Below are 72,089 nucleotides of genomic sequence, written 5' to 3'. Positions count from 1 at the left end.
CTCTGCTGGTACTTCATCTTTGACATCTTATGGGACAGAGGCCAGCTGTTGTCCCTACTCATAAAATGGACCCTCGGATGCTTGAGAAATGGATATTGTGGTGCTGGGATTTGCACTTGTCCTGCATAGCTTCCTGTTCTCTCTGCGTGTTCTAGGAGCCCAAGGCAGGGGGCACTATTTACCTTAAGGGTTTCCTTAGCCTTGCCTCCGTCAGCACATTAATTTGGACCCATCCATCTACACTCAGAGGCTCACTGGTAAAATACTCATGTCCCTGGAATGACGCTAACTCTCCCTGTCCTCATATGGTTGAAGATATTACAACTGAAAAGTTGTCCTTCTGTTTCAGAAGCATATGAGAGTAATAATATGATCACCTTCTGAAAACTTTGGCATGTTTCTGTTTTAAAGGACAAAGACATTTCTCTGGCTTCTAGTATTCTGATCTATGCCTATCTCTTTTGTTTGATATTAATATCAAATGGTTAGTAAGCAGTGTCATTTTGGTTTTAATTTTCACAGAGCTTGTAATCTGGTCTGGTAGGTTTCATAGGCAGCAAATAAGGACCGGCTCTACAATTTCCTTAAAAGGATATGATAGTCTCTTTACAGGTTCCTGCTACTGTGACTTAGCACCCTTGAATTAGCCGTAAATCTTACATGCCCTTTAGATGACAACCTAAAACAACATTGCTGCTGGTAGGAACAATAGCCCATAAAGGGTAAGCGATACTGAAACGCTGCTGGCCTTGACATACTGACAGTGCAGGAGACCCTGAGGAAGCCCAGATGGAGCCAATCTCTACTGGTCCTCAGGCAGGAAAAGAATACAGGAATGACAAAGTCTGAAAGAGTCATTTCATACACGACAGGAAATGTTAGGGAGGAATAAATAAAGTCATTCTCAGTACAAGCTGTAAAGTGATAGTTAAGATCACTATAGCGAGGGTTGAATTTGCTCTTTATTCTTTGATGCTTTTCAAGAGAAGGTAAGTTACCATTTATGTAAATAAAAAAAGCAATTTGACTATCACGTCTTGTAAAATGTGAAGGCTAAACAGAGATTAACAAACAATATTTTGAAAAAAAGTTAATTGAAAGTCTGCAATTTGGACAAATTAACTTTGAACTTTAACTTTAAAATTAACTTTAAAAGTATTTAAAAGGGAGAACAGGGGGCTGGCCCTGTGGCCGACTAGTTAAGTTTGCGAGCTTTGCTTAGCTGGCCCAGGGTTTCGCTGGTTCAGATCCTGGGTGCGGACACGGCACTGCTCATCAAGCCATGCTGAGGCGGCATCCCACGTGCCACAACTAGAGGGACCTACAACTAGAATATACAACTGTGTACTGGGGGACTTTGGAGAGAAAAAAAGGGAAAACATATGACAAATTAGGGGTAGATAAAGAGGTCTGTTATTTATCTTATTATTGAACTAACTTTTCCCCAAATTAAGAACTTTAGGAGAAGAATTGATTTTTTAGCACCATTGTTACGCATTATTTAAAATCCATTCACTAATGTGTTAAACTGAGATCCAATAGTAAAGGGAATAAATTTGTCTGCCTATAGGTTAAACTTACATCAGTGAAGGATTTTGGCACTGGAGTGGGTCATGTCTGTTGTGTTAGTTTCTTGTGGCTACTGTAACAAATTGCCACAAACATGGCAAGAATTTATTCTCTCACAGTTCTGGAGGCCTGAGGTCTGAAATCAAGGTATTGGCAGGGCCATACTCTCTCCGAAGGTTCTAGGGAAGAGCATTCCTTGCCTCTTGCAGTTCTTGGTGGCTACCCATGTTCCCTGGCCTGTGGAAGCATAATTCTAATCTCGGACTCTCTCTGCATATGACTTTCTTCCCTCTGCCTGTCTGTGTCCTTTTCTGACTCCTGTGAAGACACTTTCATTGGATTTAGGGCCTACACTAATCCAGTATGGTTTCCTCTTGATCTTTAACTAATTACACATGCAAAGGTCTCATTTCCAAACAAGGTTGCAGTTTGAGGTTCTGGATAGACAAGAATTTGGGGGAGGACACTATTCAACGCTCTATAATAATTTTAAATTAAGTCTTTCAAAAGATAAATTAGAATCTTTTGGAGTGCTCTAGACTTTCAGGACACTACGTCACTGCTTAATAAAGGTTTCCCCCTCAAACTTGAGGGATTCTAGGGATCAGGAAAAAAATTTAATTTTGAAGTGTAAATATTAAAAACATTAGAAACAAACATTCTCTAAAGTAATAGATGCCCCAAATTTCTAAAATTGGATCAGAATTTATCCCTAAAGAAATCATGTATGAATATTTTCCTTTCTGTTGACTTTTTGCTGAGTCTTCACGTGAACTTTTAATTTTAATTTTCAGGAAAATTTACAGCAGATGTTTGTTGCCTTTTCTTGTATTAAAGTAGATATAAAATAAAGAATGACCCAATGCAAAGTTTAGCTTCTTTTACCTATGTTTGACTATTTACTTATGTTTGACATTCAGATGAATGTCTTTCAAAGCAATTTCCCAAGTAGATGTGACTATTTATACAGTTCTTATATACTATATTTTATTCATTAACACAGTTTGGATAGCACACCAATATTTTATGTTGCTACTTGAAAGATATTTTATAATTCTTGGTTATAAATGTAATACACAGTGTACAAATCCATGAGTATATTTTTCAGAGAGATGTTGGTAGTTTCAGTCCTGCAGTTTATCAGTACTGTCTATATATGTCATCTAGGCCTTTATTAGGTCAAATGGCTGATCTGAAAGTCTAGGTTCTCATTCATTTTTATCTCTTCACTTAACTTGTCGCTCTTACTTGGTTCCATTGAACTAGTACTGACTTACAGGATGGTCTTTAGGAAATGGATAGTTGGGCAGTTAACAAAACAGAACACTTTTAAAAAGTTCTATTTTGGTGAATTCTGATATACTCTTTTTTGGTGAGAATGTGTGCAAGGATCGAGCATTATTTGTACTGTATTTCTCAGATTGTCAGTGTGTTTCTCAGCCATCAGAATTGAATATATTAATTATTCCTAAATGTTGAATTCCTCAGATCTCTACCTAAAATAAATCTTTGTATTCCTATAAAAACTCTCTGCTATTCTTATAACTATGAATAGGAGGAGATGGTAAGTTCTGTGTGCTTGTTATATTCTGGTATCCCACACAGTGCTTAACATAAGCAGAGTTTTATGACAAATATGTATCATTTTAACACTTGATGAGTGAGTAATTTCAGGGCTACTGATTAGAAACATCATTTTAGGCAGACAGGGCAAGCACGCAGACATCGATGGATAGTGATGACTTTGAAACGTCCGAGCAAAGAAGCCTCTCATTCAGTTTCGTAAATTTAAGCAGTGAGGAAAAAGCCAATGGTCTGGTAAGAGCTCTGTTTTAGAAATGAGGTTAATAGAACCTAGATCTAGCCTCAGGACAACATTTCAGACTCCCAGAAACACTATCAGTGCTCTGCGGTGGGTGATTTCTGGCCACGGATGACCTTTCTCTTGACATTCTCTTCGGGGAGAATGACGACTCGAGAGACATGAAGGCTGCTCCTGCTACTGAGTCTTGTCAGAGCAGCCTTCTTGGGCTCACTAAGAACTTGAACATGACACACGCATTCCCTGGTGTCTCTACAGTGTGGCAGGTCGTGCCCTCCCTGGGTGCAGACAAAACTTTTACGCCTAGTGCAGAAAGCTATGACGAGTCTTAGATGCCAGCCATGTTCCTGATAAATGGCACAATGTTTGCTTTTTATGGGTTGGGGCTTTGATTCTCAGGGCATGTCTGGAGGTTAGGGGTGTCAGTGTGGATGTGGCATGGTGGGGGCCAGGAGCCAGGCAGCTTATCTCACAGTGGTTACTGGAGAGGCTCAGGGAAAACATGATATTCACAAGGGGAGGGGTGTTACTGAAAGCCCTGGACAAGGAGTTAGAAGACCTATGGCAGCCACTGGGCTTCAGCTTTCTGTCCTGAAAATCAAATTTGGGGGAATTAGATTTCTTCTAGTGCTAAAGAAATGGATTCTGCATTTCTGAGGTTCTCCATTTAGAATATTAAAGCCCCTATGTTGCCTCACAAGAGATGGCTTGCCCACCTGGCAAGGAATAGCTAACTATTTCTTAATGATAGGTTCTCTTGTGTAACAGAAATAGAAACAGGCCTCGTTCAAATTGCGTTCTCTCTGCAATAGATTTGCTTGCCTAATCTCTGATGCCGGAATCCAGATTCTAATCATCAGGGACAATTCAGCCCTGGAAGAGGATCTGTATCAGCTGCCTCTTTGCGCACTTGGCATCCTCTGACCTCTTCTGTCTCTGGAGCCTTTGGCTGCTAGTTTGGTCTAGCTGCCACTGTGGCAGCTAGCTCTGCACAGACTTGTTGGACTCACAGAACTCGGTTAATATGTCCTCTTGCTGCCTGCGAAGGTTTGGCTGTTTCAAACCCATGGCTCTCTGGGTTCGTTTGCATTCAAGCACACTATTCTTTTCTGTTTTATTATCAGTATATTAGAGGATCTTAAGTGGTAATGACCGTAGAACAAAACTAAATTCTCTAGACATCGTGATGTTAAGCTATGAAGAAACAAACAGATTCTAACCTCACCATTCCTAATAGCATGGTAGCTTGGCTTTATTGAGTAACGTGTTCTCTCAATTGCAACATCTATTTTTATAGATTTAGAATAATGCCAGGGTAACAAACTTGATTTCATTTTAAGTTTGTGTATTGGATGTTAATACTATTACATTGTTAAATATGATATTTATAAATTATATTAAATATGTTATTAAATATAATAATTTTACTTAACACAGTAGTGTTTGTAAATGGTTCCTTGGGGCTTTGCACAAATTCTGGAGAAGGTGGAATTGCTGAAGACAAGGCCTAGCAGTGACCCTGGGAGCAGGCTGGTGACACAGCCATCCCTGCCAGGATAGACAGCATCAGTGTGTGGACAAAGGGCAGATGGAAATCTAGAGGGAGGTAAAACTAGTGATAGGAAGGGAAGAGATATTTATTTGGAGATAATTAGAAATAAGAAGAATATATTATATTGAAATAAACCTGTGTGCAACTTCAAGAAAATTAAAAATGATGTGACAATTTTTCCTGTGATCTACGCACTGTCACAGGACACAAACTATTACTAAAATAATATAACAGAGTAAAGCAAGCATACCTAAAGCCTTGGAAAAGACGAGACTAGGCTCTCTGAGAGCAGATCCCTGCCCACTCATGATTCAGCATAACTCAAGAAATGCTTGTTGAGTCCCACCACGTACACCATGGGAAGCTACGTAAAAAGGTTGATGCAGCTTAAAGAAATAATTTCAGACCTTAAAGAATTTACGCTATAAAGATAAGACAAGCACAAAAATATTTCAAATACTAAGTAGAGTTGATAAGTGCAAAAGAGGCATGAATAAAATCCTATATAACTTCCAAGTAAGATTAAAGCACTTTTGGTTGGGGACCAAAAAGGACTTCATGATAGACAGCACACACACACACAAATAATAATGACCAATAAACATATGGAAAAATATTTAACCTCACTAATAATTGAAGGGATATGAATTAAAACAAATGTAGCAGGAAGAAGTAATCATAAACTAATTTCTCCTTATGTCCAGCTTGCATCTCTTTATAACTCCCTCCTGGCTCTTCTCCCTTAAGGGAGAAAAAGTGGCTAAACTTATTGGTCAAATCCAAAGACACTGGGCTCTATTGACTAGGGGCAAGGACAACTATAAATTAAAATGTCATGCATCCTGCCAAGTCATGTAACTTTCTGCTCAGGAAGGCCTATTTTGGTCACCCACGTAAGACAGAAGCCCACATCACTCTCTATTCCCTTACTTTGCCTCAGTTTCTCCATAATCATCGCAGCATGGGAAATTGTGTTTATTTACATGTATATAATATTTTTGCATGACATATTAATTTATATTTCAAAATACAAGTACAATTTTATCTGTTTATTCCACAGATGAAATAAACAGCCAATGATAAATAACCAATAAATAATGTTTATCTCATCTGTGAAATGCTAGCTTGGTGAGGGGGGGACTTCCATCTCCTGCATCCCCTCCATCTCCTCCATTCGCTGCTGTAGCCTAAGCTCCAAGAGCAAACCTGGCAGAAGGCAGATGCTTGATAAGTTTCTGAAATGAATGAACAAACGAATAACTGAATGCAAGTCTTCAAGTGTTTTCCTCCACATGGAGGGCCAAAAGATCAGAAGATCTCAAGATTAGAAGTCCAATGAGAGGAGACTAAGCAGGAATCCCTTCTCCTCTCATTGGATTTCTAATCTTGAGATCTTCCTGATAAGATCTCTGGCCTGAACTACACTTCTAAGCCTTAATTACCAAAACAAAGCACTCAGGGTTCTTGGGCACTGGCCTAAGACGTAATGCTTTGCTTCTCACTTAGTATTATTCCATAAGCACACTTGCCTCAGAAACCTTAAGGGGGCAAGGCGCTGCCAGCAGAAAAGGATTCAAGCATTCCTCCCTGCTGTCCAAGACACCATCTTAACTTCTAAAGCCTCCAACTGGCATGCCTAACAAGAACTGGATACAATGTTTCACTGTCAAATTTGCTACAGTTATTTTAAGCCAGAGCTTGAGCAAGCAGACGCTATGGTATTGGGTAGTGGAGCATAACTGGGTATAGAGTTTTAAAAGTGTATTATATAATATAACGTTGATCAAATGTCACTACTTTTCATTTTGGAAATTCCTTTTTCGGGAACATATGCTCATCAATAATCTGAGAAGGTGTGCAGTGAAATGGTTATAAGCACAGACTTTTAGTCAGAGGAACTGAGTCCAAACCCTGCCTTCTCCACTTGCGGGTTGATATTAAGCAAGTTACTTAACCTGGCTAAGCTCTCTTTTCCTCATACACAGAATGGGACTAATGATAGCCAGGGTTAAATGAGGTAATGCACCTACTTAGCATAGCACCTGGCATACAGTAAGCAGTAAATAAATGCTGGCAATTATGACTGTTAGATACACACAAAAATATTTTCAGTGTTATTTATAGTTGTGAAAAACTGGAAACAAACTACATGTCCAGCAGTAGGAAATAGGGTAAATATTTCTTGTCATTCCTGTAATGGAATATTATACAGCAATTAAAAGTAGTATTTTGAAGAATATTTAATGACATAAAAATATTCAATGGGAAAAAAGCTAACATATAGTTCCATGCTTACTATATGATAACTTGTGCTAGTTTTAATAATTTTTTTAATCCACATAATAAGTCTACAATACAGATGTAGTTTTTTCTATTTTACAATTGAAGAATCTGAGCCTACTGAGGTTAACTAATTTGCCCAAGACCATATTTCAGCTAAATGGTAGAATTTGTTGTTGCACTATACTTATATAGAAAACAGATTGGAATTATACATAGATATTTATATACATACACAATATCCAGAACTATTGGCATACACACACACACACACACACACACACACACACATAAAGTTCTGGATGCTAAGATTTCAGGCAAGTTTAATTATTTTTAAATGCTTTTATATTTTTCTAATTTTATGCAATAATTATGTATTAGTTTTGATAAAAGAAAAATATTAATAGCTCAAAATAATAGAAAGTCCCTTATAAAGGAGGTGATGTGTACATCAGTGTTCAGAGACTGACGATAGTGAACATGGAAAATGCAGAAAAGAAGGGCAATTCCAGGTGTGTCTGTTTTATCAGAGGACTCCTATGTTGCTTAATCAGGGTATGGGTAGAAGAAAAGTGGCTTTAAGTTTCTTTAACAAGTTTATGCACAAACATTTCAGTTAGAAAATATTTTCAAGGAGGAGAATAATTTTCTCTGAGGTTAATCTGACAAATTAAAGAGAGATCATTTTAATTTTGTCTATATTGGGTTTGAGGTTTCAGGATGACATATAAAGAGTTTATAAGGAAATTAGAAATATGGGATAAGTAGCTTTTGATAAAGAGGAAGACAAGTTATTGTTAAAACATAGTGAATGAGAGAGAAATGCAGTGTTTGGGAAAACATCAGCATTTAGGGGAAATGAAAAGGAAAATGAGTCAGAGACGAAACCCAAAAGCATCTTTCATGGGAGTGAGAAAGATACTGTATTCCAGAAAATGAGGAAAACTTAACATGTTGCCGAGAGGTCAAGGAGGACGAACAGTGAGAAAACATCATTGGACTTGTGGTTAGGGTTTATCCACGATTTCAGTAAGTCGGTCTAAACATTAACACTGTGTGGATGTGAATCAAGGTTAAGAGGAGACCACTACTTCTAGAAGTTTGAGGATCAAGAAGGGTCATTTCTAAGATGAAGGGACAAGAGTTTCAGGTTTAGGGAAATTAGTAGCAAAGAAGATATTGAAGTTGTATGAAAGAGAAAGGGTAAAAGAGCTGAAAAAAATCCTAAGGGATATTGTAGAGAATGAAATTAAAAATGAGTAAAGTGGATGAACTTTGGCAAAAAGAAGAGACATCCTTGCCCCTCAGATCTCAAAAAGAACAAGAAGGTGGTTGCAAATATCAGTGAGAGTTTATAGATACAGTGAATGATGGGAAAGTTGAGAGAGCTTGTTTCAAATGGTCTCAGTTTTCTTGGTCAAACAGGAAATGAAGTCTGCCTAGAATAAAAAATATTGGGTGGGATTGGGAGTTTAAGGATAGTGGAAAAGATTCGTAAAAACCATTGTGGGAAAATGACGTACAGCATTACACAAAGATGGATGAAATGATTCCCAAGCAGCCGTGCTGTCCCTATGATCTTGGAGAACGTCGTTTTCCAATCAGGTTTGTGAGTTTCTCCTGCAGCACTCAGAAGCCTAGGACCACGATCAAGACATAATATGAATAGATAGCATTTACATAGTAATCTACAGTTTATAAAGTGCATTTACACTTGTTCTCTCACTTGGAATACCCTGGTAGTTGGAATTAATCAAGGCTGGCAATAGCATGGTGGGAATTATCCTGTACTGTTAGGATAGGCTGCTGTGAAATTGTTGCCCCTAAATGCACAGAGATGACAATGAACCCTGCCAGTGTCATAATGAGGTTAAAGGGAACATTCTGTAACAAGAGTACGAAGTGTGGGAAGTTAGGATTTTGTGATCAGAGAGCAGAATTACACTTTGGTTTATAACATATGTTATAGAAAAAAATCCCTCAAAACTTCTATCTGGTTATCTCAGAATGAAAAAAAGAAGAACATTTTCCATGGATTTCTGCAGATATTTTTTCATATATTAAATCACTGTGTTTAGATTTATTTTTAGGCTTTGAAATATTGTTAAAATATTTTTTAATTTTTCTTTTATATAATAATCTTTATTTCTGGCTTCTCTTTGATCAAATAAATTGGATCTATAGCACTATCTTTATCTGAATATATCTTTGTCTATAGTTATGCCTATGTCTATATCAATAACTATTTATATATCTATTTTTGATTGGTTGGTCTTGCATTAAACCTATACAGTAACTTAAGATAATTGGTACTATATACAGCACTCATATCCAGAAGGATAGCATGTGTTCTTTATTTCTCCAAATAAAATTTAAAAATCTCTTAAGATTTTAGGTCATATTAATCATATTTGACGTGTGTATGTTTATTTTTATTTGGACACTTTACTAAACTCTAAAAATAATTCTAGTAATTTGTTTTAGTTGATTTTTGGGATTTTATAGATAAAAATCATCATAGAAAATGATTGTTTTTTTCTCCATATTTCCAAGACTTTTGTTTGTTTTCTTTATTTTATAATGAGAACTTTCATTTTTGCACTTATTGTAGAACCAGAATTTTAAAAATAATATTAACAAATTTAAGTTTTTATTTTTATTTCAAGGAACTGCTTTTAAAAATGCTGTTTTAGGATTTAAAATAGGTATTCTTTATCATGTTAATGAAGATTAGGAACGATGTATTGGAATTTGTTAGTTACCTCTTCAGGCATAGTTCAGTCATTTTAGAAAACCACTCTGGGCCAAGTAGAGCCCACAAGACCACATGAAAGGAACACCCTAAGCCACCTAGGCCTGTGTTTGTAGAGCTAATTGCTAACTATCAGTCTGCCCACTCTTCCTTTGTTTCCACTGTGTCCATTTCATAAATAGCAATCCCTATTTTCTGCTGCTTCTTGGTACCAAGTCCCTTTAGCACAGTCTGCTGTTGGCCATCCTCCCAGCTCTAATCAGCTGCCTTTATTTGCAGACTCTGTGAGTGTTTCTTCTTGGTTCCTTGCATTCAGAAATAAACACATGTCAACAAACTCTTATTACTGGTCCTAGGGATCCTCCTATCGGTTTCCCGATACCCTGAGCTTCTTGGTAGGATATGGTCAAGTCTCATAATCTGTTCCTAAATTTTTTCAGCATCTACTAAATTTATTACAGTTTTTTCTTATTTGACTAAAACGCTATTTAAAATGACTTTTTAATACTGGAAAATTACTGCATTTCTGAGATAGACATGCTTAGTTTTAGTGGTTTATTTTGTATAGTATAATTAAATTTTTTATGCTAGCACATCATTTTGAAAATAGGTTTTTCACACCTGTGTTCATAAATGAGATAGAGTGTTTTGGCATTAAACAGATGAGTGGTAAAGACCACAGTTGTTTTATAAAATAAATAATTTCAGAATTTTTTTCTAGGCTTTTAAATATGAGTTATCAGGAAATCATCAATTTGAAAGCTTGAAAGATTTCTCTAAAGAGCTTGTCAGGTTATCTGACCTCCTCCCCCAACTGTGGTGGAGAGTAGTTTTTGGATAGCTTTTTCAATTTGTTACTGAAACAGTTTTCTGTAAGGTTTTCCAGTTTAATTCTGTAGATTTCATAGAAAAATTTACTAGAAACTTATTCTCATTTCGATTTTCAAATTTATTAAATTTATGTGCATATTCTTTAAATTTTAAGCCATAAATTTTTTCATAACTCATATTAATTTTAATTGTCTATTAAATAATGAAAGAATGTAAATTTAAGAATTTTATTTTCTAGTAAAAAATTTTTAGCTGCATTTATTGTGTTTATATTCATTATTTTCATCTTTTTAAAAATATCCAGGACTTTTTTCAATTCAGTTACTTTATTAGGAAATATTTATAAAGATTTACAAGTGTTTTACCTTTAACTTATAAATTAATTCATTGTAGTCAATGCATTAAAAGTACAAATTAATATATCCATATATTATATTTAGTTAGTTTTTTTGTGGCTTAGTAAGTAGACATATGAATATTGATGTACACTTGAAAATAAGATGCATTTATTGTTTTGAGTTGATGTTTAATATGCCAACTTATTTTATTAATTTCATTAATTATAATTCTTATTCTTTTTTTGGTTTTAAGTGTCAATTGTGGACAAACCTTTTGCCAAAATTGTATCTGTATGTATTTCTCCTGGTATTTTAACAGATTTTAATGAATAAACTTTCTATTCTGTTTACCGTATATTACTTTCATGTGTTTTTCTTCATTATTTACCATACCTTCTACAATTATATAGTGATTCTATCTTTTATAACATTTTTGGTAGTTGTATTGCCATGTCTGCTTTCCTCTCACTGAAGACTAATTTAGCCTTACATCAACTCTGGTTAGTAGTTTTTATTTGTCTCATCATTAGAATACTGTTGGATTTTTTTTTTCTTTCTGATATCCTTGGCCTTTTAGTGGTAGAATTTAGAAATTTATAATTATAATCATCGTGTTTGGTCTAATGTGTGACATTCTGCAAATAACGGAGCTCCCAGTATGTGAAAGAGATAGTGTTTGTAATCCATGAAGCCAGAAGCTAGTCTGTGGAAGAGACTCCCAAACATGAGATGTGGGAATTGTCAGTGGAAGAACAGATTCTCATTGATGTCTAGTAAAAATGAAAGTTTTCTTCCGACAGCATTATATAATGTAACAGAAATGTAAAGTATAATAAGGTGTAATAAAGGGTGTCCATATATAATATAAAGATAAAATATAATGAAGTATTTTTATAAGTATATAGAGAATACAATTAATAAAGTATAAAATAATAAAGCAGTATTCATAAAAACACCACACATTTTCTTCTTCTTTGATGGGAATTATTTAAAAATTGTGTAAAATATATCAGACTTCCTGTGTTGTGGGGCAAAAGCCTGTAGCTGTACTACAAATGGTGAATGTGTCAATGAGTGAAGGCTCATGTTTTAGGCATCCCAACCATCACTAATAAAATAGCAAATACCCATCAACCATGCGGGAGGAAAGCCTGAATTATCTTTCTCTTCTCTCTATGGAAAATGATAGTAAAAAACATTGCTGTACCTGAAGAGTTCTATATCTGTCAAAGAAATTGAATTCATAAAAACCTCCAACAAAGAAAGGTTCAGGCCTGGGTGGCTTAAACGGCAAATTTTACCAAATGTTTAAAGAAGAAATAGTGTCAATCATACACAGTCTCTTCTAGAAAATATAAGAAAATCAACTCATTTTATGTGCTCAGCAACATCCTGATTTTAAAACCAGCCATAAGGAATGACAAAATCTGGCCATTTGTGAGAACATGGATGGACCTTGAGGGTATTATGCTGAGTGAAATAAGTCAGAGGGAGAAAGTCAAATACCATATGATCTCACTCATAAGTAGAAGATAAAAACGACAAAAAAAACCCCACACATAGCATTGGAGATTGGACTGGTGGTTACCATTGGGGAAGTGGGGAGGGGTGATTAGGGTCACATGTGAGGGGATGCACTATAATTAGTGTTTGGGTGGTAAACATGATGTAATGTATACAGAATTCGAAATATGATGCACATCCGAAAAAATTAAAAATTAAAAACAAAACCAGACATTACAAGAAAAGAAAAACTAAAGACCAATATGTTTCATAATCATAGATACAAACATCTTTAGCAAAATATTAGCAAATCAAATTCAACAATATAAAATATGATAACACAGCATGACCAATGAGTTTATCTCAAGAATGCAGGATTAATTAAACATTAAAAAATCAACCAATATAATTTACATCAACAGACTAAAAAAGAAAAATCACATAATCATTTTAAAAAATGCAGAAAAGCATTTAACAAAATTGGACATCCATTCATGAAAAAAAAGTCTCTCTGCAAACAAAGAATAGTAAAGAATCTCCCAATCTGATAAAGGACCTTATTATAGGAAGAGGAAATTTAGACACAGAGACACGAGGGATGTGTGTACACACGAAAAGGCCATGAGAGGACACAGTAAGAAGGTGGCCATCATCAAGCCAAGGAAGGAGACCTCAGAAGAAATCAAACCTGCCAACACCCTGATCTTGCATGTCTACCCTTCAGAGCTGTGAGAAATAAATTTTTGTTGTTTAAGCCATCTAGTCTGTAATACTTTGCTATGGTGGCCCCAGCAACCTGATGGAGGTATTCACAAAGCAGATAACACCACACTTACAGGTGAAAGATTGAATTTTTTCCTACTAAGATTGGGAACAAGGTAAGGATGCTCCCTTTCACCACTATTATGCAAAATCGTAGTGAGAGTCCTAAGCAGTGCAATAATATAAGAAAAATATATAAGTAGTATGTGGATTAGGAAGGGAGAAATGACACTATGTCTATTTACACACTACATAATAATGTGCATAATCCTGAGGAACCTATATACAAGCTCCTACAACTAACAAGTAAGTTTAGGAAGGTCACAGGATACATGGTCAATATACAAAATAAATTATATTATTTATATATTAGCAATGAACAGTTGAAATTTGAAATAATAAATGGTACCATTTACAATAACACCAAAACAACAAGATACTTAGGTATAAATCTATCAAAATATGTAGAGAGTCTATATGATGAAAACTGTAATAAACTGATGAAAAAAATCAAAGAAGACCTAACTAAATAGAAAGATACACTATGTTCCTGGATCGAAGACTCAATATTGTTAACCTGTCAATTTTCATCAAGTGATCTATGGATTTAACACACTTCAAATCAAAACCTAAAACAATTTTTTTTTTGTTGTAGATAGTGACAAAGTGATTCTGAAATTTATGTGGAAAAGGAAAAGAACTAGAATAGTCATAACAGCTTTGAATGTGAAGAAAAATGCTGAGAGTACTCACCTAATATCAAGACTTACTATAAAGTTACAGAAATCAAGACAGTGTGGTACTGGTGAAAGGATAGATAAGTAGATCAATAGAACACAATAGAGGGTCCAGATACAGACTGACACTGATTTGGTCAATTTTGTGTGTGTGTGTGTGTGAGGAAGATTGGCCCTGAGCTAACCTCTCTTGCCAATCTTCCTCTTTTTGCTTCAGGAAGATTGTAACTGAGCTAACGTTTGTGCCAGTCTTCCTCTATTTTATGTGGGATGTTGCCACAATGTGGCTTGGCAAGCAGTGCTAGGTCCACTCCTGGGATCATGAACCTGTGAACCCTGGGCCACTGAAGCAGAGTGTGTGAACTTCACCACTATGCCACTGGTCCAGCCCCTCAAATGTTATTTAACAAAGTTACAAATGCAATTCGATGGGAAAAGATAGTCTTTTCAACAAATGGTACTGAAATAATTGAATAGGCAAACAAAAGTACCCTGACTTATACCTTGCACTTTATACAAATAATAGTCCAAAATGGATCATAGACTTAAGTGTGAAACCTAAAATTATGAAATTCCTAGGAAAAATATCTTTGTCATCTTATGTAAAGAGTTCTTAAAATTAACACTCTTCGGTGTTTTTATGATAACAAAAGCACAATAAAAAATTAATAAATTGGACTTCATCAAAATTAAAAATTTCTTTGCAAAAGTCATTTTTAAGAAAATAGAAAGACAAACAATACACAGGGAAAAATATTTCAAATCACACATCTGATAAAGATGTATTAAAACTCTCAAAAGTGCTAACAAGAAAGCAAACATTCAATTAAAAATGGGCAAAAGATTAGGTAAGATGTTTCACAAAAGAAGATATAAATGACAAGTGACTACATAAAAGTAATAGTCATTAGAAAAATGCAGATTAAAATTACAAACTATAATAAGATACATATTATGATAGCAAACAAGAAACAGATGAACAAAAAAACTCTGACAATAACAAGTGCTGGAGAGAATATACAATGAGTGAAACTCCCTTTATTTTGCTAGTGGGAATGCAAAATGAGAGACAGACGCTTTAGAAAATAGTCTAGAAGTTCCTCATAAAAGTCAATATGCACCTACTATACTACCTAGAAATTTCACTCTGCAGTATTATACTGCAAAGAAAGGATAACTTATGTTCCCACAAAAAACTTTATAGATGTCTTATTGATAATTTTCCCAAATGGATATAACCCATGTTCTTCAACAGGGGAATTCATAAACATTTATGTGCCTTCTACACAATGGGATGCCACTGAGAAATAAGAAGGAAGAAATTACTGCTAACATGGATGAACTTCAAATGCCTTATACTGAATGAAAGTTCCCAGAGTCACAAGATAGACTGTGTGATTCCAATTTTTGGAAAACATAAAATTACAGGAAGAGGAAATGGGTCAGTGGTTTCGAGGAGCTGGTCTTGGAGAGCACTTTTAGAGGTGGTGGAACTATTCCCTATCTTGATTGTCATAGCATCTAATTCATAGTACTGTACATCAAAAAGGGTGCATTTTACTGAATGTAAATTAAAAAGTGAATAAAGCAAAACAAAAAATCATTGTTCTATGAAAAGGTGATGAAAAATAGGAAAAAGTATTGTAGAGATGTGTTATGTAATAGACTTTTATCTTATATTTTTGCATTTTTGATATTTTTAATGTTAATTAAAAAAATTGCTTGTTATAATTTCCCTTTTTTCCACAAAAGGAAACCTGGACCAGTCTCTTGGCATTCAATAAATGCATGTTTAAAGAAATAAAGATAGTTCCAAGATGGTGGCATAGGAAGACCCTGAACTCATCTCCTCCCACAGACACACCAAATCTATACCTTCAAATAGTGCAGTTCCTTCTGAAGAAGAACTGAGGACTGGTTTAACAGCTTCTGCACAGTAAACAATAAAGGGACCACATAGAGATGGGTAGGAGAGATGGAGATGTGGTATCGACAGGAACACCATCCCTGATGCAGCAATCTGCATCACGGAGGGATATCACTGAGAGGCCCATGCATGGGCTTGCCTGCCCTTGGGCACAGTGAAAAAACAGTGGTTTAAGAGCACTCAGACTACATGGCAAGGAAATCCATTTACTAACCCCAGAGCAACTGCCAAATGGGCACGGAACTGCTGGAACTCTCTCCAGGGTTGAAGGCATTGGGAAGTGCCATATTTTGCATTCCCTCTCCACCTTGATAGCACCAGTGGGAGCACGATCCAGATGCCCTAAATGGCCTGTACAGCTTGCCTCCACCCCTGGCCCACAGCAGCTCCAGCTGTCCCTCCAAGTTGGCCTTGGCATGCTACATTCCAGGAGTCCCCACATCCTGTGCCACCCCTGGCCATCTTGCTACGACAGCCTCTGGATGGTTCACCTCAGGACCCTTCCCCTTAGCACATGCCTGCTGCAGCTCTAGCCCAAGGCAGCCTAATGCAGAGCACCTGGGGGCTACTCTGTCCTGTACTTGCTGCAGCTCCAGTTGGCCTGCCAAAGCCACTTGCCACATATAGTCTACACAGGGGGTGCTCCTATACAAGTACATTCCTTCAAGACTGGGAGAGGTAGCTGTTTTGCCTAACTCATAGAAAAAACACAGAAAGTGAAACAAAGTGAAGAGAGAGAGGAATATGTTCCAAACAAAAGAACAAGCTAATCCCTAGGAAAAATCCCCAATGAAATGGAGATAAGCAATTTGTCTGATAAAGAGTTCAAAGTAATGATCATAAAGATGCTCATCAAACTCAGGAGAAGTGTGGAGGAATACAGTGAGAACTTCAACAAAGATTTATAAAATATAAGAAAGAACCAATCAAAGCTGAAGAATACAATAAGTAAAATGAAAAAATACACCAGAGAGAATCAATAACAGATTAGATGAAACAGAAGAATGGATCAGTGATCTGGAAGACAAAAGAGTGAAAATCACCCAATCAAAACAGCAAAAAGAAAAAAGAATTTTAAAAAATGAAGATAGTTTAAGGAATTTCTGGCACATTTGTATCATAGGTGTCCCAGAAGGAAAAGAGAGATAAAGGGGCAAAAAAATTATTTGAAGAAATGGTGGCTGAAAACTTCCCTAATTTAAGGAAGGAAACAGACATCCAGGTCCAGGAAGCACAGAGAGTTCCAAACAAGATGAGCCCAAAGAGATCCACATCAAGACATATTATAATTAAAATGGCAAAAGTTGAAGATGAAGAGACAATCTTAAAGGCAGTAAGAGGAAAACAACAAGTTACATACAAGGGGACCGTCATAAGACTATCAGCTGATTTTTCAGCAGAAACTTTGCAGGCCAGAAGGGAGTGGCATGACATATTTAAAGTGCTGAAAGCAAAAAACTTACAACTAAGCATACTCTACCTGGCAAGGTTATCATTCAGAATTGAAAGAGAGATAAAACATTTCCCAGACAAGGAAAAACTAAAGGAGGTTATTACCAACTAAACCAGCCTTAAAAGAAATGTTAAAGTATCTTTTTTTAAGTGGAAGGCAAAAGGCTGTACCTAGAAATAAGAAAATATATGAAAGAAAAATTCTCACGGGTAAAGGCAAATACTTAGCAAAGGTGATGGATTAGTCACTTAAAAAGCTAGTATGAAGGTTAAAACACAAAAGTAGTAAAATAAACTGTAACTACAATAAGTAGTTAAGAGATATACAAAATAAAAATATGTAAGATATGACATCAAAAACATAAAATGTGAGAGCAGGAGTGAAAATGTAGTGCTTTCAGAATGTGTCCAAACTTAAGCAAGTATCACCTTACAATAGACTGCTTTATATATAGGTCAATATATATGAACCTCATGGTGACCAAAAACCAAAAACCTATAATAGAGACACAAAAATAAAGAAAAAGAACCTAAAAATAACACTAAAGAAAACCATCAAACTGCAAAAGAAGTGACCAAGAGAAGAAGAAAGGAACAGAGAAGAACTACCAAACCAACCAGGAAACAACTAATAAAATGGCTAAGTACATACATATTAATAATTACTTTGAATGTAAATGGGCTAACTACTCCAAATGAAAGACATGGGGTGGCTGAATGCATAAAAAAGCAAGACCCATCTATGTGCTGCCTACAAGAGACTTCATATCTAAAGACACACAGACTGAAAGTGAAGGGATAAAAAATGATGTGCCATGAAAATGGAAACAAAAAGAAAGCTGGGGTAGCAATACTCATATCAGACAAAATAGACTCTAAAACAAAGACTGCAACAAAAGACAAAGAAGGGCATTACATAATGATAAAATGATCAATCCAAGAAGATTATATAACATTTGTAAGTATTTATTCACCCAACACAGAAGCACCTAAATATATAGAGCAAATATCAACAGACAATTGAGAGAGATTGATAGTAATACAATAATAGTAGGGGACTTTAATAAACCCCTATGTCAATGCATAGATCATTCAGACAGAAAATCAATAAGGAAACTTTGGCCTTAAATGACATATTAGACCAAAGGGACTTAATAGATACACACAAAACACTCAATCTAAAAACTGCAGGAGACAAATTTTTTTCAAGTGCACATGGAATATTCACCAGGATGGATCACATGTTAGGCCATAACACAAGTCTCAATAAATTTAAGAAGTTGGAAATCATATCAAGTATCTTTTCTGACCACAATGGTATGAAACTAGAAATCAATTACAGGAAGAAAACCGAAAGGAATACAAACGTGTGGAGACTAAACAACATGCTACTGAACAACAAGTGTGTTAATGAAGAAATCAAAGAGAAAATAAAAAAATACCTTGAGACCAATGAAAATGGAAACACAGTTTTCCAGAATCCATAGGATGCAGCAAAAACAATTCTAAGAAGGAAGTTCCTAGTGATATAGGCCTACATGAAACAAGAAAAATCTCAAATACACAAGTTAACTTTACACCTGAAAGAACTAGAAAAAGAAGAACAAATAAGGCCCAAAGTTAGTAGAAGGAAGGAAATAATGAAGGTCAGAGCAGAAATCAATGAAATAGAGACTAATAAACAATAGAAAAGATCAAAGAAACTAAAAGCTGGTTCTTCGAAAAGATAAATAAACTTGATAAACCTTTGGCCAGACTCATCAGGAAAAAGAGGAGCAAAAATGAATAAAATCAGAAATGAAAGAGGAGCAGTTACAACTGACACCACAGAAATACAAAGGATCACAAGAGACTACTACAAACAATTATATGCCAAAAAATCGGAAAACCTAGAAGAAATGGAAAAATTCCTAGAAACACACAACATTCCAAGACCGAATCATGAAGAAATAGAAAATCTGAATAGACCAATTACAAGTAATGAAAATTGAACCAGTAATTTAAAAACTCTCAAAAAACAAAGTCTAGGACTGAATGGCTCTGCAGATTAATTCTACCAAACATTTAAAAAAAGAGGTAATACCTTTTCTTCTCAGTTTATTGCAAAAAATTGGAGAGGAAGCAAAGCTTCCAAGCTCATTTTATGAGGCCAGCATTACCTTGATAACAAAACCAGACAAAGACACCAAAAAAAGAAAATTACAGGCCAATATTCATGATAAGCATAGATGCAAAAATCCTCAACAAAATATTAGCACAGTGAATTCAACAATACATTGAAAGAATCATACACCCTGATCAAGTGGGATTTATTCCAGGTATGATACAAGGATGGTTCAACACCTGCAAAACAATCAATGTGATATGCCACATTAACAAAACAAAGGATAAAAATCATATGACTATCTCAATAGATGCAGAAAAACCATTTGACAAAATTTAACATCCATTTATGTTAAAAACTCTCAACAAAGTGGGTATAAAAGGAACACACGTCAACATAATAAAGGCCATATACGACAAACCTATAGCTAACATCATACTCAATTGTGAAAAGCTGAAACGTTTTCCTCTAAGATTATGAACAAGACAAGGATTCCCACTCTTGCCACTTTTATTCAATACAGTATTAGAAGTCCTAGCCACAGCAATTAGGCAAGAAAAATAAATAAAAGGCATCCAATTTTGAAAGGAAGAAGTAAAACTGTCCTTATTTGCAGATGACATGATACTGTATATACAAAACCCTAAGGACTCCACCAAAAAACTATTAGAACTAATAAATGAATTCAGTAAAGTTTCAGGATACAAAATTAATATACAGAAATTGGTTGAGTTTTTATACACTAATAATGAGCTATCAGAAAGAGAAATTAAGAAAACAATCCCATTTATAATTTCATTTAAGAGAATAAAATACCAAGGAATAAATTTAACCAGGGAGGTGAAAGACCTGTACTCTGCAAACCATAAGACACTGATGAAAGAAGTTGAAGATGATGTAAATAAATGGAAAGATATATTATGCTCATGGATTGGAAGAATTAATATTGTTAAAATGTCTGTACCACCCAAAGAAATCTACAGATTCAATGAAATCTCCATCAAAATACCAATGGCATTTTTCACAGAACTGAAACAATGAATCCTAAAATTTTGTGGAACCACAAATGACCCTGAACAGCCAAAGCAGTCTTGAGAAAGAAGAACAAAGCTGGAGGTGTCATGCTCTCTGATTCCAAACTATACTACAAAGCTATAGTAATCAAAATAGTATAGTACTTACACAAAAGCAGACACATAAATCAATGGAATAGAAGAAAGGACCCAGAAATACACCCATATATAGTCAATCAATCTATGGAGGCAAGAATATACAATGGGGAAAATAGTCTCCTTGGTAAATGGTATTGGAAAAACTGCACAGCTACATGCAAAGGAATGAAACTGGAGCACTTTCTTACACCATATACAAAAGTAAATTGAAAATGGATTGAAGACTTGAATTTAAGACCTGAAGTCATGAAACTCCTAGAAGAAAACATAGGCAGTTAGCTCTTTGACATAAGTCTTAGCAATATCACACTTTTTACAAAAACCCTTTTGCACAGTGAAGGAAACCATAAACAAAACAAAAAGGCAACCTACTGAATCGGGGAATATATTTTGTAAATCATAAATCTGATAAGGGGTTAATATCCAAAATATATAAAGAACTTACACAACTTAATATCTAAAAAAACCCAGCGTGATTAAAAAATGGGTAGACAGCTTGAATAGACATTTTTCTAAAGAAGACATAGACGCCTAACAGGCATAAGAAAAGATGCTCAACATTACTAATCATCAGGGAAATGCAAATCAAAACCACAGTGAGATACCACCTCACATCTGTCAGAATGGCTATTATTGAAAAGACAAAAAATAACAAGTGTTGACAAGGATGTGGGGAAAAGGGAACACTTATACACTGTTGGTGGGAACATAAATTGGTGCAGCCACTTGGAAAATAGTAATTCCACATCTGGGTATTTATCCAAAGATATCAAAAACACTAATTTGAAGGTATATATATATATACCCCATGTTCATTGCAGCATTATTTACAATAGCCAAGATATGGAAGCAACCTAAGTGTCCATCAATAGATGAATAGATAGAGAAATTGTGGCATATATACAGTGGAATATTACTCAGTGATAAAAGAAAAAAATCTTGTCATGTGTGACAACATGGATGGACCTAGAGGGTATCATGCTAAGTGAAATAAGTCAGACAGAGAAAGACAAATACTATATAATTTCCACTTATATGCAGAAACTAAAGAGCAAAACAAATGAACAAACAAAACATAACATAAACAGACTCACAGATACAGAGAACAACTGGTGGTTACGAGAGGGGAGGGGTTGGAGGGTGGGCAAAATAGATGAAGAGGATTAAGAGGTGCAAACTTCCAATTATAAAATAAATGTCACAGGGATGTAGTGTACAGCATAGGGAATACAGTCAACAATTTTTAAATAAGTTTGGATGATGATGGATAATAACTAGACTTATCATGTTGATCATTCCATAATGTATATAAATGTCAAATCATTATGATGCACATCTGAAACTAAAAGGATTTCCTGTGTCAATTGTACTTCAATTAGAAAAAAAGATAATCTACAAATCTAACACAGTATTAACTTGTGATACTTTTAAAAAGCATTCTTCGTTTTGAATTCTATGCATATCTCCATTTAATTTTTAAATTGATGAAAATCTTGCCACTAGCAGGGGTTCTGTAAATTGGAATAAAGAAAACAAAAAATCATGTGCTTTATTTTTCTTTTCCTTTTTTTGTTGTTTGTCCTTGACTCTTCTCACATACAGTCACACACCACATGATGTTTCAGTCAACAACAGACCGCATATATATATATGATGGTGGTCTCATGAGATTAGTACCACATAGTCTAGGTGTGTAGTGGGCTATACTATTTAGGTTTGTGTAAGTGCATTCTATAAGGTTCACATAACAATGAAATCGCCTAACAACATATTTTTCAGAAGGTATCCCCATCATGAAGTGATGTGTTGTCTGCATATGAACCTAATTTAACATTGTGTAACTGTGTTCCTTTATGACTTAATTTTAACACAAAAAATCTGATAATTATATTTATTAATGATGATATTTCTCCAACTGATGTCTCTGCAGGTGTTCAACATCAATTCAATTATCATTACACACCTCTACAATAATAGTCTCTTCACACATGTGTTCTTCCTTAAGTTTAATCATTAGTATTCTTGAATGCAAGTTCAAGATTTTTGTAGAAAAGTTACTTGACTAGTAAATTTTTCAATGTTGAACCTAAAAATATCTTTCTGTTGTGCAAATATGTGAATGGTAATTTGTCTATCTTCAGTCAATATGGATAATATGTTTCCCCAGAGGTTTCTGAAACTCTCTCTCACTGTTTTCTGTTATTATTTATTTCTGAAAATTCCTTGGTTTAGTTTCTACTGTACAAATGTAATATGATTTTGCTTCTTGGAACTTATATAATTTTACTTTTTAAGTTCCACGTTTCTTATAATATGCTTGATTTCAGTGCTCTTATTACTCAATGATTTCATTATTCCTTCAGGTGTCGTCTTTACCTCATTTTTTTTTATTTCTTTGGGAATTTATATTATTGGAAATGTGAATATGGTGTAGCTGGGTCTTTTTTTCCCCATGCAGCCACTCTGTGTCTTTTGGTTGGAGAATTCAATCCTTTTGCATTTAGAGTAATTATTGATCAGCAACGACTTTGTAACGGAGTCTTATTAACTCCTCATCTGACTGTTTTGTAGTTTTGTTCCTTTCTTCCTCTCTTGTTTCCTCCCTTTGTGAATTGATGATTTTCTGTAGTGGTATGCTTTGATTCCCTTCTCTTTATCTTTTGGAAATCTACTGTAGGTTTTTGCTTTGTGGTTACCATGAAGCTTATATAAAACAGCTTATAGATATAATAGTCCTTTTTACACTGACAATTTAACTTTGATCACATACAAAAACTCTACCCTTTTCCTACCCCTTTTGTATGATTTTGATGTCACAATTTATATTTTTTATAGTGTGTATCTGTTAACAAATTATTGTAGCTATAGCTATTCTTAATACTTTTGTCCTTTAAACTTTATGCTAAAATTAAGTGGTTAACACACCACTTTATTACAGTATTGGAGAATTCTGAATCTGACTCTATGCTTATCTTTAGCAGTGTGTTGCACATTTTCATGTTACGAGTTAGTGTCCCTTCATTTCAGCTTGAAGAACTCCTTTCAGTGTTTCTTGTAAGGGAGGTCTGATGGTGATGAACTCTCTCAGCTTTTGTTAGGGAAAGTAGTTATCACACCTTCATTTCTGAAGGACAACTTTGCTGGATAAAGTATTCTTGGTTGGCAGTTTCTTCCAGCACTTAGAACATAGCATCCCATTGTCTCCTGGCCTGAAAGGCTCTTCTTAGAAATCTGCTGGAAGCCTTATGGGGGTTCTCATACATGAGAGAAGGATTTTTTTCTCTTGCTGCTTTTAAAATTCTCTCTTTGCATTTGATTTTAGACAGTTCTATTGTAATGTGTCTTAGAGAAGATGATTTTGGATTGAAATTTTGGGGTCACCTATTAGCTTCATGAGCTTTGATGTCCAAATCTCTCCCCAGGTTTGGTAAGTTCTCAGCTATTATTTCTTTAAATAAGCTTTCTACCCCTTTCTCCCTCTCTTCTCCTTCTGGGACTCCAATAGCATATAAATTGTTTCTCCGAATGGTGTCCTATAAGACATCTAGTCTTTCTTTATTCCTTTTTATTCTTATTTTCTGTTTGCTCCTCTGATTGGATAATTTTAATTGATCTGTCTTTGAGTTCACTGATTCTTTCTTCTACTTGATCAAGTCTGATGTTGAAGCTCTCTATTAAATTTTTCAGTTCAGTTCTTAGTATTCTTTGGCTCCAAAATTTCCGTTTGGTTCTTTTTTATGTTTTTATCTCTTTGTTCAAGTGCTCATCTTGTTCTCCTATTTTTTCTCTGGTATCATTTAATTTTTTATCCGTGTTCTGTTGAAGCTCTCTGAGTATGTTTAGAAAAAACATTTTTAATTCTTTTTCAGGCAATTCCTGGATTTCCATTTTTCGGGGACCTGTAGCTGGAGATTTACTGTATCCCTTTGGTGGAGTCATGTTTCCCTGATGTGACCCTGTAGCCTTGCACAGGTGCCTGCCTATACATTTGAAGAAGCAGTCACTTCTTCCAGACTTCATGGAATGATACTGGTAAGGGCAGACTTTCAGCTGCAAGTGGAGGCATGCTAGAGTGTGCTGTGACTCTAGGACTGGTGATACAAGATGCCAAGTGCAAGACCATGTGGTGGCACCAGGTCCAAGGGGTTTTGATGTCTCTTTTGCTCAAGATGCTATGGTCCACAGCATCAACAACTCTTGGTACTTGGTACTTAGTGAGCACTGTGGGGGGTCTGCAGTGGCTGCATGGCGCTATTAGGGTCCTCAACAGTGCCTTAAATTCCAGTGGGTAGGAACCAAGGCAGGCAGCAGTGGTGGCCATAACCAGTAGTATGCACACACTCAGCTGTGGGGGCCAGCTGCAGGTACCTGTGTAGTGGTAGAATCCTATTGCAGACATAAATAATTGTGGAGGCCAGGGCAGGCAGCAAGGGCCAATGTCAACTGTGGTTACACTGGCAGCTGCAGGAGCCCTGATTGTTAGTGCATATTACCCTGGTTTCTGGGTCTTGCCATGAGTGCATGGCAGTGGAGGATGGTAATGGGGATCAGCCTGAGGGTAGCAGGTACACAAGCAGCTGTTGTCATCTCTCTCATGGCTGCACAGTCTCCCTCCAGGTGTGTGCACTACAGTGGAGGGTGATGACAGGGATCAGGTTGGTGGCATGCAAATGCACCTTTGGAGGGGATAGCCCTGAGTACGTGCATGGTGGTGAGGGTCAACCACAGTGATTTAGGGTGGTTTCTCACACTCATACAGCTGCAGAGGTCTTGCTGGCTGCCAGTACATTTTCTGGGCTCCAGCAGGACTTGGTGGGGGGGGTTCTTTGAGTGGGGAGGTACTAGAATGGCTGACATCAGTGAATGCTAATACCTGTGAGACTAAAGCTAGTGAAGTTTGCAGACAGTTCACTGTGGCTGCACTGGCCATTGGTTTTTTCAGTAGCAAAAGCTGCTAAGTTTGTCTACAAAGCAGGTCACTGTGACCTGTGATCACTCCTGCTGAGTGGCTGCTGCTGGTAACCCTTGCATTTCTTCCTTGTTTCTAGCTGTCTCTATATGTTTTGGCTTTGCCAGTCTGGGTTGGGTGAAACCAAAGTGGGACCTTCCTGCCCATGCCTCAAATAGCTGGAGAAGCTGGTTGCTCACCCCATTCTTCTTTTCGCAGTGACGGGCACTCTTTCTAGCTGGGAAGTTCCCTCTTGGCACTGAGCAATGCTGGCTTGGGGGATGGGATGATGCAGGAAAATGAAGCTGTCTTCCTTCTCTTCTTGTTTGGTTATTCTCAGGTTTTTGTGTTCTACTGTGTTGGTGAAGTTTCTTAAGTGAACTCCAGAGCTTTTCCAGTGCTGTTTTTGTTCCTGGCTAGCTCTCTAATTGCTGATCTTTGTAGGGAGATGCAGGCTGGGGTCTCCTACAGCTATCTCCCCCTTCATCCTATACTTCATATATCAAGTCTTTTTTCATCTAGAAATTCTTATTTTCTTATTGATTTTAATTGATAAAAAATATTTTCATAGGTCCATGATTAATTTTGTTCAATGATATATATTTGAATATAATTTGTTAATCTTTTTGAATGATGAATATTTTATTTAAATTATTTTACATGAATTTAGTGGAAGAAAACTTTTGCCACTTCTAGTCATTCAACCATCATTGCTAAAGCTTCAAACTCACATGTATTAAAAATTATTAATTTTTATTGCTAGTTTAAAGTTATAATTATGAATATTAATTACAATTTTCAGCCAATAGTGAAAATTTCAAGACTTGTTGGCACTTATGAAATGGCCATAAGCTAGAATGTTTTGTGAAGTGGCACTTCTGCTTGTTATTTGTCTGTTTTTTCTCCTAAGGGAGAGTCTTTTTCTCAATATGCATGTTATTAAAACTATCCTCTGCTTCCTTCCCCAAACAATGTATCCCTTCTGATGCTGTGAGTTTTATCCATTAAGAAACAGGAACAAGTTGATTAAATTTATTATAATAATGCCTAAGATGAGATTATATGTGTTCTGAGTAAGAACTTGAAGGCCTATTCTAAAACTATGTAAGTAATTTTTACGAAACAGACATTGCGTATTATTGCATTTGTTCAGAGACATTATTTTCTCATTTAGCTATTCTTTGCTGTATCTTAGATGACTGGAATTTACAGATAAATATAATGTTACTGTACTATTTTTTAAGTGCGTCCCCTCTGGCCCATAAGTGACTCCTCTTGATTTCACTCCACTAAACGACAAATCTCTTTTGACAGAGAAGCGGAAACTTCCTTCTCACCCCTAGAAAGTTGAAGGATCATGAATGTTGCATTTAATGCTAATTCATCCTGACAGTCTTACTCAGATCTTGGAGATGAGTGTGTCCAGGGAGCAAGGTTCTGCGCCCCAGGAAATATGCGGAGACTTCTGGCCGTTCACATGATGTATAAAAGTGACTCAGCTAAGTGTTTATAAGGACTGTTTGCTGTCTCCTGGATAAAGATCACAAGTCCTACACTTAAAGTTGAAGAAATTTTGTGTAAGACCCAAGAGAAAATGATAGTGAATCACCAACTGGTTTTACATGGAAAAAAAGAGTAAAGAAACTCAAGGTCATTCAGAAAATCTGACTCTAGTGCCAACACAAAGAATACCGCAGACGGTTTCTCTTAAATGAGTGCCTTCCTATGGAGGCCTTTTTCCCCTTGGGCTGTGTTTACCACAGGCAAAAACAGCCAGTTGAATAAGAAGATACCGGTTGTTCTAGTAACTACTGGTTATTGAGGTCGTTAAGGGTTAGTGATATGGTTTGTCTAAGACAAAATAAAAAGGAAAATATTAATACATATGTTAATAAAGGAAAAATGGCAGTTGTTTATGAATATTACACATGCTATTGGTTTACATGATTTTACCTAGTGTCATTAATATAAAAAAATTGAAGGCATGAAAGGTAGATAAAGAACAAAAGAGTGACAAGATCACTAGCCAGAGGCTGGGGATGGTGGGAAAACACTAAGACACAAATGAAGGTGAGAACATGGACTATCTAAGCCAGTTAAGAGATACCCTTAAAGGAACCAAGGAGGGTGAAAACATTTGAACTGTTTGTATCAAATGCATTATAAGCAAGTCAACTTAGCCTGATGTTAAGTATCTGAGTTTTGAAGTCAGACAAGACTGTATTTGGATCACAGTTCTACAACTTATGAGTTTTGTTATGTTAGGAGGAGCTTTGGGGGGATTAAATGGAGTCATTTTTTGGGTATCAATGAGGATTTTTTAAAAAAAATCTGTATACCACAGAAAATTCTACCATAAGAGCCTGAAGCATTAAGGAAAATGTTATATAACGAGAATATTGGATATAAGGTCATTCCAGGATTGATTAATTCAGTGACTTAACAGAGTCATCAAATTCTCTGGTTCTTTCCATCTTTCCGCTCTGCCATTCTCATCCTTTTGGCTTATATTTATAAACTGAATGTCACCAAAATCTCAAGAGGCTACTGCAGATCTAAGAGTTGTATGAAAGTAAAAAATGTCCAGAAAAGAGAGTGGTTCTCACTAAGCTTTTATCAGTGAGGACAATCTTCCCCATAATCCCCACAGCAGATCCCCCATGATCTCATTGGCCAGGACTGTGTCAAATTCCAATTCCTGGCAAGGTGAATGAGATTGCCTCAATGAGCTATGAGCAGTCATGACATTGCCCCAGTGTCTGGAGCAAACCCTAGCACCATATACACGTGGTGATAGTAGGCCAATATTCAAATGGGTTCTGTTTCTGTGGAAGAAAGTGGCTGTCAGATAGGCAATGAAGAGTTTCTGTCACGGTGTGTGATACCCTATTAAAGTGCCTGACATTATCAGCATGAAATAATTACTAGACATTACTACAACTTTAGAAAACATATGTTTACTGAATGTTTGGTGTATTATTTAAGACTATTCAAATCTGCCATAGAGAATAAGAGAAACCAACAATTAAGGAAGATAAATGAAACTCAATAATGATAATAAGTAAGGAAGTAGTTTCTGAGGCATGCCAGACATAGATTAAACCAAAGGAATTAGGAAAGAGAACACACATGTACTGGACATAGATACCAAAAAAGGGAAAGACCCAATAAAGTCATGAAATATTTATGACTTACAGGTTCTATCACCTTGGGCACCCATTGGCAGCACCTGTTCTGGTCCCGTGTATCCTTTTCTGAAACAAACAGATCAAAGCTATGGTTGTTCAGCTAGTTATTAGTGAGTTAGAGCTGTGACAAGTCTTCCTGTTCGTGTGTATTTCTGATAGAAAAAGAGTGTGTTTATTCCAGACATTTCAAATGCTAAGCTCTCTTGTTCAGTCTCAACTCTGGTATTTATAATCCCACTAGCTGCCAGGGGGTGGGTGTGTGGAGAGGGGAAAGGGAGAGTGAGAGAAGAGTGTATGTACATATTGCCTAACAAAAGACTCAGGTAGTGTGGTCCTTCTATCCCACTTGCACTCTGTTCGAAGTGTGTATGTGTCTGTGTGTTTTATTGAGGTATAATTGATATATAACATTACATTAGTTTCAAGTGTACAACATATTTGATTCAGTATTTGTATATATTACAAAATGATCACCACAATAAGTCTAGTTAACATCTGGTCCAAGTGTTTTAACCTACCCCATCTCTTTCTTCTTCTCACTATATGTTTTAAAGTGATTCAATAAACTGTGATTTGAACATCTTAATTTGATCAGTGAGTCTTTCTGATATAGTTTGCCTAGGAATAATAGGCTCAAAGTTTACAATAACATCATGGTAATTTCCTGTTGAGACAATAAGTTTATACAGAGAACAAGAGAGTGGAAGAGACAGTAGAGATTACTTACTTCAACTCCAGAATTTAATGCCTGGAGAATGTGCAGCAGTGGAGGGATTTTAAAATTTGTGCCCACCCGTCTCAAATCGTAAGTCACATGATAGTAATTCTAACTAATACTTTATTTTTTTCACCAATATTAGTTCATTGGTAGTACAGAAAAGAAGACAATTTTAATAAAGCAAAAGTGGTAGTGTTTTGGGGTTTAAAAACTTTTTAGCTACAATTCATAAAATGATTCTGTTCCTTTTCTAGTACAGAATATTACCTTCTGATGAGAGGATGCTATCTAATGATTTGTTATTTTTTTCTGATTCTCTTACGTAGTGCTTTTACTCTATAAAATCAAAACTATTTTGTCTGCTTCGTGTTTAAATTATGGGAACTTCAGAGAAAGAAATCTGATTGGTTGTTAGAGATGTATTCTGGTCAAGATGTCAGTGATTTCATGCTTTATTCCAAATATATAGTAATAATAATATTGTAAGAGCATTAACCAAAAACTAGATAAACTTTACTATTGATCAATGATGGAAGAGGCTGACCTATTGGGCTTCAGATCCAAAAGCATGAAGTAGTAGGTTTGAGTTCTGTTCCTGAATTGTAAAGGGGATTTAAGTGTTCACAGGGACAGAGATCAGGGCTCTACATAGTGTTGGGATGCTGCAAATAGTCGGCCTCTAAGGGATCCACAAAGACTCTTGTGATCATGAATGCACCAAAGTACCCACATGCTCTGTGTCTGGATCTGAGCTATCACTGCAGGACAAGCAACCAAAATTATCATTAACAAGACCTGGTGCTAGAAAGACAGCCCTTGGGCTGAGTGGAAGAAGCATAGAGGAAACAAAAGTGAGAACAAAGTAATAACAATTCTCTGACTCACAATAAGCCTATTAACAGAATTCTAAAAATGTATTGAGAAACCTACTACTAAGTAAGATGGTAAACAAAAAATACAGTCAATAACATGGATATTTCTAGATAAAATTAATCTTAAGGAATAATTTTACAATAGGTATGGTTAGATGCTCTCCATAATAGGCTAGTTGATCCCAGACTAGGATCTCACTATAAATGACAATAAAACAGGACAAATTATATGAAATTATTCTTTTCAGATTCTGGATAAAAGGTGCAAGAGTGTAATTCCTCAGTTGTGGGTAACATACAAGAAGGGCTCTATGATGGCCCTGACTTTTTCTAACCGGCTGTGTAAGTAGGGGGAACTCAAATAGAGCACAGTGGTCTTGCTGAGCTGATGTAGCCAAGATCAGAATTTGGGATAATGAAGCAGCTGGATTGTCTGAGGAAAGTTACCAGAGAGGAGGACACTGCCAAGAGAAGAAGTTCACAATGTCTAAGTTGCACACACTCAGAGAAAGACTCCAAAAGAATAAGCAAAAAACAATTATTGTGAAAGAAAACTGCTGGAAAGCTGAGATGGCAACAATGTCTGTAGCTTGCAAAAGGCTGGGAGATATTCAGTTTCTGACTAATGAGGGCAGAGAGATCTCAGTGAACACTCAGGATTTCAGTAGAGTTCTCAGGCCAACCACTCCTTATGAATAGAGATAATCTATCTCTAGAGTAAAGGCTACTCTAGACAACCACAACAAAGTTTGGAAACAAGCTTTGAAAGGATTGAGCAGAGTTATAAATAAACTAACTGCTTGGCAGAACAAACCCTAAGACTCAAGAAAGGCAACAAAATTCAGACATGCAACAATGTACACTCATAATGTCCAGCATACAATAAAAAATTACTAGATATGTGAAGAAGCGAAAAAAAAAAAAAAAAGTGACCATTGCTAGGGAAAAAAAATAGCAAAAAATCCAAAATAAATGTAGGATTACAGAAATAATGTAGTTATCAGACAAGAACTTTAAAATAGCCATTATAAACATATTCAAGGAATTAAAGCCAAGAATGAATATAATCAGGGAACAAGAAGGAATCTCAACAGAAAAATGGAAACCATAGAAAAGAACCAAATGGAAATTTTTGAACTGAAAACGTGGTGTATAAAATGAAAAATGTCATCATTTCTACAGCTGTAAACTTCAGTGTCCTTTTGATTCTAAATAAACAATTATGCAATCCTTCCTCAGAGAATCTAAAAATGAAAAGGAAATATAAGGATCCAGAAATTAATCATACCATGAAGGCCTTGGAATCAAGAACTAGAAAACCACCAGAAACCAAGGCAGCTATTCTCTCAACCTCCTAACCATGACCAAATGGCCTTATGTCTCTGTTTCCTTCTGTGTATGTCTTCAAAATTCACTTTCTCTGTGCAGCATGGTTTTCTGTGCAAACATGGCTGTCCTATACCACCTAACTTTAAATATTCACTTCCAGCTGCAAGCTAAGGAAACTATTTTCTCATAGTCTCAATTCCAAATTCCCATGAAAGAGAATCTAAGTCAGATGTCTATCCCTGGCTTAATCTTCTACGGCTGTGAGGGCCAATTAGTGTTGCCTGAACAAACACGATCACCAAGGCCACTCCCAAAGGCTTTTTCTGAGAGGAGGGACACTCACTGAATGAGCCTACCTCAAAAGCCAGCATTCCATGAATATCAAATATATTTTGGTAATTAGTCATAAGAAGTTAAATATGCATTTCAAACCTTTTAAAAATGACATTCAATAAATACCATATTACTAGTAAACTTTGAAATCAACCTTTTATAAAGTCTTTTTTTCTAAGTCCTTTTAAAAAAGTTTAAAAATAATTTATGCAATTGATAAAATCAATAACCAATCTTTGTGCTGACTAAGAAGATAGAGAATGCCTTATTCTCTTGAGGATAATGACTATGTAAATTACTTAATACATCTTCATGTCAAATGATCCTACTTTCTAGGTTCTAGTCATCAAATGTGCTAACTACTAACAACAACAGAAAACTAAGGGTCATAAAATTAAATCAAATTAGTCCGAGGCTATGCAACTTTTTTGAGCATGCATTTTGTCTACACTTTGTCTATAGGACAGTGAACTAACTAGCAATCCTGTGTTGTATGAGTTTTGAACCAATAGTAAGAGCCATTAAGTACCTCGTGTTACAAGAGAAAGAGTCATTGTGAAACACAGTGGAAAAAAGGAGACATATTGCTGGCTTCCTGATTTTCCTCTTTGTTCTTATTTCATTGATTTGGAAAAAAAATAGAGGATTTCAGAAGAAGCTGAAAGAATTCATGGTTGTGAAGCTATATAAGAGCAACCTGTAAGAGGAAATCATAGAAATTAGGGTTTTAAGATGTTATGTAGATATTTAAGCAACTAATAATAGTAAGATGGGCATGATGAACAAAGGATGTCAACTAGATTAAGTCCAATGAAACTCAAGTAGTTTAGGTGAGAAAAGAGCACATTCTTCGGACTTTGGCTGGTGGGAAAGATGTGCTATGGTGGAATTAGAAGAGAATTAACATGATTCAGTTGTTTTTGTGGGTTAAAAAGCCCAGATGAGTGAAGACTCGGAGCTACAATTTCAAAGGATTGATAAGTTTAGTCATTTTGTCATGCTTACCAAGTGAGATCACTTCCGCTTTTAAAATTGTTTTGCTTTGTTTTATTTTGCTTTGTTTGCATGTTCAGCACTGCTGTGCGTTATTGCTTCATCTGCCACCAACAGCGACTGTCAACTGTAAACTGAATATGACACTGCCCTTTTGTGAGTCAGTTTGCACTGCCTTTATTTTGCAAATAGAAAGAGAGTATTGACTTCTAATAAAACTTAGGAAATCCTTAGTAAGGGCTTTATTGTTTCATTAGAACTCCAGTAATTAGGGAAATCGGTCAGCCATCATCTCACTTTTGTGTGTGCTCTCCCACTATGCCAATTTGCCCATTCACTCATGCATTTGACATATTCACGGGAATTTCTGCCTAAAGCAGTAAGAAAGCTGAAGCATAAATTCTTATTAGACTGATAAAATTAGACAGGACAAACCGCTTAGAAAAATTCATTAAGAAGCAACACTGAGTAAGAAAAGAAATGGGTATTCTATAGTGATTCTGCTATCTACAGAAGACTTTTAAGAATATTTAACTGACTTGTTTAGGTGTTGAAACATTTATTTTCAAATTATTCTCTCCACCAAGTTAATTTAATCATATTATTGTAAAATAAGGCCGTCTTTTCAGAGTAAAGGATAATACTCACGTTGCATTGTAACTGGGACTGTTACCAATGGTAATCATGATAATTTGCATGTATACCCTTGCAAGTGATCTACAGTTTTCAGAGCATTCTCAAATAACCCAAATGGCTAACAATAAAGAGAAAAATTTAAAATTACAGTGTAAAGTTAAAAATTGTTTCTAAAGAATGTTTCTTGACAGAACAAACTCTTCTTAGAGAATTTTAATTAAAAATGAGTACACAACTCTAAATATAGCATGATATTAATTACATATATGAATATATATCTATTACTATCTTATCCTAGTTTCTATGTATATATTTATTGCTTTCCATAAACACATCTATATAGTCTAGAAGGATATACACCAAAATGTTAAAGATTAACTCTTAGTACAGTTTTTATACTTTTCTAAATTATTCATTTATTACAATCAACTAGTATTTATTTTATAAAAGAGGGTTATTTATAACTAACTTAACTAACTTTTGTACTTAGTTAATTTAATGGTTGAAAAGACTAAGGGAGACTTGAGACATTTCCCAGGAGAGTAGGTGCCTGAGAGGGACTGCGTTTGAATTAGGCAATGAGTATGTGATGCCATTTATACCCTTCATCCCGGAAGCATCAGAGGAAAGGACAGTGTAAAAACCCACTGCAGAAATAAAGAAACCGGGTGATGTCATTAAGATGGCTACGTAGCTTGTTTCTGATTTCAGTCCCCTCACAAGAAGATCAGGTAGCAGCTATCTGTAAACAAGATACCATTGTGGAAATCCCAGAACCCAAGGGTAAGGCTGAAGCATCCTCCTGGAGCAGAGACTGACAAGGGGCTCATTAGAAAGAGGCAAGAGGAGAAATTCCACTTTGACTGTTTTGTCCCTCCCCACAAGCCAGCACAGGATTGACCGAGAGGGCTGCCCTTGGTCTACAGTTTCTCCAGTGGGAAAAGAGAGCCCAAGGTGGACATCCAGCTTTCTCAGCACTGGGGAAATGCTTTCCAGGAGGTCTACTTGAGTCTCACCTTACCAGGATCACTGGGGGAATCTGCAGGCTTGACAACTGAGGATCAGATAGAGATGGAGAAGACGGGCAGGGCTTATAGCAACCAGCACTCAGATCTTGGCAGACTAAATTCCTGCTCACAGTAGTACCTGAACAAAGATTCCAGCCAGTAGCTCAGACTATCTGCAGAGCCCAGCTGGTGGCCCCATCTGGCCAGAGAGCTCAGCTGGCAGTACTGCCTGATCGGTTCCCAGCAAATGAGCCATACCAGCCTTGGAGCCCTTTCTATGGCCCTGCCCAGGCAGAGAAACAGGTTTGAAGCCACACCTAAACGCTGAGTATAATGTCCAGTCCTGCCCTCTGGGAAGTGTAGTCATAGAGGCTCAGCCACCATGCAGCACATCCTACAGCCTACCTGACTGCAAAGCCCAGCCTGCAGCCCTGCCCAACTTTGGGGCACACCCTGTTGCCTGCCTGATCACACAGCACAACCTGAGGACGCATCAAACTGTGAAGCCCTCCCTGTGCCCCGCCTGCACACGCAGTGCAGCAACAGGAACCATCTGGTTGGGGAGCACATCCTGAAGCCCCACCCAACCAGGAGAAATTGCAGAGCACAGCCGCAGCCCTGCCCAGTCCTGAAGTCCAACCAGTGGCACCTCCCTTCCGGGGAAAATACCCTACAGAATGCCCCTGACTAGAGGTGATTGAAGAAAGAAATTGAAGAAGACATAAATAAATGGAAAGATTTCCCATATTCCTGGACTGGAAGAATTAATAGTGTTAAATTGTTCATACTACTCAAAGCCATGCCATCTATAGATTCAATGCAACCTCTACCAAAATTCTAATGGTGTTTTTTACAGAAATAGAAGAACCAATCTTTTTTTTTTAAAGGTCCCTTTTCTTTCTTTTTTTTTTTCCGAGGAAGATTAGCCCTGGGCTAACTATTGCCAATCCTCCTCTTTTTGCTGAGGAAGACTGGCCCTAAGCTAACATCCATGCCCATCTTCCTCTACTTTATACATGGGACGCCTACCACAGCATGGCGTGCCAACCAGTGCCATGTCCACACCCGGGATCTGAACCGGCAAACCCCAGGCTGCTGAGATGCAGAACATGTGAACTTAACCACTATGCCACCAGGCTGGCCCAGAAGAACCAATCCTAAAATTTGTATGGAACCATGAAAAATCCTGAGTAGCTAAAGCAATCTTGAGAAAAAAGAATAAAGCTGGAGGCATCACATTTCCTGTTTCAAACTATAGTACAGAGCTATCATAATCAAAACACTATGGTACAGACATAAAACACATAGACCAATGGAATGGAATTGAGAGTCCAGAAATAGACCTGTGCATATGTGGTCAACTAATATTTGACAAGTATTCTCAATACTCAATGGGGAAAGGATAGTTTCTTTAGTAAATGGTGTTGGGGAAACTGGATATGCACATGCAAAAGCGTGAAACTAGACCTCTATCTTACACCGCTCACAGAAATTAACTCAAAATGGATTAAAAACTTAAATGTAATACCAGAAACTGTAAAATTCCTAGAAAGCTCCTTGACTTTGGCCTTGGCAATGGTTTTTGGATATGACACTTGAAGCACAAGCAACAAAAGCAAAAATAAACAAACTAAAAAGCTTCTGCACAGCAAAAGAAACAGTCAACAAAATGAAAAGGCAACCTACAGAATGGGAGAAACTATTTGCAAACTATATACCTCATAATGAGTTAAGGTGCAAAATATCTGAGGAACTCATACAACTCAATAGCACAAAAATAATCAGATTGAAGAACGGGCAGAAGATGTGAATAGACATTTTCCAAAGAAGACATACAGATGACCAACAGTTACATGAAAAGGTGCTCAACATCATTAATCACCAAGTAAATGCAAATCAAAACCACAATGAGATATCACCTTGCCCCTGTTAAAATGGTTTTTATCAAAAAGACAACAACAACAAAAAAACCCCAAATGACGAAAATTTGGAGAAAAGGGAACCCTTGTGCACCATTGGTGGGAATGTAAGTTGGTGTAGGCACTATGGAAAACACTATGAAGGTTCCTCAAAAACTTAAAAATATAGGGGCTGGCCTGGTAGCATAGTGGTTAAGTTTATGCACTCCGCTTCGGTGGCCTGGGGTTTGCTGGTTCGGTTCCCAGGCACGGATCTATGTATTGCTTATCAAGCCATGCTGTGGCAAGCATCCCACATATAAAGTAAAGGAAGATGGGCACAGATGTTAGCTCAGGGCTAATCTTCCTCAAAAAAAAATTTTAAAATGTAACTACTATGTGATTCAGCAATTCCACTTCTGGGTATTTATCTGAAGAAAACAAAAACACTAACTCAAAAGGATATCTGCACCCCCATATTTGTTGCAGCATTATTCACAGTAGCCAAGATATGACAACAACCTACTTGGCTGTCAATGGATGAATGGACAAAGTAAATGAGATATACATACGTGCATACACACAGAGTAGAACATTATTCCATCATATAAAAGAAAGAAATCCTGCCATTTGTGACAACTTGGATGAAGCTTGAGGGCATTTTGCTAAGTGAAATAGGTCTGACAGAGAAAAACAAAAACTGTGTGTTCTCGGGGCTGGCCCCGTGGCCGAGTGGTTAAGTTTGCACTCTCCACTGCAGGCGGCCCAGTGTTTCGTTGGTTTGAATCCTGGGCGCGGACATGGCACTGCTCATCAGACCACGCTGAGGCAGTGTCCCACATGCCACAACTAGAAGGACCCACAGCGAGGAATATGCAACTATGTACTGGGGGGCTCTGGGGAGAAAAAGGAAAAAATGAAAAAAAAATCTAAAAAAAAGAACGAAAAAAAACCTGTGTGTTCTCCTGTATACGTGGAATCTAAAAAAAACCAAACTCACAGAAACAGAGAATAGGTTGGTCATTACTGGGGTGGGGGGAAGGGTGCTAGCGGAAATAGTTGTAGGTGATCAAAGGGTACAAACTTCCAGTTATAAGATGAGTAAGTTCTGGGGATGTAATGTACAGAATGGTTAACAATACTGTATTGTACAATTTGAAAATTACTAAAAGAGTAGACCGTAAGTGTTCTCACCACACACACACATACACACACACCCAGAAAAGGTAAGTGTGAGGTGATGGATGTGTTAACTGATCTTATTGTGGTACTCATTTTGTAATATATATTTATACCAATTCATCATGTCGTATACCTTCAACTTACACAATGTTATATGGCAATTATATTTCAATAAAGCCAGGAAAGAAAGAGAATAAGGGAGTCTTAAGAAAGGTAAGCTGAACCCCAATGTCAATCTATTGCTATGTGAGAATTTCTCAGAACTCTGCCTCTGGTGCTTGGAACAAGAAGTCTCTTCTTTATCTTTTACCAATGATTTGCTCTTAGATTTAAACCAACATTATCTAACTTGGATTAGGCAAATGTAGAGCTCATTCTCCAAATGACTGACATCACGAGGACTACTGGTTTTGAAAGTCATAGGTAACTGAAATCTGGGAGATGCCACTCAGCGTTCAATCAAAATTCAATCTTATTATAAACTCATTACCCTGGAAAAACCAGGCATAATAAATTTGAGTAGGAATACTCTGAACTGAACATTAAAACTGAACATGAGGATGTCCTGTAGCATGAATTTGAATGGTGAGATAAAGGGAACCCAGATTCCAGAGGGGATACGCAAGCACTTTACTACCCAGCTGTGGAATCCCTTGCTGACTTTTTTCCCCCTGAATCTTAGAAATAGTCCTTTATCTGGTAAAGTTGATTTAAAAACAAGCTAAAGTGTTACTTGAAGATATTCTGACTGAACTGTTTTAGGCTTATACTATAAAGACACAACATCATTTCTGAATAAGTTAGATATACACCTCCAGGTCTCCCTCCACCCCACTCTACAGAATTAAGAGATTTACTTCAGTTTGTTGATGACATCATTATATCATTGTGAACCGAAGAGTGGCTCAAAGACAATTTAACATCTATAAGAAACGGATTAAGCTCCACTATTCCAAAATCAGATTATAACTTTCAGGAGATATTTTCCAACATTTACTTGGCATGTATCTAATAGTTCTATATATCAGGTTCGTTCATTCATTCAATTATGTGGGGCTACATTTGGCAATTTGTGTACCTAGGACTTACAAGGAAGATGCATTGCTTAAAATTATATATTTTCGGAGTGGTTTAGTGATATGTATTTTTTATGGCTATGATGAGTGACTGGTAATAATTGCTGAAGTTGCATGTGTGTGGTTTTGTCCACTGGAGAACATTTGTCCGTGATATCCCAACTAAATTTTGTGAGAAATTTTCTTGGTCTGCAAATGGAGGCAAGGTAATGTTTTATTTTTGCTTATGTTTCCTAACTTTAGTAATAAAATGTTCCTCGTGTAAGTAAATGGAGTCCCTCACAAACAGAAACATAGAATGCCTGCCCTCTAAATTTTTTTCAGAGAGTATAATCTCAAATTTTCTGCCGCCTAGTTCTTATTAGAAGTTTCATTTCAAGAAATGATATTTATGAAGCCTTGCTTAAAGGATGCACAAATCTTCAATTTCTTTAGATTAGCTGTTTTCAGTGTATAGTCTGAAACTCTTGGAGTTCCCCAAGATGCTTTCAAGATGGCTGAAGTGTCAAAACTGTTTCCATAATACCATGATATTATTTGTATTTTTCATTCCATTTCTGTCATGAGTGTACCTTGACGTTTTCCAGAGGCTACATGACATATGGAGATATCATCACCCTGATGTATTCTTGCGTTTTAAAAATTTCTCAGTTCTAATTTTCAATATGATAAATATTAATATATACAACCCAGGTACATAAAACCCTTCTGGATCGACAGTAATTTTCAAGAATGTAAAGGTATCCCGAAACCAAAGCTTTTGAGAACTACCGCTCTAGGTATATACATCTATAATATGCTCACAACAGCCAGTAAAGAGCTGTGCACCTGCACCACATTGTTTCTGATATACTAAAAAGTTGCTTCTATTAAACTGTGGTTTGACATTGTAATCCTTATGTTGGCCCAAGTGAAGAATCATGACAATAAACAGCCCTGTGAAATTCACCATTGTATGAATCCAAGGAAGTAGCTGGAAGAACATTGGTGATTTTTATTTATACAGTGCACACTTTTTAGAGGTCCCACTATGGAAATTTCTCTGATATTTCAGTATCATAAAAAATTTGGTCTTGCCTCAGTAACTGATTTGTTTTTATAAACACTGTGAATCCTGCAATTTCTCCTGTTTCTCTTGCTTGGCTTGGAATCTTACCATCTTTTCGCCAAGCGTGTAGTCCCCTTCTAGCCACTGTTTTGCATGCATTTTGGCATGCCTTTCCATATGCTGATCTTCTGGCTTTTTCTGACATTGGTACTCTCATTTTGACCTGATTTCTACATTTATTTCCCCCCAGATATACACACAAATCCCCTTCAAGGCAGGCAGTAGATGCAGATACACACAAATATGTCTAAACATAGTTTTTTTACTTGATTTTCACAATTCTATGAGAGAAGCCTAGTTAGTATTGTCCCTCTTTTGCTGATGAAGAAACAGAGTACTGACTGATTTAGCCAAAGTCACCTGGCTGGTAAAAATAGCTAGGTTTAGAATAGATTCGAGGTCTTCCGACTTCAATTCCTCATTCTTGAAACGACCATACTATCCTTATCTGCAGGTACTTTTGAAGGAAGAGTGCAAGGAAGCCCCTTAACTCTTTAAGATGGCTAACGAGGTTCTACGCGGTGAAATGGACGCTACTGGCTCAACAGGGGGAATCCAGCGTCCTAAGTTACCAAAACTTGAGGGTGGGAAATTCTAACATTTTGTGCTTCACATTATATTTGCATCTATTCAGCATAAGAAAAATTTTAAATTTTGCATTTATTTTATAGTTATATAAATGATGGCATAAAAATTCTTGAAATTCCTTGAAGGCTTTAATCCTCTACTAGCATAGTTACTGTTACTAAAAGTAAATTGTTTTCATGATGTTATTATGTGCTATATCCATTTATTGCTTGCTCTCCAGCAGACTGAAACACAGAGTCTAACACATGTTTTCATGGTTAAAAAATATAAAGTGGGCAATTCTTAGCTTTCTTTTATTTAGAATAAATATTTAATTAAGGTAGATAATCACTTCTTTTCCAATTACTTTTTTCTTTAACATGAGCTAGCACATCTGCTAACAGGATTTTTTTTTCTTAGTTTATAACCTATTGAGGACAAAAATAATTTGTTGTAAATAATATTAAAACTCTTCCCTGTTGGTGTTAACAAACGGAAAAAAGAGAAGAGTGAAGCACTCAAACTGAATTAGCAAAGACAAGGAACGTGAGCTCACTGCAGAAAACCGTGTGGTTGCTTTTCTGTTACCACGTTGGTAAATGGTCTGATAACTTTCCTAAAATAGCAATCCATCGCGGTTTTTCCCTACAACTCCTAGGCAACATTCATTGAACAAATAGTTTAATTATTTTTTTTGATGGAGTTTGGACCATCTGAAACCTTCACAAGGAATTCATAATTCTTATCACAGAGCTTCCAAATGACTCAGTTTGAATTCAAGGTACTGTGCGTGGGTGGGAAGTAGGCTACAAACCAGATGCCTTCTGTTGAGTTTGGGAACCCATTGATGAATCTGTGTCTGAGGAGTCAGCAAAATATATCAAAGTCTGACTGTATTGGGTTAAATTGTACAAATCTTGCCATGAAGTTTGGAGACCAATCACTGGAAGGTCAGTTGAGGCTGCCCAGCACATAACATTTTCCGTATTTGCATTGCTTTGGCTTTGTCACTTTGAATATTGGCATGGGAACCTGTTCTTTGTGGTTTAAGAGTTTTTTTAGTTGCTTATTTCTTAACATAAGTAATAATCCTCTTTTGCTGTCAGCTCTTTAGTTACTGTAGAAATGATTGTGTTGTCATAAACATAGCTTTAGGATTTCAGGTTGGGGTGGGGGAGGATCACAGGGTGTTCAAAAAAAAGCTTATGTTTCCACCCAAACACACCCACCTAAGTACTTACAGAAGGCTCGGGGAAGCAGAAGCAGAATTCTTTGCCCTGTTCCACTTTTCAAAGTTTCTTATGTGGAATCAGATGCTTTTAATACACATTTCAAAAGAGTCTTCCATTTAACCTCCGAAAATAAACAAACCACAATTCTGCTCCCCATTTTTTCCCCTCAATTTAATCATTTGTTCCAATTTTCCTACCTTTGAAATCAGATGATTCAGCTCTCCTTTCTGCCTTGGAAGTTTGGCTTGATTTAAATTTCAGAAGCTAAGGCTTGATTCTTCAATCTTCCTTATTTTCATATCTTAATAATCTTCATATGTTTTCTATCATTTAATTTCTTTTCTGATTTGGATCTCTTCTCTTTAAATTTTCATTAGGGCTATTCTCTCTTTCACCCGTTTTTTCTTTTTTTTGTATAAATCTCACTCTTTATTCTTGTTCTGAGGAAATGAATCTTCTCTCCCATGAGTTCACTCTCCCTTTTTAACTTTCACCACCTGTATTCCATTTTATACTTCTAAGTCAATACTGAGATCTTATTTTAAACGTGGCTCAGATCTCAGCTTTTAAAAGCATTTCTCCACCTCACCTGGTTTCTGACTTACTCTAGTGATTCTAACTGAACTGCAGTTCTTCAAATTCTAATCTACCTGCTTGAATTGCTTCCTTCCTCCTCTGTCTGATATTTACGGTTTCTCAATATAGTTCTGACAGAAGAGAATGGGCTTTGGGTCCACATCTGTACAGGTCTGAATCTCAGCTCTGCCACAGCTGTATGACCTCGAGCAAATTATTTCACATCTGAAGTTCCTTCCCTGCAAAATGGGGATCGTAGTAACTATATCACAGAAGTTGTGGAATGATTAGATGAGAGCATACAGTACAGAATTGGAGTCATATTAAGTGTTCAATATTATACATTTTTTTCAGTCTCCAGAAAAATCTGGCATTGTTTGGCTGATAAAGAGATTGCTAGAAAATCAGAGTGATGTGTAAAAAATTCCCAGTTTCCGAGAGAAAATGAGTTGGGTAGCATGTTTTCTTCCTTTGTTTTTTGCCCTATCGTGTACACATCCATTCATTTTTTTAAATCAAAATAATGAAATATTCCAACATAAAAGTATAACAATTAATAAAACAAATATAGGCACATGATCATCCGCACTTAGTTTGACCAAATCTTAGCATTTTTCCATAATTATATCAGCTCCTCATTTTAAAGAAACAAAATATCTTAGATTTGGCTGATGCCCTCTGTGTCCCTTCCCTGATGTTGCTCATCTCTCTCCCTTTCTAGAGATACAACCATGCTGAATTTGTTCTTGATTATTCTTACTTATGTTTTTATACTTTTACTATATATGTATATATCCATGTAAAATACAAAACGTTCTGCATTTTTAAAATATGTACATAATATACTGTATATATTCTGCAAGTTGCCATTTTGTTCAACATTTTCTATTGGATTTATCATATGTGCCATCTCATGTTGCTCTGTTCTGTTCATTTCTATTGCATTTCCAGTCACACTATGCCATTTTATGAATGTGCCACAGTAATAGTGCAATTGTGAGACTAAGCGGAGTAGGTGATTTTATCTTACCTGAGGATAAAATCTGATTCAACTCCAGTGATGGACTCAGCCCAGCTGCTTGCTCTGGAGATACCTTGAGACCTTAGGGGAATTGGGGTCTCTTCTTCTCTAGGAAGGCATATTGCTTCAACTGAGAACAACTTAGGAAAGTCCTGATATCTGGACTTAGGACGTCTATAATGAAGGATGATTTGGTCAATGACTCTGGAGTTCAAGGATGATACTTAAATTTCTTTAGGAACTTTCTCCTTAAGGGTTGCTAGGGGAGTGAAATAAGATCATTCATGCAAAATAGCTATATCTAGCTGTTTAGAAAATAATTAATAAATGACCCTTGTAGGTTTTTAATTAAAGAATTTTAAGATTAATCTCTCACCATTCACTACCTAATGGAAATGTGTAAATGTGATTCTCTACATCAATTTTTTGTTTTCTCTCTTTATTTGCAATAGATCGAGTAAATAACATTACCAGGTCACAGAACGTTTTACATATCTCTATTGGGCAAATAGTACTTAGTTGAAATTAAATGTTTTTGAAATTGAACTGGACCCACACAATAACTCCAGAAGTTATTACCTCCATTTTATAGAGTATTGTATTCAAAGTGGGCAAAATTAGCTATTAATGCAAAAAAGCCCCAGGTTGGTTTTTTAGTTAGATCTCAATAATGTTAGTATAACAGTTGAACAACTAGAAAAATGATGAAAACACTTCAAGTACAAGGTTCTGTCCTGTTTAGAAGTTAAAATTGAATTTAGAAAGAGCCTGGGATATGATTGAATGCTAGTATGTTAAAAGGCATACTTAGCATTTTGTTCCAAGAGTTATTTTCTGTGCAGATTTGGACTAAACGTAAGTCAGTTTCTTATGGAATGAATGGGGAATGCTTTGAAGATTTTCATCTTTGAGTGTAAAATGTTATTTAATATGGATTTGTTTTTTTTTAATTTTGATATAATTGACATATAACATTGTATTAGTTTCAGGTGTACAACATAGTGATTAGATATTTGTGTATATTGTGAAATAATCACCACAATAAGTCTAGTTAACATCCATCACCACACAGTTACAATTTTTTTTCTTGTGATGAAAACTTTTAAGATCTATTCTCTTATCAACTTTCAAATATACAATACAGTATTATTAATTATAGTCCCCTTGCCATACATTACATGTCCATGACTTATTTATTTTATAGCTGGGAATTTATACTTTTTAACTTTTAAAGCGTTATTTAATAAGGATTTGGTTTTGTTCAATACTGTTTGGATAAGTATGGGATATTATCTAGTTCTTCTTTTTTAAAAATCAGTCCTGTTATTGAACCAAAAATTAGGTTGGAAATCTCATTTTTGGGGTAGGAGAAATTCTTTGGAACATGTCAAAGTGAGGCTTACATATGTATTGTTTAGTTATTCATTTTAAGAATAGTTTAACTATGCAGAATCTTCCAGGGTTTTTCACTTTTGCTGTTACAAGTGGTGATCAGAGAATACTTTGGTAATTAAAATTATAGCAACAATTATAGTAACACAATTAGAATGGCTGCCATTTACTTGTTAGTTTGACTCAATTATTGACTTTTTAATGTATGGGGGATAGCTGCTGAATATGGCTATGGAAATGTTATGATTTTTTTTGGTGAAAATTTTAGCAGCAATAAAAAATTGTATTTTTAGGAGTCTTATTGGCCTTTGATCCTGGGAAGGGAATTGCATTTTATGTGAGTGCTCCCCTTTGCAAATTATCTCACCGTATGGAATTATGGTTTATAAGTAAAATTTCCTGGGCATTTATTTGTTGGAAGAGAGAAAAGGAAAAATGAAAAGAAGGAAATAAGGATGGAAGAAGAGGAGAGAGGAAGGTATTACCTTCCTGAGTTCCAAATTGGATAATAATGATAATAAAGCATAACAATTGGAAAACACGTGCTCCATGTTTACTATATGCCAGATACTGTGCTAAGTGTCTAAGTGTTCTACATATACTGGACTGCAATTTTTTTTATCTATGATTCTAAAAATTCATCTTGCCAGTTGTGAAAACATGGATGGAACTTGAGGGTATTTATGCTAACTGAAATAAGTCAGATGGAGAAAAACAATTACTATATGACTTCACATATATATGAAAGATAAACAAACAAACAGAGACATGGTGGTTACCAGAAGGAAAGGGGTTGGGGGGAGGGCAAAGAGGTAAAGGGACACGTGTGTGGTGATGGACGGCAGCTAGACTTTTGGTGGTGAACACCATGCAGTCTATACAGAAGTCTAAATACAATGATGTACACCTGAAATTTATATAATATTATAAACCAATGTGACTTCAATTAAAAAAAACAAAAAACAATGGGAACTAAAAGAAAAAAGTGTTTTAATCTTAATTAGCGGTGAGACTAGAGGTGATAGCAATTCACTTGGTGGCAAGAACTGTCCTGAATACATAGTTTTTCATTTGAAATCTATTTATCCCACTTAAAGGAAATGCTATAGGCTCTGCAGAAATGCTGTATTTGATTGAAGAGTGTTATATAACACATGGTATATGTACTGTACTATCTCTCTAAAAGAAAAATAACTCTGAATTCTGAGACACATCTGTCTACGAGAATTTGTAGTCACTTGCTAACTCATTTAGTCTTCACAATAACCTTATAAGGTTGGCACTATTACTATCTCCATTTTACAGAGAAAGACACTGAAACAGAGAGGTTAACCAAGGAATATTCACCAATGATAGCTGTTTTAAAGTCTACAATTCTCTGGTTAGGAAATTCTTTGAAAAAAATTTTTTTAAAGTGTCATCAGTCTTCATGACACTTTTTTTAGATTCACCAGAGGAAAAAGATTACCATGAATACTTACATGTTAAAACTTCTGGGACTTATTATAATACTACTGCTACTATTTCTAGGAAGTTCCAAATGGATTAGAATAAAAATTTAGAAGTCTGTTTCTTTTGGGTGGTTCCTACTGCCAAAGTATAATGATTCTCTGCCATGTGGAGCTCCATAATATAGTAATAGGAAAATAACAAGGGAAGAGACAGACAGCTCACACTGGGATCATTTCACTAACATCTGGCTTCATTTTTGCTGGTTACATCTTCCAGACCCCACCCTCAGTCACTTTATGTAATACATGTTACACATATCTTGCTACACTGTGAAAAGGTTCAGAAAAATTGCTTTTGACAGCTAATTAGCATTTACTCAATGCACCGTATAATATTAGCATTTACTCAATGCATGGTACAATGTAAGTCTCATTTAATTTAAGGCTACACATCCAGTAATTATTATGGGCTTTTAAATGTAGGTATTTATTGAGATTTAAGTTTAAATTGCAATGTAGTCATGTTTTTACACCAATTTCAAACATCTTTCCACATGTAATGAATACCATATTGAACAGTTTTTTTTACCAAGTTCCTTTCAGATTTTAAGGTTTGTGTTTAAATAAATATAACCCAATAACTAATTCTCCATAAACTCTCATGATTTGTTGATCTCGGTGCCTTGATATGTTTCATAGATGATGGCAGCATACTCATAACCGTGTTGAAGAGAAACATCAATACCAACTTATGCTGTGCTATGGTCCTTGTCAAAGTTGTTGCCTTTGGCACCTTTGCTAATTGTGAACGCAACAGTATCCTGTCTGTGCCCTCAAAAGGATATCCATGCAAAAGCTAATGCAGAACATCTCATTAAGGGTTGGAGCAGAGAGTAGTCTCAAATCACACTGCTGCCTGGGAAGAAGCCAATTGCCCAGTTGAAGGGTGATGCTGTTCATAATATACATGGTTACTGTTTTGATAAGCCTCCCAGGAATGTATGGAGGAAGGATAATATAGTTTAATTCAGATCGCTTTGGAATGTTGCAATTTGTCTTTGGTTACCATTGGTATTTAAGATGTTTTGATTGAATCACTTTGGATCCATCTGAAAACTGCCAATGATCTAAGAACATCTTTTGGCCTGTGCAATTGTCTGGCCTGCACTTTGAGTGTAGACTCCTACTTCTTCCTTGCCTGCCTACACTCATTCTACCATCTTGACAGTGCAAGAAATTCACATTCACATACCTGTAAAGAATATGAATCTCTATCTTTCTCCCCCCTCTCAATTCTCTCTCTTGTGCATGCATTCACGCAGGTGCACACACACACACACACACTCTTAACTTTTCTTCATAGGCATCCAGAATTCTTTTCTAGTTAAATGATGTTATTTGATGCTTCTCCTAATATTTTGTGGAGAACCATTATCCTTTAAAAATATTCTATTTAAATTGTTTTTCAAGAGTCTAACTTGATAAGGAAGATAACAGTAGAGGAAACTATTATCTCTCTCTGTTAGTCAGGGTTGTTGAAATCTTACAACGTGTTAAAACATATGATAAAACCACATGTGATGGTAAGCTACTTATGTGGTGAGAGATTATTAATTTAGAAATTTCTTGATCAATTAAGGATAGTCATCGAGATTTTTTAATGAAGGAATATGTTCAGAAGACAGAAAGTATTCTGCATTGTTTCTTCAGCTTTACTTCTGGGGAAAAATGAGAACTATTGATTACGACCTTAAGCGGACAAATGTGGCTTTTTCTTAGATAAATTGTGTGTAGTCGATTAAGACTCTCGAAATGATGAAGAAAGAGGTTAAAGAGATAGTATCTGAGAGAACCATGGGCTCTCTTTGAAGCCTCAAAGTAAAGTCAATTTTAAGTTTCCTTCTTTCTTAAATCTAAAGGAATGTTCAATTTAAGAATGAGCAGAGACTGAGACAATTAAAATGCTAGCTTCTAGTGTTGTGTGGCTACATTGAGATGGAGATTAGTTATAAAACAGTTCCTAGATTTGCTCTAAACCCATGATTTTTGGCACCCAGAGTGCCACATCAAACTCACAAGAATGTCATGGGATATTTTAAATTTTCAAGGGAAAGACTCGAAACCAGTTGATCATCACATGAAGCTTGAAGTAGTTCACAGTTTCAACACTGGACCAGGCTACCTTCCTTTCACTGATGTCATATTCTTAGGAAGCTGGATTTTTAGTGATTCTGAACTAGTTAACAAATGGAATTATTAGGCATTTCTTTTGGCCTAGGGATGCCATGAAAAATTTACTGAAACACTAAGGATGATATGAACAGAGAAAGTTTGTGATATATATATATAACAAATATACTGTGTTAATGGCAGTTAATACTTGTATATTTATTCTGATACATAATTTCACAGCACATTGCTGTTAACTTGGAGTATTGGACTATATTCTCCTTAAATCCATAAATCATATTTATAGAAAGTCCTTTTATTTAGATTATGTCTTATTCTAAGCGTTACTGTTCTCTTAGTGGCAGCTTAACCAAAGTACATGTCTTGTGCTTTGATGAAAGTTGTAGAGCATTCCCCACTATCATGGCTCAGAAGTGAGACCATATTTGCATTTCTTTGATTTTTCTCACCCAGTTCTTGAGGGTCAAAGAAACTTAAACTTGTCCAATTGAATGGAATTCTCTCCCTTTTCAGGGAGTCGCATTTACGGACTGCTCTACCTCAAAATCTCTTGTTTTCATTCTCTCTATCAGGTAGACAAGCATTAGGTTAGTGAGTGAGACATTAGAACCAAAGAAGAACAGAGAGTCTGAAAGTGAATGTTAGGGAGATGATAAAATTGTGTTTACTTAGGATATCAGTTTTGTCATTCTTTTCCAAAATTCTTAAGTCCCAGGGCTTGCTAATGAGTAAACAATTTTGCACGTTGTAATCTAATTAAAGTATCTTGTTTGCCCTAAATTCTACCAAATGTATCAATACCTTTGATATATCAATTCTCCCTATAAAGGAGAATTTATATCCTAAATTCTAGTTCGTGGTTTGTTATGGCCCTTGGACAACAGCCACCACATGCAGACCTGTCAAAATAATAATAGTAGCTTTAGTCTCTGGATCAGAAGGATGTTTGAAACTCCATATACACCTACCAGTTTCACATCGCTCTCAGTGAGAATCATCTCTAAGTATTTGCTCAGCTCTCCCTGTCTGCATGGTCCATTACCTTCCTCTCAGCACCCGCTTTGCTTACTCAATAATGGCTGTCACATGTGATCTGAGCACTGCTGAAAAGCTGCAGCGTTTGCTCCATGATGCCTATTAAAATCTGTGTCAGTGGGGGAGCAGCTTCTGCATACCTCAAGGTGGAATACTCCCCACAAGCCAGTGATTGCAAGCACTAGGGTGACTGTGTCCTTGTCTTGACACTGCTAGCATCTGTCTCCTGTTGTCATTTCTTGGCTCTCTAGGATTCTCTACTAAGATATTGGACAAGTGTATAGGTCTTCTTCATTTTATCTCAAATAACTATCTCCTAAAACTTCCTACACACAAGATTCACTCTACCCTTGCATCTGTCCCTGTGATCTTAAGACATATGATCTTAAGTGACAAATAGGGCTAGATGTGACTTATGCAAATAATTCAGAGCAGTGGTTTCCCAATCTTTCCAAATATAATCTTTTTTAAATAAAATTTTGCACAACTCAGATATATAAAGTAGACAAAATCAGAATTGGTCTGCTTCAAATCAGAGCATGGCCAATCATGCTCATTTTCTTCCCGCAAAATTTCTGTCTCCTTCTCTACCTAAGAAATCTAGGCCTTAGGGGAACACCTTTTGGAAAGAATACATTGACATGTTATTGGTAGATTTAGAAAGAGAACTCATCTGATTTTAAGGAAAATGCTCTATTTATTAAATGTATAAACCATCATACTCTTAGCAGCTTACATAGGAATTTAAAGTTTGGCATGGAGGACGAGTTGGCAAACTACAGCCTGTGGGCCAAATCTGGTCCATCACTGATTTTGTAAATAAAGTTTTATTGCAACACATGCATTTGCTTGTGTATCATCTATAGATACTTCCACGCTACATGGCAGAGTTTAGAAGAGGCTAGTTGCTCCGCAGAGCCTAAAATATTTATTATCTGGCCATTTAAATAAAAAGTTTGCTAGAAAGTTAGCCCTTGAGAGCCATATGCTTGGTACTCTATAAGTAAACAGTATATATTAACCTATAACTTATGAATTACAAATAGGTAATTAAAGAAACACAAGTAACTGGTATGGTTTAAATCCAATTTTTCACTATTTGAACTTTAGAATAAATAGGCATTTAAAGTACACATTAAAATTTATTTTTATTTTATTACATTTTTGTTCAGATAAAACTTCATCTCCACATTTCTAATTTGTACCTCAAAACAGATGAAATTTTCCACTGACATCTCAATTTAAAAAGGGCTTTGCAGATTTTGAAAGTATTGATATGATATGAAAGTTACTGTGTGCCAAGGAAGGAAATTCTCTGTTCCCCAACCCAGTCTTTGAATAACTCCAGATCAATGTGTATATGCAGTGTCCTTGCTTTTATCTATTATGAAGAAAGCCAGTGTGCTGATGGCCTCTGAAAGGTTTTCTAAGTTGGCCCAAGATGAAATAAACTCTCCTTAAAGTAAAATAAATGGTACCTCACAATGCTATTGGTACAATACATGCCATCAACAATGCCTTTCCATTTTTAATAATACATCATAGCAGAGAGAAAGAGGTTAATAGAAGAATCAGCTTTTACTACTGAGAAAGATCTGAAGGAGACTTTACTCCATCTATTTCACTTTTAAAGGAATGCTCCCCTTAGACCCTATTCTTTAAAAAATGCTGGTAATAGGTAATTCAAGAAAAGGTGAAATCATTTGCTGGCTTTCTTCAAAGAAAAGTGCTTATTTAGTTGACTTAGCAAATATTTCAAATTGATTAAGGGCTTGAACAAATGTTTGATTTTTTTTTTGGATCAATGCTAATTTCCATTCTGTTGAGCTTCAGCATGTAAAAGCTGTCAAGTCACAAAATATTGTGAAAATTTGGACTCATTGGTTTTTAATATTGTGTGGCCTAGAAGAAACTGTATTGGGCAATAAAAAAATTTGAAGCAAAGAAAATGAAAGAATGTCAAAGGAGAAATAAACAGATTACCCAATGGGTAGGTATTATTGGAGGAAATTCAAGCATTATTTTGTTGTTGGTCAGTTAGTTATGCTTACTGGATAAACAATTCTATGTAGTACTCTGTTAAGCTACATTAGGGCAATACTTTGAGAACTGTGTGTGTGTGTATGTGTGAACTGAGAAATGTAACGCATCATGGTCACATGTTTGATATATTCAATGAGTGTAGTCACAGTAATGTGATTGATTTCAGGCTATTTGCAGGTTTAAATTTTTCTCACTCAAGAAAATATATCTAGAAAGTAGGAGTGACGTTATTATACTAATAACCTGAATATATTCTAGTATACTATCCCTTGCGTTAATAGGACTTTTTCAGTTATAACTGATGGAAATCCAACCCCAAGTGGAACTTTATTGCTCCCATATAGTGGAAAAGTACAGGGGTAAAACTCAACACTCTCTCTTTCCCTCCATCTCTCAGCTCTGTTTTCCTCTGTGTTGACTTATACCGAAGCAAATTTCCCCCCTTGGTGGCAAAAAATGGCTCTAGTAGCACCAGGCTTATGCAGTCCTTACCACCAATGATCCTGGAAAGAAAAGGAATTATCCTTCAACCCCCAACATTTATTTCACTATTGCGAATGGCTCTTACTGACTTCATCTGGCCAATTGTCCATCCTTGGACTAATTAATGTGTCTAGGGATTTGAACTACTTTGAGCAGCTCAAGTCATGTGCCCACCCCTCTGGGCCTGGGGAGAATAAGTCCTTTTATGGAAAACAGACCCAAGCAAAGCAGGAGGTAGTTTATAAAATGAAAAGGACGATTTTGCACTAGAAGAGTGGGGAGGGATGGTGGCAGTGGAAAGGACAGATTATTTCTCCAACTTCTGTACTCGAGCTATCGTTCAAAATAAAATATTTGTGCACTTCTAGTGATATGACCATGACACATCAATTTGTCTGGACGCTACTGCTGAGGATTGTTATTTTAGTTATCTTTGAAACAAGTGAAAGACACTTCCTGCTCATAAAAGTCATTGCTCAATTCTTAGAATAGGTCTCTAGGTTATTCACATGCTCCTCTAGTGAGTTAGAAATGTTAGGAAGGGAAAGAGAATTTAGGTCATACACAGACTCCAATAACTCTTATGTTTTAGACTGCAATATGTAAATTGCAGGATGTCTTGTATGTAACATTAGTAAGCACTGACTTTTTATGAAGGCTGAAGAAATCACTGAACTTGACTTTTTCCTTTCCCTATATTTTCTAAAGTACTAAATGGTTATTAGAGTGTGATTTTGCTGGAAAATATTTTATTAGAGATGTGACATGTTGGGAGGTTTTTATGTAAATATCATGGATTGAATTGCTAGCTTCTTGAGCACGTGAACCAGAATTAGCCTACAATGACTTAAAAGTATTCCAAGACCTTTTATGTAATTTATATCTATATTTAAATGGATATGATATATACCATATAATTTATATCCATATAAAATTCAGATATCTGAAAACTGTAAACTTAAAGATCTATACTTTTACAGGAAGGCAAAAAGTGATTAAGCTATTTCCAATTTGATTAAATTGAAGGCTTCCAAATGTTTCTGATCATGGATCTATATAAGTAAAAATATGCATCCATATAAGCAAAAATATTATGAGTATATATCTCAATGTACACATTTTTTTATTTATAAGTTACAGACACTACTCTACATTTTAAATATAAGTAAAGCTTGATTTTTTCCTTATGTTTTAAGATTAAAAATAAATGTAAGCTGATGCTCTTTCTTCACCCCAGTGAATACTCTTGTAGACCCTGCTTTAGAGACCGCTGACCTGAATGACAACTAGGAAATAAGAAAAGAAATAGATGCCATGTGCTTTATTCCACTGGAAATTCTGTTAAATTGGCCACATGGTATATTTTCTTTGGTTTATCAAATTATAAATTTTCATGAGCTGACTTATTTCAGGTCTGTATGGTTACTCCATGGAGCTGGCCTTCAAAGACTTCTCAATACAGGGTATGACACTGTGTGTGCATACATGTACTTATGCTTTTTTTCTTTTTCCTTTTTCCTGATGTTAACCCTAACATTCAAGAATCTTGTAAGGTGATCTTTTGAGTACCTTACCGTCAGGAATATTTCTGAATACTCCAAATGTTAGAGAGCAAGTTCCAAAGATGAACCCTGGAAACGCTGTGAATAGAAGTTAATGTCAATTTCTTGCATTTTGGCATCCCTCTTCTCTTCCTTAATTGTATTCCTCATTTGAATCTCATCGCTGTTGGGTCTTTCAATCAGTTTTCTATCAATTAGAGTGTTTAGGGATCAGAGCTTACCTTCCAGTTTTATGCACTTACGATATGAACTCTAGAACACCTAAGTCACTTCAAGATTCAAAAACAATGATGGTGGGAATTCATATATTTCCCCACAATTCTCTCCTACTTTTCCCTAAATTTCCACCAGAATGAAGTCCTTCAGAACATGTGGGAATTTTTCAAACTTTGAGCTGGGGGTAAGGGAAGGAATTGGCATAAACACAGAAAGGATAAAATATATCCTTAAGACTTTGTTTTAGCACATATTATTCTCTTTTAAATTTTCTAACTAAGTCTTATCTGTATAGCACAAGTGATTTGAGAAGATTGATGCTAAATAAATATCAATTCAGGCTATAAATTGGCCCACCTTTGGGAATTACATCATTTAATAAATTCTTAAATGTTAAAAAAAAGGTCATTTAAAACTTGAGGATGAAAATGTATTGTTATCCTTCAGAATAAAACAGTTTCATGAATTTAATCTGTTGAAAATAGAATAGCTTGTGCTTGACTTACTCATGATAGATTTGCCTAGAATTTTTTTCTTGTTTTTTTTTGGTGAGGAAGATAGTCCGTGAGCTAACATCTGTTGCCAATCTTTCCTCTTTTTGCTTGAGGAAGATTGTCCCTGAGCTAACATTTGTGCTAGTCCTCTTCTATTTTGTATGTAGGATGATGCCACAGCATGGTTTGATGAGCAGTGTGTAGGTCCACACCCAGACTCTGAACCTGCGAACCCTGGGCCACTGAGGCAGAGTGCACAAACTCAACCACCATGCCACCAGGCCAGCCCCGTTTTTCTCCTTTTTAACCAAGGCCTTAGAAACACAAACTCTGATATGATTATAAAATTGTAAAATTGAAATAATTGGGAACGGCCTTGAAGAGTAATTTAATCTATTTTACTTTAGGCAAAACTACACCCAAATTATTTCAGACAGGTGAAAATCTACTGTGTTTTTAAATTTCATCACCTCTGTGGTGGGTTAAATGTTGGTCCTCAAAAGGATATGTCCACATCCTAATCCCCACAGCCTGTGAATGTGACCTTATTCGGAATTAGGATCTTGCAGATGTAATCAAGTTAAGAAGAGGTCACACTGGATTGGAGTGGGCCTTAATCCAATGACTAGTGACCTTATAAGAAGAGGGAAATTTGGGCACAGACAGACAGGAGAAAGCCATGTGAAGACAGGGACACATGGAGGAAAAAGCCATGGGAAAATGGAGGCAGACATTGGAGTGATGTATCTATAAACTAAAGAACAGCAAGGATTACTGGGGTCTACCACAAGCTGGGAGGGAGGCACAGAGCAGATACTTCTCCGGAGCCTCTGGAGCAGGCAGTGTCCTGTCAACACTTGATTTTGTACTCCTGGCCTCCAGAACAGTGAGAGAATAAGTCTCTGTCTAAAGCCACCCAGTTTGTGGCAATTTTTTATAGCAGCCACAGGAAACTAACGCAACCACTCAATTACCTAGTTGGAAAAACTTTTATTATTTCACAGTTCTGCCTAAGATTAGCTCTGGATTATTGTCAATTTTACACACATTTCAGCATGCAAAGACAGAAAGGACAAATAAGGAAAGTGACCTTGGGTGTAGAAGTAGCGTGGTAAACTGAGAAAAAGGCCTTTCGCGGACATTAATGGTCTGTAAACAAACTGGTCGACCTCTTTTACTGTAATGTCTCTCCTTTTAGTTTTAAGAACAAAGAAAGGGAAATTAGAAAAGAGAAGCTTGGTTCTAGCTCCCTTCTTTATATTCCAACAGTTTTTTTTTTTTTTTTTTTTCCGCTGAATTTGCTTTCAGTTTTCTGAAAGCGAAGCCGGCTCTTCCTTCATTCTTGGATTATACTCAAAGATAATTGCAGCCTGGCATTTCAGATTTCTCTAAAAATTATTAGTTACCCAAAAATGTTATTCAAGTCCCCCAATTTTCAAACTGTACTAGAAATAAGAATCACTGGCGTATTATCAGAAAATGCAGATGGTTTGAGCCCTGCCCCTAGGAATATCTATTCATTGGGTCTGATGTGAGCCTCAGAGACTGGCAGTTATTTTTACTCTTTTTATCCACTCCCCTATAATTCCAATGCGGGGTGTCCATGGGCCACACTTTGGTAAACGTGTTCTAGTCTATCCTGGCTCATCTGATGGCAGCGAGCTCTACTGATAAACCAAAGTATCCATGCTTTATGTCTTTATCATTCAAATTCTAGTTTTCCTCGAACTTCTTTCTTTTTTTTTTTTTTTTAAGATTTTTTTATTTTTTCCTTTTTCTCCCCAACGCCCCCCGGTACATAGTTGTGTATTCTTCGTTGTGGGTTCTTCTAGTTGTGGCATGTGGGACGCTGCCTCAGCGTGGTCTGATGAGCAGTGCCATGTCCGCACCCAGGATTCGAACTAACGAAACACTGGGCCGCCAGCAGCGGAGCGCGCGAACTTAACCACTCGGCCACGGGGCCAGCCCCCCTCGAACTTATTTCTATGAGATTAAACCTAATATTTTTCTGACTCTGAGACCCAATGCTTATTTCTAAAGTTTTCAGGGTTTCTCAGTATTTTGTTCAGTTTGCCTGACAATTTTTTTAATTTTCCCTTTTAGAGGTTTAGCGGGGAGTGGGCGGGGGATCCCCTCTCCCCGTCTCCAGCTCTCCCAATGATGCGCGCAATCCCTCTATCATCGCCCCTCTCTCGTGCATCTCCCAGTGCTAGGGCGTTTGATCTCATTCTTCCATGTAACCCGTGCTCGGGGCTCGGCATGTGAAAATCACAAATAATTAATGATTGTAAATATTAGGCATCTTTACTATTTTTAGCTCAATGTCCTGAAATCAGAGGGTAGGTATCATATCCAGCATTTTATTTACTTTTCCATTCTCAATGTTCTACGAACGATGCGGATACCTCTGGCACAGAGCAGGGCCAGTGATTCATTAGTATTTGCAATTTCTTGACTCTTATTGGGAATCCTGAACTCTAGTTTGATTTCCAATTTTTAAATGAAGATGAATTTTTTATTTAGATGCACTGGGATATATTGTTTCAGCTGGCTAACATCTGGATGCTTTCTCAGCACATGCTGAAGCCGGCGTTTCTAGCATTGGGTGGTTTGTTCCAGGAACACGAAGTGCTCATTATTTACCATTGTTATTTTCTCTGACTCTAGAGAAAAGTCAGTGCTATAAAAGTGCAAACTTAAAGGAAAAAAATGAATTAAAGCTGATAGAGTTCAAAATGTTGATATTCTGATTGTTATCTCCTGGGTTCATCCTAAAATGATTCTTTCTTTTTCAGATGAGCATAAAAGAAAGACCAAGTTAGATTAATTTTACTTCTTTTTATATAGACTACAGCCAGTCATTCATGATTCTAAATTTTCCATTGTATGGGAGGAACCTCTTGGAATCATAGAATGCATCACTTGACCTTGAGGGCACTTCAGAGGTTATGGAATTAGGCCTCCCATGGAGTTCAGAAATATCCTCTGCTAAATCTTTGGCAAAGATCACCCACGCTCTGTCTGCTTAATGGGTACATTTCACAGGGTAAAAACCAGCCCTTCCATCGATTTAACTTGAAAGTAGATTATTAAATGCCATTAATAAGATGGAAAATAGATGCAATTAATCATTCATTTATTCATTCATTCACTCCTCCACCTAGTTGCAAAAGAGATTTAGTGCACTTTGAGCTGGAAGTCATATAGGGTGGTGGGGTTGAAGTCAGACAGACCTGAGTGTGATTCCTGCCTCTTTCACAACCTTGTTTCATGACATAAAGCTCGTTAGTTAGTTAAATTCTAAACTTAGTTTTCTTCACCTGTTAATGGGACTTTTAATAACAGTACCTACTTCATTGAGTTGCCAAGAGGACAGACTGTGTTGGGAAGTTAGTAAATAATTCATGTTAATGGCAATGATGAGTTACTAATTTTTAGTCACTTGTAGTGGGAAGAAAGTATGTCAGACATTAACAGTAGGCAGAGATGGTAGCAAGATTCAGTTGCTTATTTGGGGGGTTCTATTAAATTTCTCTTTGTTCATGCAAAGGAAGTTTGAGAGGCTAGTCCAGCTTTTCTAAGAAAATAGATTTGAGAGAATGAGAATGAGCGAGGGTTGTGGCTTATACATAGCCAGGTGTTGTTGAAGGGAAACCTGAAGCAGCGATTCGGGGCAAGAAGGGAAAACAACACGAAAGAAGCTGAGCAACTCCTCCCTCCTCCCATGCATTAATTTGCTGGATTTTGTGAAAACATTCAGCAGTTACACAGATTTATGCTACAGTGAGGGAAAGGAAATGGTGATCCCAGCATAACAGAGAACATGAGAATATTAAAATATATTATTATATATAAGATACAAAATAACAGAAATGAGACATCATTTATTTATTCATTCAACAAATATTTATTGAGTTCCTATTCTGTTGTAGTTTTGGAGATAATTCAGAAAAGAAAGATAAAAAAAAAAGAAAGAAAATCCCCTTTTCATAAAATTTACATTCTAGTGGGTAGGATGCTGAACTAGTAAATACACAAATATATCACGATTGAGCAGTACGTGCAACGTCAGGGGATGGAGGGTGACAGAGGATGAGTTAGAGGCCTCTTTGATAAAGTGAGCAGAAACCTGAAAGTTGTAGGAGCAAGCTATCAGAAGACTAAGGGATAGTGCATTTCAGGCAGAGGGAAGAGTAAGTGCACAAGTCCTGAGGTAGGATTATGCCAGTGTGGCTTCAGTGCAGCAAGATGCTGGGAGTGTGTAGGAAATGAATTCAAAGAGGGAGCCCAGGGCAGCTGAGAAAGAAAAGGAAAAATAAGAATAGGAACAGAAATTGAAGTTAGGAATGATGCTTTGTACATGATGAAGGTGACATGTATATAAGTGGGGTGGACTAAAATCGATGTGTCTTCCTTAGGGAACTCTTGTTCAATAGCTTCTAGACGTTAGATGATGAGAGTCAGCACTGGGATGTCATCAGTGGGAATGAAGATGAAGTAATGGATCTGAAACTATTCAGAAAAAGAATGGAAGTCTTGGTAAATTGGACCTAGAGTATGAAGAAGAGAGCTGACCCAAAGACCATCCTAAAATCTTGAGTCTTGTTGATTGGGAGAAATCTGTGGTGGTACCACTGACGGGGAAGAAAGCTAGAGGGCAACCAGAAGATAATGAGTCTCGGTGTTGGATATGCATGGTTTGATCTGGTGGCAGTATATTCTAGTGGAAATTTCCAATTAAATATTAGGCCATTTATTCAAAAAGTTTGGCAATGAAAGGAAGATAGAAAGAGCACAGTACTTAGAGAAGGTAGAAGGATTAAGCAAATACACTTCTCAGGTTGGGATGGAGTCAGCAGAGGATCATGAAAAGAGCATAGAGAAAGGAGCTATTGGATATGGATAAATGCAAGGTCTTTCAGGAGTTGGGAAAGAATAAAATCTAGGATTCTAGGATCCTGTGCTGTGAATTGGTGGATTATAGGATTTTAAAGAAGGTTAATTTTGCTAATAGGATCTGGGTTTTTCTAGATGTGTTCATCCTTGTGAATAGTTGACAAATATTAATCCAAAAACACAAAGTCCTTTGAGTTTAATTTCAGGAACTCAGGAAGGTAGGAATGATATATGTGGATAATTAGTTATATTCCCACAGACATAAGTCAGAGGACAAATAATTTCACAAAACCAAACCAAACCGAAAGACAGGGTTCTTGAGAGGATGGGAGTGATACCAAGAAGATAAAGAAGATCGCAGGCTACACAAGGCTCTGTAAGTTTCTGAGACTCAACTTCATCTATTTCTTTACTCAGCGAATATTTGTTAATCACCTGTTATGTGCTGGGCGCTGTGCTGGTCCTGAGGATAGTGGGAAGAAGCAGAGAAATATGGTCCTGCTGTCATGAAGCTTCAGTTTAAAGTGAAAAGCAGATATTAAAAAAAATAGTTACATAGTTAATACTAAACATATTAGCATTCCGATGGATGCTATGAAGAAGCAGAGCACAAAAAGAGTGATCGTTATGTTTAGTTTCATAACCTTTTCTACACAATTGTGTGAACTCCTCAAGTACATTGTCTGTTACTGTAATTTTTCTCTTAAAGGAAGGTATTAGCCCAATCAGTGTTTTCAAATTAAGGTAACCATATTACTTATCATTCAAACCAGTTGCCTGTGTTAATAATTATGCCAGGATAACAAGCACAAAATGGGACAAAGGTCACTGTCTTTAAAGGGGCAGCGGGGAGAGGATTAAAGTAAGTAAAGTGATGAGAAGGACAATGATAAATCTGTAGGGCAAGTAAACTGCTTTTCCTCTGATGAATCAGGGGGTAAAGAAAAGAATTGTTTAGAGAAGCCCACTGGGACGTAATTATGACTAATAGCATGAACCTAAACAAAAGAAAAATTGAGCTAAGTAAAGTACGAAGGAAAAAATTCTAACAGCCAAGACTGATTATAAAACATACTCCCAGGGGAAGGTACTTCAGCCAATGTGAGCTGAAATATTTCAAATTAAAGTGGAGAACATGTATGATAAATATGCTGCAAGAGATATGTCTTCACCATGAAAAGATAGTTGAACCAAGAGATCTTTTCTACTTCTAATTCTTAATATCCTTGAAAAGTTCCAAAGTTTTTTTGTTAAGGCAAAGAGCCCATCTTTGTGATTGTGGACACTAATCTCACTTGAGGTACTGAAAATCCTGAGACCAAACATTGGCACAGCTCAGATCATATCCTAGTTTTAATCCGTTCACTTTGTTTCCGCCTAAAAAAAGCAAAGTCTATGGCTAAAGGCCCAAGAGTTCTTTTCTAGAAGAGTAACTTACCAAAGACATAATTTAAATGGATGTCTTTATTAAGCGCCATAGAAAGACCAATTCGAGTTATCTCATCTCTAAGTGCATACTGTAAAAAGCAAGGAAACTAGTTTCGTCTTGAATGGGAAAGACGGCAAGGCAGAATTCTAGCTTCTATAAATATTAATATAACCCTTTTAATTTGGAAAGAACAAAAATTCATTTGGCCTAAAATATTTGGACACTTGTCTCAGTTACTCTTAGTATAAACCTGGCCTCCTCCACGCTAGCAAGAAGAATTGGCCGCCAAATTAAGTGGTCCTGGTGACTCAGTGTGGGGTGTACTCTTCACCGGGGGAGGGAGTAGATGCTGCTGAAGCCAGAGGCATTGACAAAATGAAGCATCTGATCCTTAAACATCCCCTAGTATTTGTTGTCAGAGATGTCAGCTGGATTTCAGTTCAGATAATTACATTTTGCCTGTCTAATGCCCCTGGCAGTTTTAAGTGGGATCTTCATGTTCTATCAGAAATTGCTCTGCATGTGATGCTGTGGTTAATTAAACCACTGCCGCGTGGTAGTCCACAGGTGGTGTTTATTTCGGTGGTCAGTGAAGTAATCTCTCTTCAGGCCCATGCCAGCCACATTGCTCAGGCTTGAATTCTCTCCAGGGAAGTTCCTAATCCAAGATCCAAGGTGAAGAAAATAAATCTACCTTTAAGAAAGAAAGATGAGTTTAGAAATGAAAGAAGACATTGGCAGTTTTGTTGAGTTTTGTGGATGTGTTTGAGTAGGCTGAAGTTCAAGATGGGTATTCAGTAAGTATTCCAGTGGACCACTTTATTCTGGGCTGTCTATGCTTGCTGCTTTTTACAAGAATCTTGGGATCCATTAGTCTTGGTAGAAAATGTGAATGATGGGAAGGTCTCATTGATCTTCATTCCAAGGATTTGGGAGATCTTGGATGATTAAATGGTCAGGAATCCTTATATACATTTTCCTTATTTTACATTTACTGAAAATGTTCTCAGTTGAGCCACTTAATTAGATGGAAATGTGGTTTAGAATCCAGATGTGAACCACCCAAGGAAAGCACCGTACTGAACTAAAGGCCAATATCTCACCTCAGAACTTTTATCGTTCTTTTAAATGGATTCAACTATGGATTTTTTCTAAAGGTATATTATAACTCTACCTTAGAAAAATGCCTAACTTTCAAAAAAATAAAAGTCACTTTCACATTCTTTAACATAAGTAGAGTGAGTTCCTTCGGGGGATATACTCTGATCAACACAATCTATTGTTCAATAATACATTAAAATGCTGACTTTTTATAAATTTAAATTGCAGAGAGAATAGTGTGGTTGTCAAAAAAGTGGAACAGTAAGATTTTGTAATTTCACCTATTTTTAAAAATATCATAAGGGATATATATTTGGAGAGAAGGGAGAAATATCTGATAATTTTGGAGGTTATTTTTGTATTGGTCCTTGTAGATGCACTATCCTTTAATGATTTTGATAATAATACTATAGTGTAGATTAAAATCAAAAGTTTTTAATCTTTGGTAATTTGCGTGTGTGGTCTTTTGTCGTAATAAGAACAATATTGACAATTACAGTAATTCCTGCATTTCATATTACCGATGATTTCAAAACATCAAATGATTACAAAATGTTATCATTATTGAATTGGTAAGGAAACAAGCCATTTTTTTATATAGGAGAAATGGTGCCTTGTTTTGATTTGCTGGGACTGCCAAAGGAAGGAGTGAGACTAGAGCTCCTTTGTTCTGGGGTTATCCGCAATTTTATTCCTTTAAAGAGAAAAACAATGCATGTATTCACTTACATGCTAAGCTAAAAAATATACTCCAATAAAAACTTTTAGAGAAAAAGGAAAGAAACCTACCTAGTTCATCTGTTTTGTGCACTGAAAGAAAAACTCAGAAAATAGCAGCAGCAACATGTTCTTTTATGAGATTTCCCTCTTCCCAACCACTGTTCTCCAGTTTTAGGCTTTCCAGACAACTTCAGAAGGAAAGCTAACGTTGAGATTTCCAATTTGTTGCTGAGATAACAGAACTCTTGTCAAAAACTGAAATTTTTCCATTTGAGAAAGGAATCCTACCAGCAACATGCTAGTCTCTCAAAATAAATTCTCACTTTGACACTTGTGAATTCTTTACTATGCCAGTTATCTGAAATAATTTTTTCATGGATAGCGTGATGTCTTTTCTGTAGTAATGTCTTTCATAGTTCTAGACTTTTATCCTCCCAGTGTTGCTTATGCGACTATAAATTCATCTCCTTTCTGTTCCAGAAAAGCTTTAAGATAGCTATTTAAGATAGCTATTATGGATACGGAAAGTAAAACATAATAAATTGAAACACAAATGAATAAATGGGCTCAAAGGAAAATGAGAATAGGAAAAAAATGAGGATGTCAGGAAGGTGTTACTGGGAAAATGCTTTAAGATTTTTTTCACTACCTCGGGAGGGCCATGAATTTGGCTGTATATTTTTCAGTAGGCAATACAGAGATAAGAATAATCATCAGTCTTGGTACTAAGACCGACAGTGATTTCTCCCATGAGTCTTTATAAAGAAGAAACGGCAATTTAATGAGTAATATCTTTGCAGCATCCTTATCTATTATGGGGAGAGAGTATAGTTATGGGCTGCCTAGTTAAACCTAGAGTTGAATTCAGGCTCTGTATTTTAATGGCAAGCCATGTGACATCAGGAAGCTTATTTAACTTGTTTAAGTCTCATATTTAGCATTTGTAAAGTGTGTCTACTTTGTAGGCTGAGGTGAGGAGTAAATGAGACAATGTGCTAAAGTGCCCAGCACAGCAACTGGCCTGTGACAAGTGCTCCATAAATGTTAGCTCTTCCTAATTTGTGGTTACTTGGGGAATGCAAAGGTACTTCAATGTTAGCTCAAATAACTATGGTTACAAAGGTGATTTGATGTAATAAGTAATGTGAAGCATTACAGTTTTGAATGTATGTTTTTAAACACACACATGCACACATGCAAGTTTGATTTTTATCTGTTTGTTGGCTCCTTTCTATATAGTAATTTTAGCCTAAGCATTTGGCATATGTTGAAGAAAGTTTAGCATTTGTGTTTCACCAACTCCCAGGTTGGTTATGAGAACAAATATTCACAAAATAGCTGGCTCTGTCAAGTGCTGAGAATGGACTGGAGGAGTTCCCAAAGTCAGCAAAGATGTGGATTAGGAGATAATTCAGACCAGCTAAGTAGACAATAAATGAATCCTTTTATTGTTTTTTTCCCTCTCTACAAATCATTTCCTTATTTTAAGTAAAGAAGGAAATAGAAGGCTGAGAACTTTGGCTGGAAATGGCTTTTTCAAAGCATTTCTCACAAGTGAGAAAAGGAACTGGGGGTTGCCAGCTTCTGTAGGAAGAGCTATGTGTCCACTACCACACAGAGATGAAAGAGCTGCATTTTCCTAAGCGTTTTTCTGTGATTGGAGTTACAAAGAGTGATGAATTTAAAAGGTCAGCAGTTGATGCTTGTTTTTTAGTTTAGCTCTTGCTGGGAAATGGTGTGTTCAGAGAAGGGAACTCTGACAAGTGAATTCTAAGTCTTCCACAAAAATAACTTCCATCAGAGCAAAGAAATTGGGTGGAGGAGATGGTGAATCCATTAAGTTTGCTGAATAATCAATTTGTTATACCCAAATGTGCTCATCCATTTGGTAATCGCTTAAATAGATTTTGTTTTAACTCCTGAAACAGTATTTCACGAGTAACTTTCTTAATTTTCTTTCTTTTCTCAGAACATGAAGTAGCATAAAAACTATTCTATATATTTCTCTTCCCTTTATCTTGTTGATGTCAGAAAGTTTACTGGATATGCTACATGTTAGTTACGTTAGTCATATCTCTCAGAATTTCTTTCTAAAGTTTTAAAAGCTTTTTGCTCTAAAAGGATTCTAGCCCTTTTTCCTTCCTCTTGTCTGAAGATGAGAACATGATACAGTGAAAAGACCCCTGTCTTGTGTTAGGAGACCTTAGATTCTGTGGAACTAGCTAATAGTATGATATTATCCAAATAATTCATCTTTAATTGCTTTATATTTTCTCTTCTAGACAAATTTAGTGTTTATGCTTTAAAATTTTTTTATCAGTAGAAACATTTCTTGAAGTAAAAATTTTCCTCAGCAACCCAATATGTAAATTAGTTTTGATGAAAACTGAATCCTCTTGTTGAAATGAAATGTCTTTCTGTTCCGCTAGCCACTCCATCCTCTTGCCTTTTGGTGTATTCCCCGAGGTATCTGCAATGAACCCCCAGGGCTGTGTTTCTCAAAGCACAGTCCATGGAACACTCGTGGCCCCCGACGGTCTATGGATGATTCATAGGAGTTAGAGTGATCTAGGAAAAGAACATGAAATGTTTGCTCACATACATTTCATAAATTTGAAGTATAACAAAAGTAATGATTTTTTTTTTTTAAAGATTTTATTTTTTCCTTTTTCTCCCCAGAGCCCCCGGTACATAGTTGTATATTCTTCGTTGTGGGTTCTTCTAGTTGTGGTATGTGGGACGCTGCCTCAGCGTGGTTTGATGAGCAGTGCCATGTCCGCGCCCAGGATACGAACCAACGAAACACTGGGCCGCCTGCAGCGGAGCGCGCGAACTTAACCACTCGGCCACGGGGCCAGCCCCTAATGATTTTTTTTACAGAAATGTCTTTATGTTCTGAACAATCATTACGTTTTCAAAGATTGTATATATACTGCAAGCACTGTATTAGTCAATTTGTTTAAATAACTATGTTCACATCATTTGTGTATTATTATCTTTGTTTATTAGTAATCCTATTTTTGTTGTTGTGACCATAGTGCTGTGTATATCTTGAATTCACAAAATGGATCAATAATTCAAATGTACGTTGCTGAAGCATTAAATTAATGATAATGTCATAGTGTAAATGCTGCAATTAAAAATAGTTTATAATCTTTAAGAATGAAGAAGTCTTCAGTTTCATTATGGAATGCGAATCTTTTGCTGCTCGGACAAGTCAAACTGCAATTATGATGATTTTATAAGAATAGCCAAAACCCAAAAGTTTGACGAGGAGACATGTTTATGAAAATTTGAAAATCCCACTTTATTAGGCCAGTGGGCCATTCGACCTTGATCCTTAGTGTGTTGTCTATCATAGAACTTTTTCAAATAGTGGAAAGAAATTATGGAAGGTTTTATATAATTTTCAAAATTATGCACTGAAATCTTTGACAAGCAAATTGAGTATTTCTATAAAAAAGAAAATAATACAAATTTTTAGTTCATATATTAAAAGCATATATAAGATACATTCTACCTGAAAAATTTATGAAGTCATTCTCAGAGTTAGTGATAATATTATACTTGGAGGGAAATCATAATGAACATTTTGCAATATTATTTTATCACATAATGTCAGTGGCATACTCCGAAAAAGAAATTAATACTATATGTCCACGAGAGCAGGTGTTAGCTTTAAATTGGATGCACTCGTTAATACACAGATTGTGAATCAGTTTTGAGTATATATGTAACATGCATATGAGGGAGAAATGTTTGACAATCTTTTTTATTTATCATTGAAACCTTTTTGTGATGGTTAATTTGTTTGTCAACTTGATTGGGCTATGAGGTGCTCAGATATTTGGTGAAGCATTATTCTAGGTGTGTCAATGAGGGAGTTTTTTGGACATTAACATTTAAATGAATAGACTATGTAAAGCAGATTGCCTGCCGCAACGTTGATGGGCCTCATCCAATCAGTTGAAGGCCTGAATAGAACAAAAAGGCTGACCTTTCCCTTAGTAAGAGAGAATTCCTCCTGCCTCACTGTCTTCAAACTGGGATATCAGCTTTTTCCCACCTTTAGATTCAAATTGAAACAACAGCTCTTTCTGGGTATCAAGCCTGCCGGCCTTCATACTGGAACTGTACCATCAGCATTCCTGGATCTCCTACTTTACTTACCCACCCTACAGGTTTTGGGATTGCTCTAGACTCTATAATCAGGTAAGCCAATTCCTTATCAAAAGTCTCTCTCTTTTTCTATGAATCTCTCTCTCTCTCTATATATATCCTATTAGTTCTGTTTCTATAAAGAACCCTGACTAATATAGTTTTTGGTACTGAGAGTTGCTCGAGAGGAACAGAATTATAAGGATGAGTTTTATGACATGGTTCTGGCATTTCTGGAATTGGCTCTCTAATTTGATTAGATTTAAAGGTCTTAGTGACTATTTCCAACAGTAAAGAAAGCACTGATGGTACATAGTGTGATCTGGCAGTAGAGATATGCAAAATATCACCATTCCATTCTGGCAATAAGACACTTCTAAAAAGCAAGGATCTGAGTGACTGTGTATGATACTTTTGAACATTTTTGTCAAACTAATGAATGCAATGAGATTGGCTGGTTGCTCCTAATGTCTCTGGATAAAATGGTGAAAGGAAAAGATGAGCTCAGGGATTCAAATTCCCAGATCAAGCTCCTCATAAATGACCTGAAACTTTCTATGTGTGCCCTGAAGGAGATCCTTATCTCCTGTAGCTGCAGGGCTGAAATTGTTAAATCAGTTCAGAATCTCACCCTGCAACTGGCTGAATTACAATGCAAGTTGAACTCTCAGCCTCGCAGGGTGCCTACTATTAAAGCGAGGGCATTGATGGAGAAAGAATGGGATCCTAAAAATGGGATCTGATGAGTCTTTGCCAGTAGATGAGGCTTCCTCACCCTGTCTGAGGGGATCACTTTGCATCACCTGAGGAAACAGTAATGGCCTCCCCTGAGGCAGCAGCCTTGCAAGACGATGCTGATTCTCCTTAGCACCCACCCCTACCACCCCTCTTTGCTGCTAGACCCATAACTAGATGCAAAGCCCAGCAGGCCCCTAAAAGTGAAGTACAAAGTGTGACCCAGGAGGATGTGCACTACACTCCAAAAGAACTACCTGGAGTTTTCTAATTTATACAGACAGAAATCTGGGGAACATGTGTGGGAATAGATATTAGGGGTGTAGGATAACGGTAGAAGGACCATAAAGTTGGATCAGGCTGAATTTGTTGAAATGGGCTCACTAAGCAGACATTCTGCATTTAATGTTGCAGCTCAGGGAGTTAGAAAGGGCTCAAACAGTTTGCTTTGTTGGTTGGATGAAACATGGACCAAAAGGTGGACCACAGTGGGTGAGTTAGAAACGATGGACTTGATTTGTTTAATGTAGAGGAAGACATTCAAAGGCTTAGGGAGGTTAGAATGCTAAAGTAGACTTTTCATTTGAAACATGCTGGCCCTGGGAGAGTCTGAAAGACATACCTTTCACCAGAACTGTGAGAAATGAATTTGTGAGTGAAGCCCCAGCATCCTTGAAGAGCTCTGTGATCACTCTTTTCTGTAGGTCAGACCTTATGATGGGAACTGAGGACAATGAATTGGGAAACCTAAATGCAATGGAAGTTAATTGAATCCCTGGGTGATGGGGCCAGCGACACATTCAACCACCTAAGGCAAGGTGGGAGTGGTTACTGTAATGAATAGCAGAGTCAAAGCAGCAATCAGAACAGCTTGACTCACACAGACCTATGGCACTGGCTAGTTATCATGGTGTTTCTAGAAGTGAAATAAATAAGAAGTCTACTAAATTCTTACTTCACTGTATAAGCAGAAAAATTCTAAAGTCTAACCTGAATCATAAAAACAGAGTCATGGCCCCTCAATCAATTCCCAGACTTGAGCCGCTTCACAGACCTGGAACTCCTTGAATGAAGAGAAGGCCAGGTCCTCTTGAGGAAGGACCCTGGAACACTGCCAACAATTTATACTGCTAATCTTTCTCCAGCCTTCCCTAAAGGAAACTGCAGCATTTTTCCAGGGTGACTGTGCACTGGGGAAAAGGAAATAATCAGACCTTTCAGGGACTACTAGACACTGGCTCTGAATTGATACTGATTCCAAGAGACCCAAAACTTCACTGTGGTCTAGTAGGGCCTTATGGAGATTGGATGATCAGTGAAGTTTTAGCTCGGGTCTATCTCAGTGGGTCCAATGAGTCCCTGAACCCATCCTGTGGTTATTTCCCCAATTCCACAATGCATAAGTGGAATAAATATACTTAACAGCTGACAGAATCCCCACATTGGTTCCCTGACCTGTGGCGTGAGGGCTGTTATGGTGGGAGAGGCCAAGTGGGATCCATTAGAACTGCCTCTATCTAGGAAAACGCTAAATGAAAAGCAGCACTGCATCCCTGCGGGGACTGCAGAGATTGGTGCCACAATCAAGGACTTGAAAGATGCAGAGATGGTGATTCACATGGCGTCCCCATTCAATTTCCCTATCTGGCCTGTGCAGAAGACAGACAGATTTTAGGGAATGACAGCAGATTATGTAAGCTTAACCAGGTGGCGACTCCAATTTGCAGCTGCTGTACCGGATGTGGTTTCATTGCTTGAGCAAATTAACACATCTCCTGGGACCTGATATGCAGCTATTGATCTGGCAAACACTTTTTTCTCCATACCTGTCTGAAAGCCCACCAGAAGCAGTTTGCTTTCTGCTGGCAAGGCCAACACTACCCCTTCCCTGTCTTACCTCAGGGGTGCATCAACACTCTAGCCCTCTGTCACAATTTAATTCACAAAGATCTTGATTGCCTTTTCTTCCCACAAGGTATGACGCTGGTCTATTACATTGATGACATTATGCTGACTGAACCTAGTGAGCAAGAAGTAGCAACTATTCTACACTTATTGGTAAGATATTTGCATGTCAGAGGGCGGGAAATAAATGTGACAACAATTCAGGGGACTTCTACCTCAGTGAAATTTCCAGGGGTCCAGTGGTGTGGGGCATGTTCAGACATTCCTTTTAAGGTGAAAGATAAATTGTTGCATCTGGCCGCTCCTACAATAAAGGAAGGTACAGTGCCTAGTGGGCAGCTTTGGATTTTGGAGGCAACGTATTGCTCATTTGGCTCTGCTCCTCTGGCTCATTTATCTAGTAGTTTGAAAAGCTGCTAGTTTCAAGTGTGGCCCAGAACAAGAGAAGGCTCTGCAACAGATCTAGGCTACTGTACAAGCTGCTCTGCCACTTGCACCATAGGATCCAGTAGACCCAATGGTGCTGGAAGTGTCAGTGGCAGATAGTGATGCTGTTTGGAGCCCTTATAGGTGAACTGCAGCATGGGCTCTTAGGATTTTGAAGCAAAGCCCTGCCATCCTGTACAGATAATTAGTCTCCTTTTGAAAAACAACTTTGAACTGCTGTTGGGCCTTAGTATAAATTGAATACTTTATTATGGGCCACCAAGTTACCATGCAACCAGCCCATCATGGGCTGAATGGTATCTGACTCACCAAGCCATAAAGTTGGTCATGCACAGCAGCACTCCATCATCTGGTAGAAGTGATATATACATGATTAGGACTGAGCAGGCCCTAAAGGCACAAATAAATTACATGAAGAAGTGACCTGAAAGCTCATGGTCCCCACTCCTGTTACACTACCTTCTCTCTCCCAAGCCTACACCAATGGCCTCATGGGGATTTCCCTATAATCAGTTGAAAGAGGAAGAGAAGACTAGGGCTTGATCTACAGATGTTCTGCATGGTATGCAGGCACCACCTGAAAGTGGACAGCTGCTGCACTACAGCCTCTTTCTGGGACATCCTCCCAATGGAAATCCTCCCTGTGAGCAGGTCTCCAAGTTGTGCAACTGGCTGTTCACTTGACTTGGAAGGACAAATGGTTAAACATATGATTATATGCTAATTCATGGGCTATGACCAATAGTTTGGTTGGATGGTCAGGGACTTGGAAGGAACAGGATTAGAAAATTAGTGACAAGGAAATTTGGGGAAGAAGTATGTGGATAGACCTCTCTGAATGGGCAAAAAATGTGAAGATATTTGTGTCCCACATGAACGCTCACCAAAGACTGACCTCAACAGAGGAAGATTTTAATAATCAAATGGATAAGGTGACTCATTCTGTGGGTACCAGTCAGCCTCTTTCCCCAGCCATCCCTGTTATTACCCAGTGGGCTCATGAACAAAGGGGTGATGGTGGCAGGGATGAAGGTTATACATGGGCTTAGCAACATGGACTTCCACTCACCTAGGCTGACCTGGCTACAGCCACTGCTGAGTGCCCAATCTGCCAATAGTCAAGACAAAACTGAGTTCCTAATATGGCACCATTCTCTGGGATGATTAGCCAGCTGCCAGTGGCAGATTGATTGCATTGGCCAGCTTCCATCATGGAAGGGGCGGCATTTTTTTTTTTACTGGAATAGACACTTACTCTGGATAAAGATTTGCCTTTCTTGCATGCAATGCTTCTGCCAAAACTACCATTCATGGACTTACAGAATGCCTTATTGACTGTCGTGGTGTTCACATATCATTGTTCTGATCAAGGAACTAACTTCACAGCAAATGAAGTGGGCTATGCTGATAGAATTCACTGGTCTTACTATGCTTCCCATCATCCTCAAAGCAGCTGACTTGAAAGGTAGAATGGCTATTTGAAGACTCAGTTACAGTGCTAGCTTGATGGCAGGACCTCACAGGGCTGGGGCAAGGTTTTACAGAAGGCTGTACACTCTCTGAATCAATATCCAATATATGGTACTGTTTCTCCGATAGCCAGGGTCCAGAAATCATGGGTCCAGGAATCAAGGGGTGGAAATGGGAGGGGCACCACTCACTATTACTCTTAGTGACCCACAGCAGACTTTTTGCTTCCTGTTCCCATGACCTTACACTCTACTGGCCCAGAGGTCTTAGCTCTAGAGGCAGGAATGCTTCCACCAGGAGAAACAATAAAGATTTCATTGGACTGAAAATTATGACTGCCACCTGGCTATTTTGGGCTCCTCAGGCTTCTGAATCAACAGGCAACAAGAGAGTCACTGTGTTCGCTTGGGCGATTGATCCTGACAAGTATGGGGAAATTCAACTACTACTCCACAATGGAGGTGAGGAGGAGGATGTCTGGAATTCAGAAGTTTCCTTAGGGCATCTCTTCATGTTACCATGCCCTGTGGTTAAGGTCAATGAAAAACCACAACAACCTAGTCCAGGTAGGATTACTAATGGCCCAGACCCTTCAGGAATAAAGATTTGAGTTACCCTATCAGGTAAAGAACCACGGTCAGCTGAGGGACTTGATGAAGGCAAAGGGCATACAGAATAAATAGTGGAAAAATGTAGTTATATATACCAGTCATGACCATATGACCAGTTACAGAAATGAGGACTGTAATTGTCATGAGTATTTGTCCTTATTTTGTTGTGAACATGTTTGTATGTGTATATATGTTATGTGTATATATATATATAATACGCACATGTATAGTGGATATCTTTGTTTTCTTTTATCTCCTTATGTAAC

This window comes from Equus caballus, chromosome 2 (assembly GCF_041296265.1).
Source record: "Equus caballus isolate H_3958 breed thoroughbred chromosome 2, TB-T2T, whole genome shotgun sequence".
Classification (NCBI taxonomy): Eukaryota; Metazoa; Chordata; class Mammalia; order Perissodactyla; family Equidae; genus Equus; species Equus caballus.
Note: the sequence above shows the minus strand (reverse complement) of the source record.